Raw genomic sequence first — 72,089 nt, forward strand, 5'->3', positions numbered from 1 at the left:
AATTGCTGGTTTTTAATGCCAAGCTTCGCTTCCATCTGCCACCAATTTCTGACTGACTCTGATCTTTCATTACAATTTTGTGACTGGTGTGCCTGAACATCTCGAGTGTATGATCAGACTGCAGCTCACAAAGTCCTTCCTCTTCTTTTAAAGTCAAGTTTTCAGTTTCAGCAAATTATTCAGAATAAGGATCCCTCAACCAGCCATACACTTGTGTTGAAAGGGAGGAAAAATAATGTTCAGTTGTGTTCCACACTTTTTCAAGGTGGTTTCAGTAAGACTGGAAACTTGCTGATATCCTTCTTCACCCTCAAGCCTTACCAGTAGAGGAAACATTTCAATATTTCCTTTTGCAACATGTTTTTCCCATAGATTCAGATTCCTTTTAACTCCAACAATCTTGTCACCTGAAATCAAAACATTTTCTACAGAGCCTTGTAGAGACTTGTTCAACTGGATCGTGTGATGAAAAATGTCTGCCAAGTAGGGTAGCTTCGTCACCCATTCATCCTTAAACCACTTGGCAAAATTGAGCCTACTGTTTACTTGAAAGTACTCCTACGATTCACCTTTCAGCTCAAACACCCTGTTGAGAACTCTTCTTCTGCCAAGTCATCGGATTTCTGTTATGCAGAAGCTTTATGTGCTATTTGTCTAAGTTTTCGCTGAGTTTTTAAAACATTCTGGAGTGAACTGGTCTTTGTTTGATAAAGTTAACCATTTTTGTAGCATCATTCAAAGCATCATCATTCTATTTCCAGCACCTTTCTGTGAATATGTTATGATGGAATCATAGTTTTGTTTGCTTGTTTGTTTTTATGCAAGAGAGGTGAAACCTCTAATGGAGCCAACTACTGATGGGGTACCATCAGTACAGACACCTACACAACTCTCCCAAGACAGACCTTTTGTTTCCAAATATGAATACAAAACATTAAATATATCTTGCCCTTTGCTTGCTTTAGGTACTTCTTTGCGACGCAAAGGCTTTTTTTGAATTTCGAATCATTTACAAATCGTACAAATGGTAAAATGTAACATGGATTGGTGAAAACATTTGATTCATACACCTGAATAAAAAGCTGGTATTTTTTTAGTTTCTCACATACAACCTCTTCAGCATCATGTGGCATGCCATCAATACTTCGACTCATTATACTGTATGAATGTAGAACATTTTCAATTTCTTATACTGCATCTTGTCCCAGCATGTTACCCACTGTAATTTTATATGCTGGCACTATTAGGCTCTCACCCTGTGCCTTTCCTTCTCTGAACAGTAAGTTCTGCTACTAAGTAACTTGCTTCCAGAGGCTTTTCACTGATTGTGACTTTACTATCAAAACCTTTACTGTTTGAGATTCCAATAGCTGTTTAAAATAATCAGCAAGTTCACTAGCTGTGATTTGTAGTTAAGTGTCTTTTCAATTATGTGTCTGCTGTTGCACTAGTACAGTGAAATTTGTCAGGGACTTGTGATTCTTCATAATTAATGTTATCAGAATTGTCTGTATGGTTAGGACTACTGCAGTCTCTTCTACCATGGTCCTTCTATCAAAAACTACCACATTGGATCAGCAGACCTTTCTGTAAAACTAGTTTCCAATTAATTTGAACATAAAGTATTATACTTTTAAGTTTTATTGTAAAAAAAAAAAAAAGCACAAGCACACACACACATGCATCTGGAAACACAGTGTAAGTGAACTCAGGCTCTCTCATGGAACCCCAGCAACACTTGCAAAAGCCTAGCACACCAGGGAACGCTTGCTGAAAAAAGCTGCTGCCACTGTTTGCCTTATGTTCCACCCTGAGTAAGGAGCAGGCACTCTGCAGTGCTGCCGTAGCAGCTCCCTTGCTGCAGCAAGGCCAAAGCAAGAGAGCCCCTGGTACAGCATTTCATACAGTCCATGCAGCCAAAACTCTTGGCCTGAGGAGCCCATTTTCTGAGGAAGGCACTCATAGGAAGGTGACCCTCAAGACTGCCTGGGCAGCTGTGGCATTGGAAAGTGCCATGACAACCCTTTTCGTATCTCATTTTGGAAAAATACCCTTCAGAGAAAGACATTAAGGGGAAGTATCAGCAAACAAGGGGAAGCCAGAGCTCTCCCTACCCTTGCGCTTATCAGCACAAGGCCCCAGCTCATGTTCCCAGAGACATTTCCCTTAGAGAAGTCACATAATATGGTTTGTTTCTCCACCCTGGTGCTATCTTGTGCTAGCAACAGCATACCATAGCAGCAGCACACAGAGCCCTTGACTACAGTAAGGTTTACTATTTGTTAATAATTTGTTATTTAGAAACAAGTGTTGTTATGATTGCATCTTGATGGCCATTCTTCATGACATCAGTTATAGTATGTCATTTTAATACATTTTTATACTTGCTATACACCATTCTGAGAGCTTTTTGCTAAAAGAACAGTATATGAAAGCTTCAAATAAACAGTAATAAACAATAAATTATATTTCTATTGAAATTATACTAATTTTAAAGTATAATAATAATTTCTACATTTGCATCTATAGAGGTGAATGAGCAGATCCACATTTCATGCTATTTGGCTCTTTTTCGGCGAGGAATGAAGGAACTAGGCAAAGGCACTGGTAGGAGGCCCAAGTGGTGCAAGGCCACCTAGAGAGACGCTGCTTCATCTGTTCTGGTCTTGCGCAGGGCAGAAGAAAGGAATAACGGAGGAGCTCCTGGGGTGCCCACGGGTCGAAGCCACCCCGACGCTTGTCCCTCGACGGCCTCAAGACCACCTTCCAGAACCCGAAGAGCAACCTTTGGGGTGGGGAACTTAAAGCTTATAAAGCCGTAAGTAATCGCCCCAGAGACGCTCCAAAGGCTACTAGAGCGGACGAACCGCGTGGGCAGACAGGGCGCCCGAGCACGACGAACGAACCCAACCCGGAAGCGAAGCTGTCTGCGCTGAGCTCTTCTTCCGGGCCGGCGGCGGTTGCCAAGGCAACCAGAACTAGGCCTTTGTTGCTATGGGGACGACTACGGCAACTTGAAGGAAGACTTGAAGACGGCCTGAGAAAGGAAAAAGCGGGCGGGATGTTTGTCTACCTGAGCAAAAAGGTGGGAGCGGCGCTGCGGGCGAGCCTCCGCGCCTCTGCCATGAGCGGGCCGCGCCGCGCTTTGCGCCTGCGGGGAGGCTCGTCCGAGCTTGGCGGGCTCCGAAAATCCTGGCGCCGCCGGACCCTCGCGGAGCAGGCGGCTGCCTCGGCTCTGGGGCTGGCCTTGGGGTGCGTGGCGCGGTGAGACTGCTGCTCCCTAAGCTGGTCCAGCCCGCGCACGTAATATCTGGAAGGGCTCAAAGTGGAGGGGAAGAAAAGGTTGCAGCAACCTGTGTTTCCTTCTTTGGGTATCCTTGCAGTTAGCATTTCAGTAAAGACAAGACATTCGTACTTGTGAGACCATAATCTTGAACACGGTTTCATGGGAAGTTCAACCTGGTTGAAGTTGATAACCATGTGTACGATTTCACTGCAAGTCTCATACATGTACTAAAGGCATGAAGGCTAGAAAGCTGGACGTTGTAGAACTTTTTTCTGTTTAACCAAGCGGAGAATTGTGTGTCACCAATTATTAAAATGCATGCTGTTGCAAGGAAGGTAATTTTAAGTTTGAAAAGAAAGTAATTGTTTCCCGTGCTCCCTTAAATTCTCATGCTCCCCTCAGTTGGAAACTACCTGTTCCAATTTCTGCATGCTGATTAAAAATTTAATGAAACACTTAGCTCTATCCATTGTTGCCCAGCTGTCCAATGATAACTGGTTTTTCTGCTGTGTTAGGTAGTGTATATTTTTTATTCAGTGAACGCCTTTGCATGGCAGAACACAAGTGTCCCCCCCCCCGCAAACTTGGGTTGTGGTGAACATAGTAAGAGCAGGTAGGTATGCTGGTTACCGCTGCTGGATTGTCCCTGCTGCAAAGCAGAAGAGCAAGATGTCCTGTCTCTGGGTGATTAAGCATGATGAGTGATATCTTGGTAGTTGAAGGAGAGGTAATCCAGACTTGTAACCCAGGAATTAAACAATGGAGTATTCATGGGTTATTTATTCCCAGTGGGACTGATCATATGAGGGAACCAGAATGCTCACTTTGCTTCATTCAAAATAACTTGGAGTTTAAAAAATTAGCCTGGGTTGTTACGACATCAAAGCAAAATTTCAGAATTGAACTGCATCTCAAAGCATGCACGGTCAAAATTGCTTTGTGGACTATAGGGTGTACTAAGCTCAACAATTTCTTTTATGGGCAGCAGTAGTTTGTACACCTAACAAATCTTTCTGACACTAAAGCATACCTTAGAATGGAAAAATTATTCTATTTATAAGCTTTAAAATGCTAGAACAGGCCATAGTATGTGGTCAGCAATGTATAATTTAGCTTTAATGTGATTATTGCTTTCATTACAAAGAAAATGTTTTGTTTCAGATTACAATTCCTGGTAATGTTAGACTAAGATCCATTTCTTGGAGCAAGGACCAAGGCTATATAGCATGCGGTGGTGAAGATGGCTTGCTGAAAGTTTTAAAATTAGAGACAAAAACAGGTATATGCCCATGATACACTTGAAAGCAACTAACATTTGCCTCAATACAAATGGATCATCATCCTAGTGTATGAGATGACCTGTTCATTGTTTGTGCTTTTGCTATGTAGCCAGTGTGCTTTCCCACTTCTTGCCAACATGACTTGTGCCAATGTAAATCATATGATCCTGATTTGTGGGAACACTGCAACTTTCTTGGTGTTTTGCTACAATACTGCAGGGTACATTTGTGGCTATCCCAAATTCATAAGTTTTTTCATTGCATGGAAAAACCATATGAACAAACTTACTGCAGTAGCCACAGCATTGAGAGATGGGGACAAGATGAAGAGTAGCTGTTTGGGTGAATGAAGCAAGCTATAAGAGCTGCTTTCTAGATCACAAATGCAGAATTTCATGTCTGGGGGACAAATCTGGCCTTCCCACAGGCTCACTACGACTCCCTGGTGTCCATGTCTGCTTTCTCCTTATCACCAAACATTTGGGAACTCCTCAGCTTTTGTGTATTCTCTGTACTAGTTCCTTGTACTGTATTATCTGTAGTAAAATGTTGAAATGTTTCTCCTAAGGTTTGGTTACAGTGACCCAGATTTCATATATATGTGGCAGGGGGAAAGATCATGTACCTGATCATAGGCGTGTCTACTTGGAAATAGGTCAGATTGAACTGAGATTTACCAAAGATCTGTTAATCTCTTTAAATGAAGGAGGACAGCATTTTATTGATCTTTATCTTGATCTCTAAAAGCTGCAGACAAAATACTATATTTTAACCCTAACCCTAAGCTCTAGAGAGTGTACAAATTATGTCTTGGATCTTAACTTCTCTTTCATGAATGAAATTAGACTTTTCTATTTCATTATTTCCTGTGTGTCCAAATGTGCTCCTGAGAATTGGAAAACCTTTGGAAACGATGTGGGATTTGTTGTTGATATATTGTAAGGGATTATAGAGTGAGCATGTTTTAAAACCATGTTTAATATGCCCCCACCCCCTTTCTCTTTTAAGAGGAAGCCAAATTAAAGGGACTTGCAGCACCTAGCAATCTCTCAATGAATCAAACACTTGAAGGTCACACCGGTAAGTGCCTTTATATCCTTATATTTCGTGCTTATAAAGAACAGATTAGAGGCAGTATCCTAGAATGTGCTGCTCTCTCTTTTGCATCAGCGGGAGTGACTGTGGGCACAACTGGTAATTAACAGTTCTAAAAATATCTTTGGACATGCTCATTTCCGGACCAGAACAAGTTAGCAAGTTTCCTTCTCCTGTTTATGGAACACAGCTAAAAAAATGAAATTACTAACATGTCCAAAGCAGGCAGACCCTACTAAAAAGAATATTTTCATGATAATGGGAACATTTTTGTAATAAGTTGCACTGGGAAATACAATTGAAGCACTGAAATGTATTTGCTGTGAAAAAATACGTGCTGTGTTAATTATTATTATATACCACATGCTTTGTGGGGATTAATCCAATTAAATCCTACATTTTTTTGTGATCCATTTGAAATTTCTGTGCATGAGAAAGGCAATTTCTGCAAATTCATCCAACAGACAATCCTCAGCTAGCTTTGAAGGATTGGCTAATTGGCCAGAAAATTATGGGAGATGGTGTAGGGCAGGGGTCAGCAACCCACGGCTTCGGAGCCGCATGTGGCTCTTTCATCCCTCTGCTGCGGCTTCCTGTCACTCAAAATATGTGTCACAACCGCCAATGTGTGACACCCGCCGGCACGTGATTTATTGAGCTTTTCGACCCCCGGTAGGCCAACCTTGGATAAATCCAAGAAAATAAAAGTTTCAGAAGAAAACAGAATGTTTAATGGTATGTGGGCAGATTCATTTGCTTTCACTGCTGACGAGATTGGTTTACCAGTCTGCTTAATATGTGGTGAGAAATTGGCAAAGAACAAAAAGTGAAATATTGCAAGACATTTCCAGAATAAGCACACAGCCTTTGCTGAAAAATATCCGGATGGAGATGAGAGAAAAAAAGCCATTTTGGAACTGATGCGGAAGGTTGATCTGAGCAAAAATCATTTCACGAAGTGGATCAAGTTTGCAAATGCAACTACATATGCTAGTTTTGCTCAGGAAATAGGCACGGAAAGCTGCAGGTGGATAATTTAAGTTTGACTTTTTATTTCATAAATACGAGGAGGACTCAAATAGACATTGAGTATTTTATTTGAAAGTAACCTTCAACCCAGCGTCTTTTTTTTTCGGAGTTCAAAATGTTTTTGTTGCATGCAAAAATAAAAAAATTTCTCTGTAGCAGTTCATTGATTTCATAAATGCAACACACTATAGTTTTTTTTATACGTAGCATAAAGATAAAAAAGATACATGCAGTGTTATCTTCATTTCAGATGTCAAAAGGGTTTTGTGGCTCCCGGTGTTTTCTTTTCTGTGGGAAGTGGGTCCAAATGGCTTTTTGAGTGTTTAAGGTTGCCGACCCCTGGTGTAAGGGAAGGAGAAGTTGGAAGATACTGCCTTTTCCCTTCTGTTTGAACCCCTTCTTGGTTGAAGGCCTTTGCATTCTCAGGAGGACCTTCTGTCAATGGAAAAGTGTAATTCGATGCTTAAAAGCAAACATATCTAAGGCATAAAGAAGAAATAATAGCATTATTAAAAATGCAATGTTTGTTTTAATGGACTTGAAACAAACAGCTTTTAAATATACTTGTTTAAATGTATTGCTGTAATCCAACAGTATAAGATTCTGTAATTTTCTAGGTGCTGTGCAAGTAGTGACTTGGAATGAACAATATCAGAAATTAACTAGCAGTGATGAACATGGACTCATCATTGTTTGGATGCTGTATAAAGGTAGGTGATTTGCAGGAAAGTGGCTACTGTGTCATGGGTGGCAGTATTTCAAATAGTAAGCAGCATTGAAATTTGGGCAGTGGTTCTTCAGTTGTTTAATTGCAGGCTTCAGTGCTCCAAGTAACAGTATTTCTTTTTAAAACTCCTATTTTGGAGGTTTAGTTTGATTTATTCTTAGTTGTACATTGCTTTTTGTCCCTCTTCTCCTAAATAGCAATACCCGTTGTCTCTATCTTGGGCTGACAATCTACCCCAGGCAATTCGAATGTTTATGGGCATTCTTCTATATCAGCACAACTGCCAAGTCAGTGTTGGGAGACAGCTTACACTCACATCATTCGATCAAAACTAGAGTTTTGGTAGTGCATCAACACCTTTTCACAGCGGCAGGATATTAAAACTCAAAAAATCAAAACCATCGAAATGGTGAAAAAAACTAAGTTTTAGTCACATTGATTAAGCGGACTGTTACAGAAAGCAAGCTATTATTACTAAATGTATTTGAAGGCTGGAGACCAGCGACAGATTATAAGCCAGACACCTCTGACCACGAGCATCATCATTACTACCTTCATGTCTGTATTGTGAATGAAGCTCTTACAGAAGCATCTGTGTGCCTATGTATTACTGTTGATATGGCCTAAATGTGTATGCAATAAGTATTTGATCAGTTTTTATATTTTTGTCTCTTTCATAAATAGCATTAAGTAATAAGTAAGTGAGTTTTCAGTGGTTGCTGTATTGGTGTATAATAATATGTTATAATAATAATAATGTATTTAATATACAGTAAAATATCTTTGGATTGGGGATGAATGTGTATGAAATATTTCACTAGGACTACAGTCCTATATGAACTAACTTAGGAATAAGTACCATTAATGCGAGCTCAGTAGAACCTCTGATTAGAATAGCATTGTTTTGCACAGGTGTTTATGACCATTTTCCAATTCTTTATTTGTTTCTTATGCATACAGAAGAAACCCTTTCTTCTTTGAACCAGTACCCTAACTCTAACCCCTACCTTCCCCAGAGGGGTGACTCTGTATTTAGAAATTTAGTTTCTTATTCATTTCGGAATCAGTTTGTTCAAAATAACTGATTTTTTATTATGATTTATGTACAGTTTGTCAGTACAATCCAGTCTACATACAGTTGGATTTCTGTGCAGTCAAGTATAGAAGTTTCCATGCTAAATATTAAAATTAAGGATTACATTGCTGGCTTTTGTTACTGAGTGTTAGCATACTTCAAACATACACAAATTGATCTTGTATTCAAATATTTTTCCTTTGAATTTTTGTATATCAGTTAGAAACAAGGCAATATTGGCATAAAATTCGAGTTTTTACATACTTACCCTTGGATTTAGTACTAACCCCATAAATAATATATGTGGTTTCCTCCACAGGATGAGGTGATGATGCTATCTTGGAAGCTTTTTAAAAAGGGATCTGATGAATTCATAGAACAATAAATGTATCAGTAGCAAATTTAGCAAACAGGATGTTGGCCTAATCAAGCAGGGCTCCTCTTATATTTTTCAGTGTATATATTTTGTGACGTAGCTGAACTCCTCTTTCATATCTCTACCCATAGTATATGGCCAGAGAAATTCTGCACTTGGGAACAGAGTACAAGTATCTTTCATTATTTTTAACAATTGGTTTATGTATCTTTTTCATAGCATAATAGCTTATTCAGTATGTCAGCTTCTGTGCAGAACAATGTCAGAAAAGATAACACTTAAAGCAATGCACATGTAGAAACACTGCCAGTTTCTTCTCCTTTTGAAATTTAGGTTTATGGCCTCCATATCCTATTGTTCAGTGGAATAATTTGATCCCAGACCTGTTATATATGAACACAGCCTCGGTGAATACTTCACTTATTGTATACTGTTCAGTGTAAAGGCTTGTGTCCATGGTACAATTTGGGTTATGAACAGTACCTTGTAGGTTAAACACACAGAATAACTGTTAGCATGTTTTGATGATTTTCAAAAGCCCAGATATCTGTGTAGTTAAACTCAGTGAGTTGAACTGAAACTTGGACTTATGCAAATAGAAGGGCTCCTCTAAATGCAAGGATCTGAGATGCAACAGAACCTCCTACCAGATGCAGGAAGCAATTTTTACTTACTCCCCCTTTCAGTCCCGCTCTCTACTACACACACAGGCCATTAATCCCCCAAACCAGGGCCTGTATGTGTGTGTAGGTGGGGTACACAGAACTCAGGGATAATTTGGATCCAACTTAGTTACCATTTCTGCCAATAATAGCAGCTCATTTTTCTTGTAATAAAAATAGGTCAGGTAAAAGATAGGAGTGTTGGAGGTCTGGTTGAATTTTCATTCTTTTCTTCCTTCAGGTGCTTGGTATGAGGAGATGATCAACAATAGAAATAAATCTGTTGTCCGAAGTATGAGATGGAATGCTGATGGACAAAAAATTTGCATTATATATGAAGATGGAGCTGTGATTGTTGGTTCTGTGGATGGTAAAGTATTACTTGTATGACTTGTACTAGCCATATTAATAGAACTTAGAATTTTTCTGAAGTTTTCATAGTCTTTTACTAAAGACAAATCCTATTCAGAAGTTATTTCCCCAACTTCAAAGGGAGGGAGAACAAGACTCCATGCAGGAGCTCTATTTCCAACTTCCCTGTCCTGATCAAATCCACACATTGATGGATGCAGGGGAAACCTAAGAAAAATGTGCAAAGAATCTCTCCACAGTCAGGAGTTTCAGTCGCATATAGTTCCTGATCAAGTGGATAACTTCTAAAGCATTTATCTGAACAAGCAAGATCCCCCTTAACACAATAAGAATATTTTTGTTAGAAAAAATATAACCTCTGTTACACTTAGCAGTTGCTACATTCAGTTGGAATTATCTGACCACAGAGAGACAACAGTTACCATGTACTCATGTTTTACATTGTAATTTGATCACTCATTAGAGATGTCACTTTCCCCAATAATTTAAATTTAATACATGAGTCATTCTGAAATAATCCAAGTAAATGCATTGAAATGCATATATGTGTGCGTTTTTCTAGTAGTTTCTGCTAATAGTTCAACACATTAAAACGAGACTGACCATATTTACATTGATTTGTATCCAGTGCCATAAATAGAATACTGCTGTGTTCATGGAATGGTGCTTTCCTGTTCCTTCCTTGCTTCTGTAGTCCTCTGTTTATGCCATTAATCTGCTTTAGCAATTTGCAGGACTTTCTGGAACAGAATAATATGTGATGGCTGCCAGAGGCGGAGGAAGACAGTGAAAACTGGAGAACCCTCTTATACAGCAACAATCACACCTTTGGATCCAAGCCTATATGACTCAGAAGTTAGATTTGTAATAAATAGTTTGAAAAACTAAAGATTATAGGTTGTTGTTTTTTTTAAGATAAACCAGGTTTATCTTTTGCAGTATATATGGATAAATTTAAAATTCTTCTGTAAGTTACCATTTTGATTTTTTCAACTTTTGCAATGGAACTTCTGTAGTATTTTAAGTAGCATAAAGCTTTGAATGGTTGAGGGCTATGTTGAGCATATTTCCTGTTAAAAGGGAATCGTATTTGGGGAAAGGATTTGAAAGTGCAACTCCACCATGTTGCATGGTCTCCAGATGGCAGAACCCTACTCTTTGGAATGGCAAATGGAGAAATACACATTTATGACAAGCATGGGACTTTCATGGTAAGTTCAGAGGTGTGATACTGTACTCTACAAAATAGCTTACTCTTAGTTGAGTTCACAGTCCAGTTCCTAAACATTTCTGCCTGCTCTACTTGGATGGAAACTTTTTGTAATGTAATGACAATACCTAAACACTGTTGGGTAGCCATTGAAAAGATTATCATATCATAGTGTTTAAAAGAGCACAAATACAGAGGCTGCTGCTTACAGCAGTCAGTGAAGGTGTTGTAACTGAAGTCAGTAGCAGTAAATTGGATCGAATGCAAACATTCCGATTTAATTGCTATGTGGATTGCAGTCATATCTGTTGGGGGGGTTCATTCTTTCTTATGATATTTCTGTTATAAAAGTGTTTTATATCCAATCCCTCAGAATGTTTATATACAAACATTTAAATGAATAGAACTCATTCTACAGTTTCATCTGACTGTATACTTGGGAGGAAATCCTCTTTAGCACAATTGGGATTGTGTTCAAAGAAACATAGCTAGGATCAGACTTACATCTGCCTGAACCACATTAAGGTCATGTTAACATATATTTATTAAATATTTTTCATTTTAGATGAAAATGAAAATGAACTGTTTGGTAAATGTAACTGGAGCATTCAGTATTGCTGGAATACATTGGTACCCTGGGACAGAGGGTTATGTTGAACCAGATTGTCCATGCCTTGCTATTTGTTTTGACAATGGAAGATGCCAGATAATGAGACATGAAAATGATCAAAGTAAGCACAACTTGTTACAATACCTCTAAAGAAGTATTGTGAATTCAGTTGCATGAAGATCTTGCTTAGGAGTGAGACAACAGGACAGTCTTCATTTAAACTTTTTGTGTGTTCTCTTTCAATCTGTTAATTATACTTGTTTTCCTGTCAATCAGATCCTGTTTTAATTGATGCTGCTTTGAATGTTGTGAGTATCCAGTGGAACCACTGTGGAAATGTTCTGGCAGTTGCAGGTTTCCAGAAAATAGCTGCACAAGATAAAGATATAAATATTGTGCAGTTTTACTCTCCATTTGGTGAGGTAAGTTCATTGTTGTTTACCTGACTGGTCCTGCATATATTGGTTCTATTGGTTGAATAACACCAAACAGTGGTTCCGCATATTAAATCAAGGTTTTCAAACCATGTTCCTAGAAAGCCTGGGTTCAGCAGGAACAGGAACAGGAAACAAGCTTCCCAGAAGGATATCTTCCCCAGTACTACCATCCCTCTTCTGTGCTGTGCAGATGCCACATAGTACTGGGCATGTCCAGATGTTTTGAATTCCAGCTTCCTTAAGCCCTGGCAGCATAACCAATAGTCAGAAATGTTGGGAGTTGTAGTCCAAAATATCCAGATACCTACATTCTTCCTACCCCTGTTCTATGTCAAATGCAGTTTGAGTAGGTAACCAAAGCTAATTAAAGCCCATTTAGGTGGCCCATATGTGTTTGCGCCCCTTGAACCTGGCTCAAAATATGTTGACATATAATGCTTCCCTGACAGACACCAAAGAGTTTTATGGCAGAAAAATTGTTGCGCAAAGCATTCAAAAATAAAAAAGAATAATAGTGACCTAAATTCTCCTTATGTGATGACCGTGCTATGATGCTTGGAAATGTGAGATTAGGATACAGACGATACAAAATATTTCTGCTTCTAACTCAAATAAATAAATGATCTATATTCATTATACACAATGAGTTGATCATTGTTTGTTTGCTCTGTGTTTCTGCTATGATGATGGATATTTTTATTCTGTAACAGTTTATGAATGATATGAAATACATGGTGTTGGAAGGCATAATGAATGATCAGAAAATTCAGAAATACATAGTTGTCATAGTAAGGATCAGTTTAGTAGTGGCCGATTATAGATAATTTGCTAGCTATTATTACTAGTAAATGTACATTAAGAAATATTCATATCCTTTAGAGGAGATGCCAATGACTCCGTCTGGTCAGGTATTAATGGATGAATTTCATTTATTGCAGCCCGATGATGTGGACAAGGTGCTTGGGATGGTACATCCTACCGCCTGCTTACTTGACCCTTGCCCTTCGTGGCTGCTGACCAAAGCCAAACACGGGATTGGTTCCTGGATCCTGGAGGTTATTAACGCCTCTCTGAGGGACGGCCAGGTGCCCGCTCCTTTAAAGGAGGCGGTAATCAGACCTGTCCTAAAGAAGGTGTCCCTGGATCCAGAGATGGCCACCAGTTATAAACCGGTGGCCAACATCCCATTTTTGGGCAAGATGTTAGAACAGGTGGTGGCAGGACGACTCCAAGCACTCTTGGATGAAACTGATTATCTGGACCCATTCAGTCCAGCTTCAGACCTGGGTACGATACTGAATCTGCCTTGGTTGCCCTGTACGATGACCTGTGCAGGGAGAGAGACGGGGAGTGTGTCCCTGTTGGTTCTCCTGGACCTCTCAGCAGCTTTCGATACCATCGACCATGATATCCTCCTGGACAGGCTGGCAGGACTGGGAGTAGGAGGCACTGCTTGGCAGTGGTTCTGCTCCTACCTTGATGGCTGATTCCAGAAGGTTGTGCTGGGGAACTTTGGCTCTGCACCGTGGCAGCTATGCCATGGAGTACCACAGGGTTCCATTTTGTCCCCCTTGCTATTTAATATCTACATGAAACCGCTGGGAGAGGTCATCAGGAGGTTTGAGCTGCGGAATCATCAGTACACTGATGATACCCAGCTCTACCTCTCTTTTTCAACCAATCCAGGTGAGGCAGTGGCTGTACTGAACCGGTGCCTGGCCAAGGTAATGGGCTGGATGAGGGCCAATAACCTGAAACTCAATCCAGACAAGACAGGGGTCCTGTTGGTGGGTGATTCAAGCTCCTGGGTAGGTGACTTGGGCCTTGCCCTGGATGGGGTTGCACTCCCTCTAAAGGACAGGGTCCGCAGTTTGGGAGTGCTCCTCGACCTGAAACTGTCATTGGAAGCTCAAGTGACTGCGGTGGCGAGGAGCGCTTTCCTTCAGCTTCGGCTAATCCATTAGATACGTCCCTACCTGGAGGAGGATTGTCTAGCAACAGCAACACACGCATTGGTTATTTCCCGGTTGGATTTCTGTAACGCGCTTTACATGGGGCTGCCCTTGAAGACAGTCTGGATACTTCAGATGGTGCAGAACAGAGCTGCCAGAATGCTGACAGGGACTGGGTGTTATTCTCATAACAGTCCTCTGTCAGCTCCACTGGCTTCCCATCAAAGTCCGGGCTCAATTCAAGGTGCTAGTTATTACCTATAAAGCCATAAACGGCTTGGGATCTGGATACCTAAAGGAACGCCTTCTTCCCTATTTGCCCTCCCACCCCCTGAGATCAGCAGCAGAAGCCCTCCTCCGGGAACCCTCTGTGAAAGATATTAGGAGGCAGAGCACCCGGAAGAGGGCCTTCTCTGCAGTGGCGCCACAGCTATGGAATGTGCTCCCCAGAGAGGTCCGCCTGGCACCGTCATTATGTTTTTTGGCGCCAGGTTAAGACCTTTTTATTTCATCAATATTTTAATAAGCTTTTATATTGTATGTTTTTTAAATATTATATTTTTAACTGCAGCCGGAGTGGGTAGATTAGTTTATGTTGATTTTTATGTTGATATTTTGTTGTAATTTATTTATATTGATATTTGTATTTTATTTATGTAAGCCATCCTGAGGCTTTTGCAATAGGATGGCGCATAGTGCTTTTTTTGTAAAAAAAAAAAAAAAAAGGTGCCGGAACTCACATCGCTGCTGGCAGTAAGCACTCAGTGTGCGACAACACACACTAATCCCAAGCCGAGCAGCGTCCCAAGCTGGGTGGAACAGACGCAAAAGCAGCCCGCTGGCACTATGTTAATGATGTTTGCTGCTGACCTATGCGGACAGGAGATTCAAAATCACTTTGTAAAATCCATTGGAAAAAAAGGTGGCGGAACGCTGTTCCGGTGCGTTCCATGACAAAAAAAGCCCTGTATCTCAGGGTGTGGAAAAGTGGGAAATGCAATAATAAAATACCCCTTCTAAGTCATCTTATTATACTGTCATTTACACCTTTGTTCATCTAATCACACACATACAATACATACATTGTACTATATTTATTCCCAGTTTAGAAATGATTACTAATACCTTATAACCAATGAATGGATTATGTCATTTCAGCATTTGCGTACGCTGAAGATTCCAGGCAAACAAGTATCAGCTCTGTCTTGGGAAGGAGGCGGCCTAAAAATAGGGCTAGCTGTTGATCAGTGTATTTATTTTGCAAATATTCGGCCAGACTATAAGGTAAGCATTGCAATGCTCTGCTTTGTTGGAAAGCTTAAAACATAATTACTAGCATTGGGGAAAGGGTGTTTGGAATGATGACATAAAAAGAGATGATTGCTTGGGTTAATCTTTGAGGTCATGGCAAGGGTACCAGTGCATGCTTGGAAAGAGAATGAAGGCTTATACCTAGAATATCCCTGGTTTCGGGAGAGAGGACCGTGAAGGTTATAGGTGAGAGCTCAAACATGGACAACATGGGCGAGAGCCAAGGTTGTGAATCATATTGTTATGATTCTTACTCTTTTTGCACCCATTATATTTTAATTATGTTATTTATTATAGTTATATTTCACCTTTTTCCTGCAAGAAACTCAAGGCAGTTTACACAATTTTCCTTCTCCGTTTTATTCTCTGTGAGATAGGTCAGCCTGAGAGTCAGTAAATGGTCCAAAGTCACCCAGTCACCTTCATGGCTGATCAGGGACTGTAATCCAGATCTCCCAAGTTTCTCTCCAGTAGTCTAACCATTATGCCACACTGGCTCTTGCATAGCTATTGGCTTTATTGTATTACTGTAAAGCTTTTCTTGGTAACATCTGTGTTTTATTAAAACAGTATTATTGTCCTAAAAAAAATTTATCCTATGTTTACCTTTCTCTGGTGGCATTTTATCTGTTACTTTTGAACTTTACCTACACATGCTTTTACATAAATGCTCTTTGAAATAAACAGGTTTTAGGGTTAATTGCCCTATGTTGTTTTTGTCATGTGTCTGGGAAACTTGTCTTATAACAGCCTGGGAGAAGGCACGGTGCATGTACAGCAGCCATCTTGAACTCAGGGAAATATGGTATGTTGGGTAAGCTATTCAGATACCAGGAAGGGAAAGGAAGATTCTTATTGTGTTGAGAAGCCCAGTTTGTGGTTCTGCATTACCTCAACATCTGTGCTAAGACTTTGTTGTGATGGCTTGGAATTTCCTGACTGTGCTAACAAGCATGGGGCTCTTTCAGCATATCCTCAGCCCCAAACACTTGACAGTTTACTCTATGGTATCTGTATTGGGCAAGAAATTGTGAGGTTGGATTTTGTCCTGACTTCCTTGACATGGTCAGACCACTTCCTCATGAAGTTTTTGCTGTGCAGTGATTATTCCAGGGATAGTGTACCCGTTTAAAAGATTGGCCCCAGAGATCTTTTAAAGTAGATTTTCAGATTAATCTAAATGGTTTCCTGTGAGCCCTCACAGAGTTTCTGGTTGGTGTGAAAGATGCTTGTTTCGCTTTTGCCTTGTGTCTGGAAAACCTGGCTTATAACAGCCTGAGGAAAGGAAGAGTGCCTTTACTGAAATAAACTTGCACTCAGGGCTTTGCTGAAGTTGCTGTCTGAAATAACTTTGAAGTTGGCACAATAACTTTCAAACATCCTGTCTGACTGACTAGAGTTTAGCCCCTTGTAGCGGAAGATGGTGAAGCAGTTAGGACTAGAGCTGGAATATAAATTTTGGAAGAATCAAAACAAATCCAACTGAACACAGACAAGAACTCATCTTAGAGCTGCCTTCCCCATCTCGGTGCTTGCTAGATGCTTTGGAGTACAGTTCTTACCATTTCCTGTTATTATCATGCCAGCTGAGGCTGGTGGGACTGTTCAAAATATTGTGGCAGCGAAGAAGCAATGCCCTTCAACAACTGTTGCATATTTGCAATGCTGCCCAGGTAATGTGCAGCCTTCTTGGCTTGCCCTGCACAATGATCATAAGGTTCCTTTGAAGGTGTGCTGCAGCTTGTTTGCAAAACTGTTGTGGAACTCAGCCATATACTCCAGGAAAACCTTGCCTAGAAGGCTATTACTGAGTGCCAGGCAAAGACCTTTTATTTTCCCAAGTCTTTTAAATCATTGTTTAATCTGGTTTTAAGTCAACTGCTGTTGGGGGTTTTTTTAATTGTCCTCTTTTGATATTTTATATGTGACACTTGATGTTTATTTTGATTACTTTAAATAGTACTGCTATAGGACTTTTATTTTTAAGCATACACAAAAATATTTTTTGTGTTCTTTATTATTAAAAGTACACAAAACATTTTTGTGTTTTTTCTTTAAAAAACATTTCCTGAACCAATGAACTCTCACCTTTCTTGTTAAACCATGTTTTACCATGCACACATCTGAACTATGTACATGTTCTTCTTTAATGATTATTTGAACCCTTCCAGATATCCAGTAGTTGTGTTTTTTGCAATGGATTGGTTTAGAAGAATGATACTTATGAGCACTAAGTCTATACCTACATTACTGTCTGTTATTAAGAAATAATAAACCTTTCTTTAACCTTCTTGTTGACAGTGGGGTTACTGCACTAATACAGTGGTGTATGCATATACCCGACCTGATCGTCCAGAATACTGTGTGGTCTTCTGGGACATAAAAAACAATGAAAAATATTTGAAATTTGTCAAGAGTCTGATCTCCATAACAACTTGTGGGGACTTCTGTATTTTGGCAACTAAAGCAGATGAAAATCAACTGCAGGTATAACTACTTGTCTTACAACCTTTCCTGAAGTTCTTTGAATTATAAAATGGAACTGCTAGTCCATCAGAATAATCCTAGTAGAAGCTTCATTCATCACTTCTGTTCAGATAAGCAGCTGCACAGATTTGGAGCTTGGCATCCTTCTTCTGGGGGAGACTAGTTAAGTCCTAGCTTAAACCTCAGCTGGAAGTTATAGATCTTCAAATACAAGTTCTGATTGGTAATCTTTCTTTTTATGAATATCTCTGAAGTCTCAAAAACCCAAGGTAGTGTATAATATATAACATCAAATTAACACTGGCAAAATTCACAAGCAGTGAAGAAAGGAAAAAAGGCCAGTCAAACTGAAAAGGAGCCATAGCACCTCTGTTCATTTCTGCAGGTTCACAGCAAGTGTTCTGGATTGCTTAGGGAAGTGGGATTCTCTACCTGTCTTTGAGGAAGCCTTCCTCCTTTGGTCCATTATGAAGCAAGTCTTTGAAGAATGTGCAGGTGCATTCTATTTTGGTTGTAGAGGGATGTGTCAAAGCCAGGGGAGGATGGATAGGTTGTGTCATTTCCCTAGCAGCTTGCTCAGCTTCTCTGTTGACTGGGGAGGAATGGGATTGTCTTCTTTGCTGGCCATCATGGGAGCAGAGCAAACTGCTGAATTTGTATCTGCTCTTCCGCCAACTGTCTTAGCCTAGCTGTAGCCAGCATGGAAAGTGCTTGCAACAAAGATTTCCTCAGAAACTTGCTTCATATTTGAAGAGGCTGTGGAGGAGAGGCTGTGAATTAGAGCAAATGCTGTGGTCTGAAATAGGCTCATGGTACAGCTGTTCCCCACCCATGTTAAAGAGTTTGGGTATGCTCCCAAGTTTTCTTTGGTTGACTCTCAACGGGCATCTTGTAGTGCATTCATGTTTGCATGATTATTGTAAAGCAGTATTCTACCATCTAAACTAACAAAACCAACTTCTCTTGATGCTAAAACATGTTTTGGGTTTTCAAATTGCATACCAAAGAAGAATGTAATCACAGTGTAAAATATGAATGAAGAAACATTTCCAACAATACTCTTGGGATTCCATCTATATGGAAAAGTGGTTGCTGTAGAAATCCAACCTGCTCATACATGGATGTTCCTCTTGTTACTGTGTAAACTCAGTTCAATTGGATTTGCTTTATTTTCTGAATGAATCCATTATTTCCCATATCTCTTGTATAATGCTTACAAAGGAGGAGCATGAGACTGAATCTCTAGGTGCAATGGTAAAAACAATTCTTTTACCTGTTCTTTAACTCATATAGTATTATTAGGCATATATTACATGTAATGTATATGTTATTGCCATGAGCTTGGTTCAAACATTTAGAATTTCTGGAACTGCCTGTTTATGCTGTCCCATGGTGATTAATAGTACATATGAGCGGTCTTCATGGACATAGAAATATTCATCTTGAATCCAAAAACTTTATCTTGATATGCTAACTAAAAATAAATGCAAATAAATCTGATATATCATCCACAGAAGTATATCTCAATTTTGATTAAATTCTTCTCCTTTGAAAGATGTTTCAAGGTTTGGATTTTGTGAATATGAGAAGTGGTGGTACAGATCCTGATCTGAAGACCTGCTTGTATGAGAATTCTGTAAATAAAATTATTTCAAATTGTAAGTCTGTGTGTGGCATCTGTAGCTCTGCACTTTTCTGTCCATGTCAAGATACAGTTTTGTGGTTCTTCTGATGGTTGCCTAGGGGCCATAGGATCTTCCTTTCCGAGGATGGGGAAAATGATAGAAGAAAGGCTTTCTTCCTCTCCCCACAGAGAAAGATTGAGCTTTGTTTAAACTGGGTCTGCAGCCAGTGCTGGAACTCTGAAGAACACCTTCTTTTTGCCCTCTGCAGTATTGGAGCTCCCTAGAACCTCCCTCCCCTCATCCCCAGAATTGGCATGGTATTTCCATCACATCAAAATCAACAGGAGTTAAAAGAAAGTGTTGGACAAGACTAAGGGAAAATAAAATGTGGTCCCTTCCACCCTTTTCCCTGCTCACATGAGTTGAAAGAGTCTAGGAAAAGGCAATTCCCTCACAGTGGTGTTTTCCATTCTCAGTGGGATCATTCTGCCCATGGAGTTACAAAGGTTGCTTTTCTAAATATGCTGGCATGTTTTAAGCATTTATTAAAAGCATACCTGCTGTTTTTGGCTTTCTCCCATCTATAAGCTACGTTTGAACCAACCTCATGATATGTGTTTGTGGTTTGCTTGCTTGTTCTTTTATAATCTGGTTTGGGAGTTGTATCTCTTCTGATGAGAAGAGATATAATTATTGCTCATCAGTAAGTAATAAAGTCTTGTGTAAGCACAAATAAAGAGTTTTTGAAAGTGTTTTGTAGCAATAATTTGTTCTTTGTCCTCTCATTAAAATCATGGGCTCTTTTATGGAAAAAGAGTGGATTCCTTTATATGATTATTTTTAATTGTATTGCTTGAGCATAATGAAATATATGTCCTGCTTCTTCCAACTTTTCCTAAAAATGAAATGCTTATATATTATTTTGTTATAAAACATACATCCTTGACATATTTCTTTATCCAGTCCATAGAGGTCGTGTTACTAATTGCACTGAAGAAAGTTTGAATTTTATTTTGAGATTTATGAGTATATATTTTTAATTCTCTTCTGTAGTATGTACTTGTTCTCTGCAATTCCATTGGTACTCCCCTGGATCCAAAATATATTGACATTGGTAAGTCAATACTTAGAGTTTTATATTTGTTGTGTTTATCCTTTCCCCTAAATTAGCTGTTTTACAGTAATAGTTGTTTTAACTACTAGATAGAATTTGTCAGAGGATATAAAACATTTTTTGTAAATGTTTAATTATTTACTGTTGATCATTATGGGAGTCAAACTGTGTAACTAAAATGGAGTACAAGCAACTTTTTTGCCAGGTCACTATCCATAGGAATCAAATCTATTGATGTACACAGTTTTTCATTTTTTAAGCATGCTAAAATTAGCAGCATGAATACTAAGGTTTGTGAGTAAAAGGAAACAACCTGTCCCTTCCTTCCTGCCATTGCTACCTGTGCTCCCCAAAACCCTCTCTAAACGATTGAGGGTAACATTCTTTCAGTTTCCATATGCTGTGTTTTTAAGGGGAAAAACCTTAACGTTTGTGACTTGGTTTGTCACTATTTATATTCTTTCACATTCCATGGTGGGAGCGAGACACAAAAGTAAAGATTATAATAGAGCAAGTCCCAAAGAGGTTTTTCCTGTTAAGTTTTGCACAGTATTCTGTACTATTTCACAGTGCTATTTTATCTCCTTTTTGTTTTATTTATTAAGACTGTTACATTAACTGTGTATGCCAGTTTTGGAGCTCAAATTCTGTGAGTTAAAGGAATTCTCTCAGTAGGCTTGTGGGTTAGTCTCTTTGATTTTTTTTGTTAACCTCTTCCATTTGGATAGTTGACTGCCCAGATTTGAAATACATATGAAATACATTTGAAGCTATCATCAATTTCATTATTTACTATGTACACCATTCAAATTGTAATCTTAGACTAAATGGGTCTGGATCAGCCTATTCAAATTGTGTTCTTTATTTGGTTTTTATAATAGCACCATTGTTTGTTACCATGACCAAAACCCAAGTGATAGCAGCTTCAAAAGAAGCATTTTATATCTGGCAATATCGTGTAGACAAGAAGCTCACAGCAATGGAAATTAACCAGCTATCCTGGACTAGAAAAGAAGGCAAAGAGAGGTTTGTTCACTGGCTTCACAGTACCTTTACCTGTGTTGTATTATTTACATCTTGCTATTACCTTTATGACATTCAATTTAGAAATCAGAGGTATTACTTAAGTAAATTCATAGGAAAAACTGCTTTGTTATTTTCAATATGTATGTTTCCGTTTTCTGACACCATTTTTACAGACCTCTATAATCCTCTCTCCCCAAAATAATCATTATTGGCTTTCTTTTTTATCTGTATATATTTTCTATTCCTAGATACCATTCTCAACATTTGAATTTCAAGGTTTACTTGAATAATTAGCAAGCCCCGCAGATTCCTATCCAATTTTCCTTCTCTGCTTGCATCTCATGTGGGGGGAGGGGGGGCTGAAGTACCACCATGTAAAAAATCAAAAGTCATACCATGTCAAATGTGATAGGATGTCATATTTAATTGCTAGACTTCTTACTTCTGGTAGCAAACTGAGTATTACTTGCTACCAGTCCACTTTTTGCATGAGTGTTTTTCATATTAAAAGACATTCTGATCCTTCATGACCATGTTTCTGCAGTACTGTGACCTGAATCTTAAGATAAGGAATTTCACAAATAGAAAGCTTCCTGTTGAATATCAACCTGCATCCTTAGCAAACACCTCTCTGAGAACTGGAATGCCCTCCAGAAGAATATGTGATGGGATATGGGGTACTGCTGGGAGAAAAGAGAATTGTCCTAAGTCAGGGTCCTAAGAGAAGTTAAATAAACTCAGCCTACATTGTTCCGGAGTATTTGTAGGGTGGAATGTTTGCAGGGGCTGGCTTGTTGGGAAGGAAAAGGAAACTCCTTCCATGAAATCCTTGAATTTTTTTAGGATCCAAACCTATGTATTTTGTAATACACAGAGAGCACACTAAATTTAGGAAGCCATCATTTGATTCTCAGGACTGTACTTTGATGAATTCTTTCATTCAGGTTGCTGTATTGCTTTCCAATATGGCAGATACTTTTTCTCATCCCACTCCAATATCCTGTCTGTCTGTCTGTCTCTTTCAGGATTTACCATGTAGATGATAACCCTTCTGGAACAGGTGATGGAGTGCTGGACTATTCTAAAGTGCTACAGGTAAGTTCTGGTTTTAACCAGAACTTATTCTTGCCATTCTTTGGTGAAAGACATCTAGAGGAGTTATATCCAATCTCTAAGTGCTTGACCCCTTTTGCTGATGTGAAAATAGTTAAGTTTTGCAACTCAAATAAATTTTGTTATTTTCTAGTGATTTTGCTCCACAGCTGTGCTTTGAAAACAAACAAACAAACCAAATAGACATCTAGTGATTAAACTAATGCCATTTTTATGGTTTCAGGGAACAAGGGACCCCATCTGTGCAATAACAGCATCAGATAAAACACTTATTATTGTAAGTACCAAATATTCCATGTATTTATTTTACAATATTTTTAATAATAGTGGTTCTTCAATCAGTTTGTATGAATGGTATCAGTTTTGTAGTTGAACAATACTGCCCTCAACAGTAATGGATCCAGAATATCTTATTCTTCCAGTGGTATCAAATAATAGTATGCTATGACTCCTATCCTTTGATACAGTTGCTACAAAAAAAAAGTGTGCTCTAGATGTCAGATGTTTTCAGAGTCCTTTACCTCATCAAGCAGGCACTTGTGTGTGACTCTCTGGCTTTGACCAGATGGTATCAACTGCTTCTAGCTCTTAGCACTCTTAGAGGTAATGGCTGTTGGAAGTATTAGCAGAAGCAATCTAAAAAGTACTTTCCTCAGTCCCACCAGTATTACTGCTTCAGCAGATCCATAATAAAATAGTTTCTTTAAACTGTAGTTTCAGAACAATTTTAGATCTGAAACCACATTTTGATCTTGGCTTCATCAAACATGACAACAAAAAAAACCCTGCATAAATGGGTGTGTCTTAGAATTCTAATGTTCTTCCATTCGAAAATATAAGTGTGGAAATGCAGAGACAGAACTATGAATACTCTTCATACATATAAAAGCAGTAGAGGAAATCAAAACAGAAGGGCATCAGCTTGGTTCAATCATAACTTAATTAGCTAAGATATTTGAAAGTCTTTAGCCCACCCAAAGATTCTTGCTTCCATCCTTGTTGCCAGGTTCTTCAGCTAGGATCTTAAACCAATTTTAAACTGTAGTTTGAGATCCTGGTTTGTTCCAAACCTGGTAACTCTTGTTTCTTGGTGGAAAACTGCAGTTAGAGATGAAAGCTGCTATGCATGATGAGAAGGAAGGGGCCACTTGCCCCAGCTTCAAGCTTGTTCTTATCTCAGGTTGTTTCCATCTGAGAAGTAATCATTTGAATGGAGCCAGTGGTTTATTTTAACCAATTACTAAACTGGAGCACTAAATTCAAGGATTTTGAAAATTACATGATTCAAATGTTTGTTCAAATATGTAATATTTTCCCTTACAAATACCTTCTAGTTTGTTTAATCCTTTTAGTTAGAAAACACAAAGAATGGTGTGTTTAAAAAGATTAGGAAGGGAAGAATGTTCATATTGCCTCACAATGCAATATGCAAGTTGTTTTTCTCTAGGGACGAGAATCTGGCACAATTCAGAGTTACAGACTTCCCAATGTTGGCTTAATTCAGAAGTATGTCCTAAACTGTCGTCCCTATCAACTGTCTTTGAATTGCAGATCCAGGTAAGGCGAGCTGAATTATAAAATAACTTCCTACCATTGATTGGTAATTTGCTTTAATTGAATACATTATATTAGCTAAAATATTAAAATTAGTTTAGTAGGTCTAAGTTTTTACAGACAATATACTATATTGAAGTCAAGGATTTTAACATTCTGAAGCCCTTGAACTCTCTTCTTACATATTTTCCTCTTCCATGCGTTAACATTAATGTGAAAATCCATTGTTTGTCTGGAAAAATAGTTCTACTAAGCTCTCTTTGTAGATGAAATTCTATTCTGAGAATAGTGAATTTATGAGAGATCATTTTATTATTCGTCTTTGGCAGAAAGTTAATAAAACAGTGTTCTGTTTTGTATGCCTTTTCCTTTTATTCTATTTTAGTCGTCTTGCTATCATAGACATGTTAGGAGTGCTGATTTTCTATGACCTGGATGCACGAGTAACAGATGGTTCAGGATCCCAAGGAGTAGGTGAACAACTCAAACTCGAACGAAGAGATGTATGGGATATGAAGTGGGCCAAAGACAATCCAGACTTATTTGCTATGATGGAGAAAACAAGAATGTATGTGTTCAGAAACCTGGACCCTGAGGTACAGCAATAAGTGATTGCATCGATTTTTTTTGTTTCTGCTATTACTTCCTTCATCTTTGGGGAAGGGAAGGGGGAAGCAGCTGGTTAACATCATATATAGATCCTTCTTATATCAATTTACTTGTCCTTAAGGCAGAAAGGGCTCCCTTAACAACTTAAATTAATGGTGGCATTCTAAAGTTTAAAACAGAATTAATACTTGGAGCAGCTAAGAAAAAAATTATCAGTATAGCTAACCCAGCATAAAAAAGCCCCATATGTCATTGAGTATTTTAGGGAAAAGGGGATTGGCGCAGAGGTTATGCCAAATGGGCTGCCATGGGGAAATCATTCTAAAATTGGAAGGCTGCGTGTGGGAAGTTCCTCTTCCATGTAGCCTCCCTTCGAGGTGCCAGTTGGAGGAAGGCCTGAGATGTTGAGCATAGTTTCTGGGTAGGTTCCGGTTAGGAAAGGTGATCCATTAGGTATTGTGTTCCTAACCTGTGCAGAACAGCATGCTTGCATTGAATATTGGAAGTGGAAATGTGGACAACAGCATAAGAAAATAAAAATAGTTGACCATAACAAAAATCCATGTAGACCAACATTCTGCCTAACTAGCCAGGTTCATTTCACTTATTTTATTTATTTATTTATTAAAACATTTTTATGCCGCCCCATTCGCCGAAGCCTCGGGGCGGCTTACAACACTTAAGCTAAAATAATTATAATATAAATCAAAAATAGAAATATTAAATTAAAAATACAAAAATACAGTATAAAACTTACAAGTAAGGTATGAGAATGATTATACAAACAATCTGTCATTTAAAGATAAACTGCCTTTGTAGAGATGGGTTCTGTTTAGTTACACTGACCAATAAGCCATTAATAGACCTACCCACCATGAATTTGCCTGTTATCTTCTTAAAGCCATCATAAGCTAGCAGTGATCACCACATATTGGTTAAGTATCATTTTCCTAACTTTATAAGCCTCTGATTCTTTATGTTTTTTTAGACTGAACTTTTAAATACCAAATGATGTAGAGTGTTTTTGTAGGGCTAATGCTTTAGTCTCTCTGCCATTTCATTTGTAGATGTAGAAATCACAATAATGAGGGTTGAAACTGTATTGGTGCTCCAGGGAAACTTCACAGGATTCCACCTGCATTCTGTAAATGCAGAGAGAGTGCAGGACTGTATAAGGGTGCATAGGTAGGATCAGTTGAAGGGTGCAGGAAAATTGGTAATAGCAGTCTTACATGAGAGTAGTCCTTTGTATGCTTATTCAAAAGTAAGTCACACTCATTTCAGTGGAAATTTCTCCCTGGTAAGGGAGCCTAAGGTTTGTTGCCTATGTCCTTTTGAAATTAGTGGTATTTACTTCTGAGTGAACCAGGGTAAAATCAGATATTGAGGCTGTGATCCAAGCTTGCTTGGGCATGGTGAGTTATAGGACATTTTTGGCTAAAAAATGAACAAAGTTGTGTCCTTAGTCTAAAATAAGCCAGTTGATGCAGTCAATTAACTGATGGTTGTTAAGTGAGCAGCAATTGTATTGAGATAGAATTGAAACATCCAGTATCAAAATGAAATAAATGTTTTGTGCCTAGGTAAATTAAATTAAAAATTAGAACCATTGTCAAGAAAACTTTTAAAAATATATCATTTACAAATGAGAGTTCTAAAATGTGAGTCTGAAGGGGTGATGACTTTTTCCATCCATATGTCATTATAATTAAATTTATTTATGAATATGTATATTTAGGAAACAAGTCAGTCCTTTGACAAAGACCCCAAACCTTGTTTAGCACTCCTAACATAAAGCTTATCAGGCTTCTTTTCTCATTGGTAATCCTTGTGCCTCCTAAAGTTGAGGACACCCTTTGGAGCATCAGTCCCTGCCCCCAGCAATACATGTGTGCTCATAGGTAAGTGTTGTGGACTCATGCATAAGGGTGTTAGATAGAAACTTAAGTGGTAGAACTAGGGAAAGCCATGGTTTATTTTTTGATTTGAGTTAGTTGTAGAAAAATGTTTTCATGTGTTTATGCTCAAGTTCTCAGTCTAGGGTAAAATTGTATTATGTCTGAAATACCACAAGTTTATTTTGATTTGTTGCTCATTACATATTAATATGCATTTAAGGAACCCATTCAGACCTCTGGATACATTTGCAGCTTTGAAGATTTAGAAATTAAAACTGTGTTATTGGATGAAATATTAAAGGCAAGTAATAGATTCTTTTTTCTAATAACAGTGCATCTATTCAATTTGCACAGCAGTGTGTTTGAATGGCAATAAACAATAGCTGAATAAGTTTATTTTTATATATCTTACAGAACCCTGAGCACCCTAATAAGGACTGCATAATTAATTTTGATATTAGGTCACTACGAGATGCACAAGCACTTGTCAAGGAAGCAGGGATTAAAGAGTCTACCCAGTTCATTGAAGAAAATTCACACCCAAGACTTTGGTAACATTCCATTTTGTTCTAGTTTCTTCTATTCATTTCTTCTATTCTATTTATCCATATTGGTATTCTGGGTTAACTTCTGAGTTAGCAAAACAGATTTTATTCAACAGAATTTGGATCAGTATGTATTAATAGGACAATATTCCAGTTAGGTTGTGAATATTCAGCAGAACTTTCAAGAGCTGTTAAATGTATCTCTTTTAAGGCCCAGTTAAACCTCTGTTGTTCAAGATGACAATGGCCTAAATAGATCAGGGTTGCAAAACAAGTGTCCCTTTGTCTGTCTGGCTAACTGCTAGCATCAGTGGCCACCAAAATGAAAGATATGAGAAAATGTTTTAGGAATGGGCTTTATGATACCTGTGGTAAAAGTCTCCTTGCTAGAATATCATAGAAAGCTTTGATATTTAGAGCAGGGTGTTCTTACCAGGAACCACACAGCTTGTTTCTAGAGCATTTATTTAGTGACAACAGAGAAAGTGATGAATTAAAGCTGCGAGTGAGTGAGTGGGCAGAAATGATTGTGAGTGAGTGTGAGTAGATGGGGATGTGATTGGATATAGTTCATGGAGAATGTATATAGGGAGCAAGGGCTTTAGTTCTGTCTAGGTAGATGCTGGCCACAGGAATGCCTGCCCAGTCCAAAAGCATAAAAACAGCCCAGGAAAGGAAGATGAAAACACCACCTCCTGGAGCAAGGCAACCTGAATGCAGAGGCTTCCCTGGCTTGTACCTACCATGTGGGTTATGCAGAATTTAAACATCAAGCCCACCCATGATGGAATGAGAAATTACCCACCCTGTTTTCATTGGGTGGAATAAACCAGCCTTTAATCACAGCTTGTTGAAGACTTATCTACTTCTCTATCTTGCTCTTATGGGAATATTCCTAGAATCAGCCACATATTTAAGGAATAAAGAGAACACCAATCCTTCTCTTTTAGCCCATCAATGATGATGTATAGGCAGAAATATTCTCACTGTTATCCCACTCCTTCTTTTCAAAGGGCAGGGGGAAGATACAGAGACAGTGTTACCCAAGGAGGTCCCACCAGTCAAATGCTAATCTAGGTATAATTCCTGTCATTCAACACACATCCTGGCCAGGATTTTTCCAAGACAAAGAGAATGTAGAGGAAAAACCCCTCTACTTAGAGACTTGTTCTCATTTGTCTCACTCTCCCCACCATTCAGGAAGGATAAAAGAAGTTAAAACAGCCTCTCTTATATTCACCACTTCTAACATTTGGTAGAGAGAACTTGAGCATCTGATTCAACAACTTCCCCTGAATCTCATCTTCCTCTGAGAGTTCTAGATTTCCCTCTCAAGCAAGGTCAAAGAAGATAGAATCTTCAGAAGAGCAATATGTTGGAAGCAAACTCATCCAAGGGAAAGATTTCCCCTAAGAGTCTTTTCTTACACTTTTAACCAAAAAGGTCCATAACATTACATGTAAACCATTTATTGTGTGAAAAGAACATTCTGATGGTGATGATGGTAGGAATTAACAATTCATGTTTGCAGTATCTGAATTGATCCAGGCAATATTTAGGAACTTTTGGAGTTGGAGCTTACTTATTTTAATCTTTGTATGTTCTTTTTTGGACCCCATTATGTTAGTTAGATTGTTACTAATGAGGCTGTTTTTCCTAAGTAAAATGTGCTTGTTCTTTATTCAGGCGTCTGTTAGCTGAAACAGCTCTCCAGAAACTTGATCTTCAGACTGCTGAGCAAGCATTTGTGCGCTACAAAAATTACCAAGGTATTAAGTTTGTAAAGCGTCTTCGCAACCTGCAGAGTGATTTGTTGAGGCAAGCTGAAGTGGCAGTTTACTTCGGCAAGTTTGAAGAAGCTGAAAGAATGTATTTGGACATGGACAGAAGGTAATTGTATAGGACAAAATTGTATTGATAGGAAAATCCAGATGGGGAGAGAAATGTTTATCTTGACTGGGTGAATTTAAGAGTATTTATTTCACTCTAATCAAACTTGCCATTCCCAAATGGAACTCAAAAGTGGAAGACAAAGGAAAAAGCCTGTCAGGCATAGGAATGGAGCTGGGAATGGCCAAACATTTAAAGGTAATAGTACAAAAGCTTCTGATTGAGGCCAAGCAAACTGCCTTAAAGCTTAATCATGAAACCTTGGTTTTATATAAAGCTTTAGAACATTCAGAGCATTCCAATCATAACTTTAATAATCCGTAAAGCAGCACTGCATGAGGCAGCCCAGTATTGCAGATGATGGCAGAGGCTTAGTGATAATAACTTGCCAAAGACCACCTAGTGGCCATGATTGAGGGAAGATTTGAATTCAGAAGATCCTGGTTCACAACTCTCTTTAGCCACTTAACTACACTAGCTATAAGAAAAATTGGAGGTATTTTTGTGTGTTTGCTAAAGTTGCCTATTTATGATATTTTCAGAGATCTTGCAGTTGACTTACGACTCAAACTCGGAAATGGATTTCGAGTAGTGCAGCTGTTGCAAACAGGCTCAGGACATGGAGATGATAGTCTTCTCGAAAAAGCACATAATGAAATTGGGGACTATTTTGCAGATAGACAGAAATGGTATGTTCGTAACATGAAATTGTATCTGCCTTTTTTCAGATTCAGGGCTTGATCTTTTGAAGTTTTCCTCATTCAGAGAATGGAAATGTAACAACATCCACCTACCATGTAACTTTATGCTTAATTTATTTGTCATTTTAATCAAAGAGGCACAAATAATCATTCAGTTTTGATAACTGAAGTGTGATATGTATGCAGTATTTCTTTGTCATGGCCTCTGTGCATCACACATATGGGTTCTGTGCCTGTGCAGTGCCTTTGGCCGGAAAATTAACAGCTAATGGTTTTTGGCGGGAACTCCGCTCCCCCTCCCCTCTAGTATTATATAAGGAGCGGAGTATCCACCATTTTCCAGTCTTTGCGGCCGCCATTCGTTGTGCCTTGTGCCGCTTCGCTCTCACTTAGATCATTACTTACCTCTCACTTGTTGAAAAACTTCCCTTTTTCCTTACCAAGTTAGTATTCCCTTGTTCCTGTTACTGTTAGTATTTTCACTTAGTTCTTGCTTTTCACTTTTCTCTCTCGTTCCTATAAAAAAAAACCCCCCAAAATATTATTCTCCCACTTTACTATCTCCTTCTCTTCTTTTTCTATGATGGTGCAACGGGTGGCATTCCGCAAGTGCGGGAAGTGCGGCTCCAAAATGCCCGCCGCGGACCTGCATGACCTGTGCCTCCTTTGCCTGGGGGAAGGGCACAGGACAGATAAATGCGGCCACTGCTTAGCCTTCTCCAAACAGACGAGGAAGAATCAGGAGAACCGCCTCCGCAAGCTCTTGTGGGACCAGGCTCTCCTCCAATCGGACCGGCTGGTGGCTAAGCTTCCCACAACTGTGGCTCCACCCGAAGGCCGTCCAACTTCGGCCGACCTGCCGCAACGCCCGGCCTCTTCCTCCATTGCTCCACCCTTACACACTTCTGAAGAAGGTGCTCCTAGCATGGCTGATCAGCCCGTTTCCCTACCAAGGAAACAAAAAGAGAAGAGGAAGCACAGTGATCCGGACAAACATCCTGTGCATAAGAAGGTCAAAAAGGATAAGGCTGGCAAGCCGGTTAAGAAACCGAGGAATCCCAAGCATACAAAGCATCGCCACTCGGGTTCGGCGACCTCCTCGATCCCGACTCCGGCCACGGAACCAACCCCCTTGGTCCCAACCATCCAGGCGGCTATGAGGGTTACTCCACCAGGCTCACCGCGCCGACCGGCAGCCGAACTCCTTCAGGATTCACAGCGTGGTTCCATCTCGGATGGTGAAATAAGAGATTCCCCACTGAGAGCTCAGTCACCAATACCAATGCCGCCCGTCCCTCTGGATACCAACATTGCCATCTCTCTTTCGAGAAGCCATAGGAGCCGTTCTTTGGATGCCAGATCCGATGACTGGTACCATTCCCGATACTCCACTCCGAGACGGGAAGAGTACCAATCTGTGGCCTATTACCCAGTTTCCTGAGGACGATCCTCGCCGCCAGCTCCTTGGGATCGTTTCCATTCTACACCCAGAGATGCCCCGAGGGCTCCATCTAGAGAGAGCAGCAGATCAGAGTCCCCAGGAGATTCCTCTTCCAGTGTCCCACCTCCTTACTGGATGGAATCGGATGAATCCGAGGTTGACTTGACCTCACCAGATGCAGCGGTTACTTCGCAAGGCCCGGGGTCACCTGAAGAACCGTACATCTCCTTCAACGAGTTAATGGCCAGGCTGGTGAAGTCGCTCGACATCGAAGCCCACCAACAACCGGGACCGAGCACTGACCGTTTTTATGATGTGGTCAGGGGCAAACAATCCACCTCTATCGCCTTGCTGTTTTTAATGACTCTGCGGCAGGCAATGACTCAGCCATGGGACCTCCCGGCCCACCCACAACCGACTTCACGTAAATATGAATCCATGGTTCGGGAGAGGGACATCCCGTTCCTCTTCTGTCACCCCAAGCCAAACTCGGTTGTTGTGGAATCTTCTCAGGGCCGGGAAGCACGTGGACACACCTCGCCTCACAATGAGGGAAGAAAAGTTGACTCCCTCGCCCGCCAGGTATACGCGGCTTCTGGCCTTGGATTACGAATTTCAAATTACGAGGCGACCCTGGCACGCTATCAATACTTCCTTATGCAGCGCCTAGACACTATCATTGGCAACTTTCTGCAGCAAGGCACCATGTTGATTCTGATTTGAGGTCGCTCGTCGGTGCCATTTCTCTCCGGAGACACGCCTGGTTGCGTAAATGCAATTTTCCAGAAGAAATGAAGCGGAGAATTGAGGAGATGCCGTTCGACGGATCTGGTCTCTTCAATGCGAAGACGGATAGTAAACTAAAATGGTCCACGAATCCAGAATGACGGCCTGTCGTATGGAACTGCAGTCCCAGCCTCGACGTAAGTGATCATGGTCCCACCCACAATACTGCCAACAGTACCAACCTCGGCAACAACAACCACACGAATGCCAGCAACGCCACAGACAGCAACCGTCCCAGCGCTTCCAGCAGGGCCGCCGCTGCTTCGAAGCAGATAGGCAACAGCGCTGATGGGACAAGCGAACCTTTCCTCTCCTCCCAACTTCACCCTCCCCTCTCTCATTTGGGCACCGGCTGAAAAGTCGGCTCTCCACTTGGAAGTCCATTACATCTGACGGGTGGGTGTTATCCATCATCCAGCACGGATATAGAATTGAAGTCGACGTTGTTCCATCACCGAATCCTATCCGTTTTACACCGACCTCGTCAGTACTGTTGGATGAGATTCACCAACTCCTTACTAAAGGAGCTGTTCGTCACTTATCGTTATCGGAAGGACTCCACGGATTCTATTCCAGATAATTTATGGTCCCGAAACGAGATGGGGTCTCCGACCCATATTGGACTTGAGAGCTCTCAATAGATTCATAACACCAAAGAAGTTTTGGATGACCACGCTCCAAAATATCCTTCCATTGCTGGGGAGAGGGGATTGGTTCACGTCGCTGGATTTGAAGGATGCCTATTTTCATATTTCAATACATCCACGTCATAGGCGCTTCCTTCGTTTTGCAGTAGCCTCTGAAATCTATGAATTCAAGGTGTTACCATTTGGATTAGCCACTGCACCAAGAGTTTTTACGAAGTGTATGGCTCCTGTCTGCGCACACCTTCGACTACGTGGAATTCGGATATACCCGTACCTTGATGATTGGTTGTTGGTTTCCGACACTAAAGCAGGACTTTCGTGCTGTTGATATTACTTGTGCTCTATTACAAGACCTTGGACTTTGCATTAATTAACAGAAGTCTTCTCTTCTCCCTACACAGACGATCAACTTTATCGGCGCCCGGCTGGATTCTACGTTGACAAGAGCCTTTCTTCCTCAAGACAGACAACATGCTATTGTTCGGTGCATCTCTTGGATTCGACGAGAAAGGACTGTCCCTGCCCGATCTATCCAGAGCCTGTTGGGACACATGGCTGCATCCATCGCCGTGGTTCCGCATGCCAAACTCAGACTCTGCCCTCTCCAGTTATTTTTCAACAGGATGTTCCGACCACAGAGAGATCCACCCACCAGATGGATTCAGCTCCCGTCCTCTGTTCTTCAGTCCCTGTTATGGTGGACAGAATCAGCCAATTTAAATGTCGGTGTCCCGTTTCGACCTCGGTACCCTACAGTAACCCTCAGTGCCGACGCATCTCTTCTCGGATGGGGAGCCATTTGCTCCAACCTCCGTACCCAGGGGGTTTGGAGTCCCCAGGATTCCAGGAACCACATCAACTTCCTGGAACTTCTTGCTGTTTTCAAAGCCCTGCAATCATTCGAGGATATACTTCTTCACCAGGTTGTCCAGGTGACTTTGGACAACATGGCTACGGTCTTTTATTTGAACAAACAAGGGGGAACCCGGTCCCCGAAACTAGCCCGCCTGTCGATACAAATTTGGGACTGGTGCATACCGAGAGGTATCACTCTTCTAGCACTACATCTTGCGGGCATGGACAATGTAGAAGCAGATCTCTTGACCAGACATACGACACGGTCACACGAATGGGAACTGGACCGTCGGGTTCGCGACAGACTGTTTCACCTCTGGGGTCCGCCAGACATAGACCTGTTTGCCACCCAACAGAACAGGGTGTGCATGAACTATTGTTCCAGAGCAGGGATAGGACAGGGGTCGTCCGGGGACGCCTTCATGATTCCCTAGAGCGACATGACCTTTTACACTTTCCCACCGATTCCCCTCATCATGAGAGTGTTGGCAAAGATCATTCACGAAGGGGCCACAGGGCTACTGATAACCCCCTGGTGGCCACACCAACCATAGTTCTCAACTCTCCTTCATATCTCTCGGGAGGATTTTCTTCAACTCCTTCTTCTTCCTTATCTCATTACCCAGAGGGAAGGAACAATCCGACACCCAGACCTATTGTCGCTGAAACTGACTGCCTGGAGGATCCGATAACCATATGTGCTGCACCGGTGTCAACGCCACCGGCAATCCCTACTACCTCTACCTCACAAACTTTACATCCAGATCTGCAATATATTCTCGAATCTGCATTAAGGCCATCCACTAGAAAGTCATATGCAGCGAAATGGCGTAGATTTCTCCAGCTTTGCTGAATCTCAGTTGTTTCCGGCGTCATCGGCGTTGGTTCAGCAGATTCTTCAATTCCTCTTCAAATTGCACCAGTCTGGACTTAAACCTTCTTCCATAAAAGTATGTACAGCAGCAATTTCTTACTACTGTACAAGGTTTCTCTATTTTTTCTCAACCTTTGATTAAAAGATTTTTGAGAGGATTGGGTAACCTCCATCCAACAATAAGACCTCTAATGCCCACTTGGAGTCTTTCAGTAGTTTTACAGGCACCAACTCGACCCCCTTTCGAACCCATGGCAACAATTGATCTACGCCTTGTCTCCTGGAAGACTGCTTTCCTCGTAGCAGTTACTTCAGCCCGTAGATCTTCTGAGCTTTGTGCCCTTAGGGTAGACCCCCCTTTTCTGAATTTTCATAAGGAAAAGGTAGTTCTACGGCTGGATCTGTCCTTTCTTCCTAAGATCGCTACTTAGTTTCACATGCAGCAAGAGATTGTTTTACCAGCATTCTTTCCAACTCCTTCAAATCTGATAGAGAGGTCTCTGCATATGCTGGATGTTCGTCATTGCCTAGCTTTTTATAGGTCCAGGACTGAGTCTGTTCGACACTCTAATAGACTTTTTGTTAAATACTCGGAGCACGACCGGGACTATTCGGTCACTTCCCAAAGACTTTCCAAATGGATAGTAAAAACAATTGCTCTGTCTTACCAGTTGACTAAATTGGACTTGCCATCTACTCCAAGAGGTCATTCTACAAGGGCTGTTGCTGCTTCTTCGGCCTTTGCATCGGGAGTCCCGATGGAAGACATCTTCAGAGCTGCCACTTGGGCTACCCCATGTACCTTCGCCAAACACTATAGACTTGATGTTCATGCCAGACAAGATTGCTCTTTTGGCAGGGCTGTTCTTTCTTCTATTCTTCGTTGATGACACCTCCCTCCTCCAGTTTGGGTAAGCTTGTTATTCTACCCATATGTGTGATGCACAGAGGCCACGACGAAGAAGAGCAGGTTGCTTACCTGTAACTGATGTTCTTTGAGTGGCCATCTGTGCAGTCACACAACCACCCACTGACCCCACTTGGTGTCATGGGTGGTCCGACTTCCTTCTCTTCTTTAGCTATTTGTCGTACCACTGAAGTTTTGGTTTTTTGCCATACTGACAATAACTTTATTAAGGGAGCGAACGTCAGTCTTTCAAAGACTGGAAAATGGGGGATACTCTGCTCCTTATAATACTAGGGGGGAGGGGGAATGGAGTTCCCGCCAAAAACCGTTAGCTATTAATCTTCCGGCCAAAGGCACTGCGCAGGCGCAGAACCCATATGTGTGATGCACAGATGGCCACTCAAAGAACATCAATTACAGGTAAGCAACCTGCTCTTTTCTATGTTGCCACTAATGGGAATATTTATTCTATTGTAGAACTGACACTAGCAAATTCAATAAATTGAGAGTTTCAAGAAAGAATGCTTACCCGACATTACTATGCTGGCAATATTAATAGATTATCAGTAGAGGTTTTTTCCATTTTAGGTCAAATGCTGTTCCATATTATGTACAAGGCAGAAACCATGAACGTTTGGCTGAATGCTACTTTATGCTAGAAGATTATCAAGCATTAGAAGATTTGGCTAACTCACTTCCAGAAAACAACAAGTTGCTTCCAGTAAGTCTATAATAGAAAGCTGCTTTTGTGGTTTTAAGCAAGTTTTCATCTGAAAAATATCCCATGTGTGCTACCAGTGGTCTGATTCAACTGAGAATAATAATATGCCAGAAGAAAGCAATGGCTATTTTTGTTCCTGAAAGGAAAGCCCAGTGTCATCCATTAACCAACCACTCATTATACGTGTAACTGTGCAAAAAAATCACTTAAATATGTTTAAATATGGTAAGCGGTATATAAAATGTGAAATCAATTAATAGACCATATGTCAGCCTTGAGAAGACTGAGGGGGGGGGGTACCTCAAAGGCAGTAACAAAGAGGAAGGTCAAGATCTCTTCTTGCTGATACCAGAGTGTAGGACACGGAATAATCAGTTCAAGTTGTGACAATCCAGATTCAGACTAGATATCAGGAAAAGCTTCCTCGCTGTCAGAGCAATACAACAGTGGAACAGGCTGCCTAGAGAGGTGGTAGGTGCTCCCACACTGGAGACATTCAAAAAGAAACTGCACAGCCATCTGCATCGGATGGTGTAACTTGGTGTCCTGCAACAGCAGGGGTTGGACCTGATGGCCTTCATGGCCCCTTCCAGCTCTGATAGTCTATGATTTTATATGCATATTACTTATTCTAAACTATGTTTCAAGTTTTAAAAGGAAGTGACAGTAACATACAGACATGAAGGTCTTTTCACCTTATGTGGCCCTCAGGACAGAAATAACCTCAGTCATATTCTCTCCCAACCCTTCTCAGAATGTTAAATTTTCTAAGTTGATATAGCAAATTTCAGTAGAATGTATGTCAACCATACGTAAAGCAAAAACAGGTAAGAAAGAAGTATAAAGGAAAACAGCACATTGTACATCATAAAGCAAGAAGGAGAAATGCACTTCAAACATTGTGACAATATGTCAAAAATATGAACAGTAGAATATGGAGAAGGTAGTACTGTATGGAATTGCTGAAATTAAGCATGTGACAAACAGGACTCCTGTCAGCATTTATCACACTGAATTTGTTAGTATTTAATGTGCAGGACTCTTCTGTTTTGGTACTACAGGCTAAGACTTTGCTCAGATATGACAGCAGCATTCCACAGTAGTTTGTGGGTTAATTAACCTAGGAATGGTGAGGATATGTGCCACTTCCAGTTCTCAAGAACAACCTATGAATTATTGTTACAGTGATGTACAAACTTGGGCACTTGGGGATGTTTGTGGATTAAACAGCACCAAGCAAGTCCTTAGTTAATTAACCCATGAAGTGTCATCAAATGCTGCTACTGCATCTAAACAGCACTTAAGATTGCTTTTTTTGGAATTTAATGATACTTTGATGTCTCTTACAGGATATAGCCCATAAGTTTGTTACTGTGGGCATGTGTGATCAAGCTGTAACAGGCTTTCTTAAATGTAATAGACCAAAAGATGCTGTAGATACCTGTGTAAATCTCTATCAGGTAAAAATACATCACAGTACTAACAGCTTTTTCCATGTTGACTTAGTGGTTTGTTTCACTATCATTTTTCTAATAGCCTCTTAATATCATGCATCTCATAGCCAAGATAACAATTATTCAGTTATTATATAGTTAGAGGGAATTGTACTGATTAACTGTTTATATAATTTCATTTTGTGTTTCTGAGAGAAAACTACAATGATATATTTTCAAAAAAGCAGACAGCAGGATAAGGGGTGGGACACAACAAATGCTGTTCCATAGTAGGGAGTTATGTTTATTCCCTAGTGCTAATCACTTACAAGCTGCTGTTAATCATGCCCAGAGAATCAACATGGGAGAAGGGTTAAATTAATGCATTGGGAGACCCAATCCCTGCTGTTTCAGGTCACATCTACTTTGGTCCTAGCTGCTAACTAATTGCTGAGAAAGAGCGAGAAGTACTGCACTTAGTGGATCTTGATGCAAAATATAAAAATAAGGGGAAGTGTACTTTCCTGCTGAACTCCTTTCCATTCAGGGAAGGGAAATTAGCTCCAAGCCATATTAAACAGATGGATTTGTTTATTAATTAAAGCATTACATATACATCTGGGCCTGGTTGATTTTTAGATAAGATTTCCAGGTAGTCTTCTATGGCTGCATTTGCACATCACAATAAGCAATAAAGAACTGGTGCATACTGCTTGATTGTTCCCACTTGGCTCCTCCTGAAAGCATTTATAAAACGTTTACCACAGAGGGTGTCACTGGAGGCTGCCACAAAGAGATTTAATAGTGGCTTTGAAACCCTATGGCCTAGACTATTTTTTCCAACAGCAAAGCACTTTTTATAATAACTGAGTTCTTGGCTTATATGTGCACTTGTGTAGAATGGACTAGCATTTATTTATTTGAAACTTATGCATTTTGTGCTCTGTCCAGCTGATTCCAGACTCATGTATTTTGTGTTTACTTCTAGTGGAGTAAAGCTGTTGAACTGGCTAAGGAACACAATATGAAAGAGATTGGCTCCCTCCTTGCCAGATATGCATCTCAGTTATTGGAAAAAAACAAACTCCTTGAAGCAGTTGGGTTGTATCGGAAAGCCAACTATTTCTTTGATGCTGCTAAGCTCATGTTCAAGGTATTGTTACAGAAGGGAAACTAGGATAATTACTGGTACATACATACATGTTTTGAATATAATATAATGAGTTTAGAAGTGATTTGTTTTTTACATTTGCATTTCTGGTGTACATTTTGCCTGTTGATTGTTCTCCTTATGGGAATAAATATGTGGGACTTATTCACTCTTTTCATTATTTTTTTCTTTCATTCACTGATATCCATTATCTGCAAACAAGCACGTCCAAGCAGCCAAGAACATCTGCCCTTCACTGCCTCAGAGCACCTTCTATATCTTTTCTTCTCTGAGTTTCAGAAACAAGTTCTGTTGTGCCACAAACATCAGTCTGCACCAGAAGTGTGACTTTTCCTACACACTTCTCTAGTTGAGGGCTTGTGGTCAGTTCATTGACATTCTAATAGTGCAGTCTTAGGCATATTTAGACAGAAAACCCCATCATTCCAACCAGTCATACTGGTTGTAGCATGCAAGAAGTTGTAGGATTTTTTCTCTGTATACATCCGTAAGATTGGTCTTTCAGGCTGCAAGTTTTTAATCAATATATCTGTTGCTCAATCAATGTAACTTTCAGATGCGGATTCCTCATTTTATTCCCCAGTTGAAGGATAGGACACCATGGAGACTGCTTAGATGGTGCAGTTCCCTATTGCAAATGTTGCTTATTTTTGTTTTTCCTGATACTTAAAAATACTTTTCTTTCTGGTTTGTATCAAAAGAGGGTACATATTTTTCATTTTGCATGAAAACATGAAGATTGCATCACTAGCCTAGGCTAAGTACAAGAATGCTTTGTGCTAGAACATTCTTAGTTGGCTGAGTTCAGATAACACAATAACCCATACTCAGGGGTTGACTACAAGTTAAGTGTGGGGTGTCATTGAACTGTGGGTTGTTGTTGAAACATGAGTTATTGTGTTGTTTGCTAAAAACATGCATGCTAACAAATTGTTAACCACAAACAACCCTGCATTTCACACCCCAACAACAAAACATGGGTTCTCTTGCTAAGTTGTTTCTGGTTAATGAACCACGGTTTATTGGCACATTTGGATCCAGACAACTCAATAATCCACATTTATGTAGCAACCCATACTCAATCCATATTCAGCCTTTGAGTATGAGTTACTGTACTGTTTGAAGCCATTCACTATTTCCTGAGTATCAGAGGATTCTTAGCTACATTGTGAGATGAAATGCAGGAGGCTTCTGAAAGAGAATGGAACTGCCTAAAATCAGCTACAAGGGACCTTCTAAAAGTTAAATTGGTTAGATACCCATTCCTTGAAAAATGGGACAAGTTATACCACACATCATAAATGCTAAGGCTTGCAGACTCCTTTAAATTACCTGATGTATTGCTTTACACCACTGGAGGCCTTTAAAACAGCTGTAACATTGACATGCCCATAGGAAATTGGGAAGGGAAAGGGCACTTTATAGATAGCTTGGATTCTGCACACGCTAGAAAAAGAACGCAAGTTCTGTGCAGGCTCCAGCAATTTCTAACAGAGCTGCAGCTGGCTACAGATTGGATCTGATAGCTTCCTCAGTAGCTTCCTCAGAGACTGAAGGGACAGCTGCTCTTTCAGCTTGCCTCCTGCTTTCTGGTTCCAGGTGAAACAGGAGATTATTAATTGCACAATTGGCTGGGGTTTATAAACAGGATCAAAAGTGCTCACATGCTCACTTGCTCTCTCATATACATACACCTATTATGAGTCTTAAGTTTCTACCTTTGAATAATAAAACAAAAACAAACATCTTAACTTTTAAAATCTGTATATGTCTGTCTTTCAAAGATTGCAGATGAAGAAGCTAAAAAGAGGACCAAACCTTTGCTTGTTAAAAAGCTATATGTCATGTCGGCTATACTTGTGGGACAATATCATGAACAAATGAAAAATGCTCAGAGGGGGAAAGTCAAAGGAAAAGCTTCAGAGGTAAATAGCAACATCCTTGATCATCTGCCAACTTAAAGTAAGCCATACCTTTCTTTCAGGGTGATACTTAGAAAAATGCTCATGATACAGACAGCAACAAATACCCCCTTTTCATAATCCCTTCTTTTAAAAATGTTCTCTGTTTAGAACATAATTTCAAAAATGCCCTGATAGGGATATCAGATTAAAAGAAAATGTTTTAAGCATATCACAAGTTTTCCACACACATGATTCCTCTGCTTGCAACTCCTGCAGAAAACCACTAGTTAACATTGCTTTGGACGAGATAACTTGCTTGCTTTTGAAAGCTGTTTCCAGTAGCTGCTGTACAAGTGACTTCTCATACCTGAAAAACTGTATTGCAAACTGTACATTATTACAGTGCATGAATTCAGTTTTAGGGCATCTTTATGAAGAAAATAGGCATGATAAGAGTACAAAGAAATGCTTTGCCTTCATGCTTTCTTTTCTCCATTGTATCTTCATTATCAGGCTACTTCAGCATTAGCTGGTTTACTAGAGGAAGATGTTCTTTCTTCAGATACCCGTCTAATTGATAATCCATGGCGAGGAGCTGAGGCTTACCATTTTTTTATACTAGCCCAAAGGCAGCTCTATGAAGGTTATGTAGATACAGCAATGAAGACAGGTAGGATTACTGCTTGTTGTTCTCAGATGTGATCTATTTTGATATTGGATTCATAATCCACCCTGTTCCAAAGGCTGAGGTTGCAGTTTCCGAGTGAATTACACAACCCATCTTTAGATCAGTGTATCCACTTCCCCTGTTTAATTCTCTAAGACAGCAAACATGCTTTCCACAATTCCGTATTTTTCCCACTGAACCCCCACTGTGTATCCAAAGCTCTCACTCTATGATAATGATGTGTGTTGTCAACTGACAGATTTGACAAAACTTTGTGACCTTTACCTGTAACATACTTTTCCAGTCTTGCAGATATGAAAGTTATAGGGTGCACAAGAGGTCCCTCATACTAAATGATTTTTCTATCCAGTTCAGTAGAAAAAGAAGTCCACTCTATGCATGCATCCTTTTTGCTCAAATGGGATTGCTTCCTTTAGAGTGAATAGAACTCTGTGTGCATGTCAGAGTTTAGAGAGAATATGGATCAAAGTAATTGGGTCAAAGTCATGAGTTTTTGAACAAATAATAGCCATATCATGAAATTGTCTCTTTTAGCATATGAAGTGACCTTTACATTCTCTGCCTGACAGCCCTTCATTTGAGAGATTATGAAGACATTATTCCTGCAGTAGAGATCTATTGCCTTTTGGCTCTCTGTGCTTGTGCCAATAGAGCGTTTGGTACCTGCTCAAAGGCTTTTGTTAAACTGGAATCCTTAGAAAACCTTGACCAAGATCAGAAGCAGCAATATGAAGAACTTGCCCTACAGATATTCACTAAACACTATCCTAAAGATAACAAAAAGTCAGAGCTGGACGGTCTCCTTGAAGAGTAAGCTTACTGCTTTGTTTTTTGTGATTACAGTAGAATATCCTTAGTTTTGATGAAATTTAGTGGTGTCTGTCCACCAAGAGAATGGACACAGTGCTGGCATGGATTTTCCTGCAGTCCCCACAAAGATCTGATCCTGAGAGTGTAAAACCTTCCAGATCAGATGGGGTGGGTCAAGGGGGAGGAAAGCAGGGGAAGTCCCTTTACACAAATAAATTAGGGTAAAGTCCTGTTACTGGCATTGGAAGATGCCTATTATATGTTGCACCTGTGCATTAGTACTACAAAAATAACTATTATGTATTACAATTCATACTTAATTTGGGATAGATTTAGACCTGTTGCAACGTGAATTTTGTGATTCTCAACCATAAACATAGCTTTGACTAGAACTGTTCATATTTTCATTAGCAGTAGGACTGCTCTATCCTGTAAATGCCATAGGAGTTATTTTTCAAAGAATGTTTTTCTTGTTTGTGTTTGACAGGGGAGAAACAAAGCTTCCAATATGTGTTGCTACAGGAAGACCCATCACAGAATATCAGTTCTGGATGTGCAGTGTATGCAAGCACTGTGTGCAAGCCCAAGAAATCAGTAACTTCAACTACTGCCCTCTCTGCCACAGCTCAGTGGCCTATTAATAAATAGGAAAAAACGTCTGTGCCTTGATTGGTATACATAGGACATGCAAATGGACACTTTGCAAATGATCAAGATGTTCAGAAGCCCTATTAAAATGGTTACAGTGAGGAATAATCCCATGTTCAAAAGCCGTTTAATGTTTCATCCATTCCTGTAAAAAATTGACCACCTGAATCCTTTCTTTAAAATAGCCTCAACTTGGAAAAGCATATATATTTTAACAGTAAAATATTTTAAAATTATATATATATATATATTACTGTTAATGAGGAGTTGGACCGAGATTTAGTCATACCTAAAACAGACCAATTGAAATCAGTGGCACTTGAATTGGTTTTAACTAATGGGGCTAATCCTGGATCCATCCCCTTCTGTGTGGGTTAACATAAATGAATGTTTCCCTGTCCTCCTTGGAATTCCCCTGTACCTGACAAATTGATATTTTTATGTATACTGTATATAAGCTGGGTAGAATAGATTGCAAAAACATTGGAGAGGGGAAAATGGTGAGCTCTTGAAAAAAAATGTGTGAAAAGGCAACCTTTTAGATGAAAATGTCATTGTCAGATTACAATTTGTATTAAATAATTTTGTTGATGTCACTTCCTAAGCACAGTAGCATAAAAGTGTTGCAAAAATTGGGATCTAAACATAGATGTCCTGATCCAAAGTAGCATATTCAATCAATCATAGATTGACAGGGAGCACTTTCAAAGCAGCTAAAATCCCTTCCTCATTGTCCTTATTTGTCCAACACAGGAGAAGGGAAATGCTGATTTTAAAAAGCACAGAAAACAGCAGTGACAACCAGACACAGTGGTGGGATGGGAGAAAGACCCACAACAATAAGATGGATCCACATGAAATTAGTCAGTGGGACTTTGATTCATCATGACTAACTGATCAACAGCAATGACTACGAATCTCATATAGGGCAAGGCACTTAGGTGTAGAAAAAAAATTGAGAGAGAGAAAATAATTCAGGAGCATAGGCTACCATGCCAAGCTGTGGGCATTACCATTGCGGAATGCACATAAATGACCTGCTGAATCAGACCAAATACCTGCTGAGCCCAGGATTCTCTTTCTACGGCATCCAACTAGCTGCCTGTGGAAGCCCACAAACGACATGAATGGCGCCCTCCCAGTCATGCTCCAAAGCAAAGTTATGCTGGAGGTAATAGATGGCTACCATGACTAGTAGATGTTGCCCTCTGTGCCATTTTTAAACTCACTGAAATTGATGGGTAATTTTGAAAGCAAATTCCCTAGTTCAAATATGTCTGAATAAATTGAAAAAGTAGTCCAACTCAACAAAACAAGGCAACCTTTGGTGGACATCTGTACACCCCTCAGAAGCCACTATTGGTATGAAAAATAACCCCCAGAAAAATTCCCCGCAATGCTATTGACACGCTTCATTTATCAAAACAGACATTCATTAAGGCACAAGTTCAAAAGGCTGAACAGCAGTCCCTCCTATTAGGATTTTGTTGCATCTGCCATTGTATTTTGATGCATGTGCTGGAAAGCTACCTTGCATCTGCTCTTCAGCGCTGTGCTCACAGCAGAGAGCATGTCTTTATTTCCTTCCTCCCTGAATCCTGCCTTTGGCATCTCAGGACAATGGTCTACATGTCTACTTAGAAGTAAATCCCACTGAGTTGGATAGGACTTGCTGCCAGGTAAGGCAGGAATGCACTCTCAATGTTAACGAGAACTAAAAGCCTTAAGCTTAGAATATAATCCTCACACATGCCTGAAAATTCTCTAGTCTCCTTTTTTCCAATTTGAAATGGCATCTCTGATACCAGTATAAAACAATGCAGTTCTGTTCATATCTACTCAATCTGATAAATACCAGGAGTTCAACCATTCAAAAATTTTAAGAATCTACGTCTTTCATTGTTCATTCTTAGCTGTATGTTACCATGTTTTTCTTTATTTGTATAATGAAATGTGTGTACAATACTTGGGAATTCTGACAGGGATTCATGAATTCAATTTCTGTCAGAAAACTCTTGCTTTTGAAAGTGGAGTGAGACAGATTTTTCCACTTTTCCAAGATAGGCATCTTGAGAATGCATGGAAATGCTGGAGGCACTGCAAAACCCTGAGGACCTCACTGCAGGCAGGGAGCATCTACACTTTTTCTAATCAAAGCCCATTTGCAGCTGAGAACTGACTTGGCAGCTTTCCCCCACTTACAGCTTAGAACTGGGCAATCATTCCTGGAAATTGTGCACAAATCTATCTGTATACAGTCTCACCTCAGTCTTTTTCCTACTACACTTCAGCACTCCCACTGATTGCTATAACATAAGGAAGTGGACCAAGCAAGACCCCTCATCTCAGACAACTGTAAGTGTGCTTTCGCACACCTGCAAAGGACCTATAAAAATGTACAAGCATTTATTTATTTATTTATTTATTTATGGATTTATATCCTGCCTTTTTCCTACAAAGGGCTCAAGGCAGCTTACATTATTCTTCTCCATCTTATCACCACAACGACGACCCTGTGAGGTAGGTTGGGCTGAGAGTCTGTGACTGGACCAAAGTCACCCAGTTGGCTCCATGGCTGAGCGGGGACTAGAACCCAGATCATCTGAGTCCCAGTCCCATGCTCTTAACCACTCCACCACACTGGCTCTCATAACACTGGTTCTCCAAACATAATGGAGAAACTTCTGTGTCCATTTTTAAAGGCAATGCCATTCTTTCCAAACTGCCATTTTGGTAACAGTGGGGGCACTACTATTGGTGGCAGCATGGGTAAGAGCTTGGAGCGTGGCAGGAGTTGTTGCTACTTCTGCCAAGCAGCTCACTAGCTGATTGTTGCAACCTGTGACAAATTTGTTCTAGTTTCAGACAACCCAGCAACCCATCATGGATTGCACAAACCATAGAACAAGCTGTCTATGATCAGAATGGCTTCTGGCCAAAAATCAACCCATCCTACAGGAAGTGGTATCAGTTTGGCTGTCAAGGCAGCTCACCGTGGCTAGCTACCCACCATGACTGCTGTGTTGTGCAAACCAGGTCTTTGTGTGTTTAGGTTGTTTTTCTTCCGATAGGCTACAACATCTTAATTTCAGGCAGCAGGCCAATTCAAAGAGTAGATGACAAAGCTTTAACATAAATTACTGAAAGTATGTTTCTCCTTCATGGAGTTGGAACTAAAACACATAAAGAGACAGAGCTTAGCCTGCATATATATCACATTTCCTGCTGAGGCAGCCTTTTAATGGCTATTGACCTTTGGAAAAAATGGGAGAGTGTAATGGAAATGCTGACAGACTGTAAACCAAATGTGTTCTGCTTAGGTGGTGGGGACAGTAATTACGGGTACATAAATAGTCTTCCACTATTACCTTGCAAAAGGAAAAGCAAACAAACTGCCACCACTGCATGGCCAGGAACTCATCTTTTGAGAGTGTGATACTGCCAAATTTTGCATGGTGCTCTCTTCATCTTTTGACATAGAACATTAGTAGCACCAGGAACAGGAATCCAGTCATGGTGTTGGGGGAGAAGAGGCCTTAGCCTTCTCCTCCCTCAGTGACCTCTAAGCAGAGTCCACACACTAGTGATTCTTAGCCAGATTGGGGGATGTAGTTGCATCTGTGTGTATCCAGCGCCAGACATATACAAATTATTATAATCAAAAGAGTTGAATTAAACCAGCTTAAAAGCTACAATTAAATTCAGAGATAGAAAGGAGTAGTTGATTTTCTTTCCTGCACCCAGGGAAAAAGTGAATAGATTTTCCATTTGTTAACTTGACTTTCTCCATTGAAACAAAACAAAGGCTTCAAGCCACTAAAGTACAGGTTGACTATTAGCCACCTTGACTTACAGTTCATGTTTTTATGCTAGGAATTTTAGCACAGTGCAAACAGCAAATAATAATCACGATAAAATGTTAATAAGAAATGGACTGCAGGCAGCTATTGGGAAAAGCTGTTCTAGCAGGGTTAAGCACAAGTCTGAATGTTTGTTCAGAGGTATGCTCTGTCCCACTACTTTGCACCCATCTGCAGCTGGTAGAACCTCGGGGTTCTAATGAAAGACCAAATAGATTCCCACAAACCTACTGTCTTGTGGTAAGATGTTTATGTGTATTTACAAGGTCAAGAGGCAGAAACAGGCAACCAATTTTGACCATGGGCACATCTGGAAATGTGAAAGATTCCTGAGCATCATCACAAAATGGCTGCCATGGGAGGCTGGGCAATGGATAAATAACCTTCTCCAAAGAATGCAAGGTAAAGCTGGGGGCAAACCTCTACACACTAAATAACTGCTTTGAACCCACAGTTTTTGGCACCATCATAGCAATCCTAACTGCAAGTTTGTTAAAAGGCTACTTTTAAAAATCTGCCAAGAAGGATGTCCAGGCTGCACTGGTGCCTGTGGGTGCCACATTACCTACCCTGGTCTAGAAATTCGGGCCTCTATCACTGCAGCAGTAACAAAGGCAGAGCCAGCTAATTTCATTGGCTATTTTAGTTGGTGTGTTATTTTCCCCAAACCACTGAGCTTTAATAAGCAATATAGAACATTCTCATTTTTAAAAATCCATTTTTGTAGGTATGTACTGTGTCAAGAACAATGCTTCACATTATCATCAGTTTTATTCAATAGCCTTAGTAGTTGATATCCAGGAGTACTTAAGCCTGTCTCTTCTGTATAATTCTTATGGAGCTGATACCTCCAACAATAACTTAGCAGATGTTATGCCCTGGAATGATGAGTGTACAGTTCAGTTTTAGTAAGGGATGGAAAAGCTGTTAGTCCGGCTAGGAAGCTGGTCAAAAGATAAAATAGCCAGAGAAAGTTGGACAAAATCAGTGAACTGAAAGAAATATGCTACTGGAATTAGAATTAATACTCCATTCATTAAAGGCAGGAAAGCACTAAATAGTTTATTGGTTCATTTTCTGTCCCTTATCCTGAGCTAAATTGAAAAATGTCAAATGAAATGGTGAATTCTTAAGGGAAAAAATGCCAGAAGCACATTTTAAAAAACAAAATAGAAATTGTAGAGTGCATCAGAAAAACAGTTTTTTTTGGGACAGCTCCATTTTGTCAACCCAGTAATCGAAATGCAGTAGTAGAATAGCTGTGACTATAAAGCCAGACAGTCAATACAGAAAGGAACCTGATAAAAATAAATATGATAAGTCAATGATTTTTACAGCAATTAGGCAGACATACCAAAAGTTGTGCCGTGCTGTGCCATGCCTGCATTTTAATTAATAAATTCCTTTTAAAAATGATCAAAAGAATTGAAAACATTCCTGTTCAGGAGAAAAAAGGCTTGAAAAAGTAATAATTTCAGGTCTGATCTCATTTTGGCGAGGTTTTATTTTACTAGGGATGAGTTCTTTTGCTGGTTAAAACAATCTATTTAATCTTTGCATGGTGCACACAACCTGTATAAGACCCACCAGGGCTTCTTGCATACATATCGATACCTTTCAGATCATACTGTGAGTTGGTTTTATACTTTTGTATTCTGAATCCTTTGCATGTTTTGGTAGAGAAAAGACCTACAACTCCTTGTCCCAGCCAGCTCTTTTTGGAAACTTCTTTTATGAGGGTACTAGAAACTTAAAGTTTCCCAGCCCCTGATAAAACTGCAGTTTCTCAGGCCCTCAGAGGAGAGAACGTGAGCTTCACACTGGTTTGTTGTACTGAAATCTTGGCCTGATTGATATGTTCCTCTTGGTGGTCTCTGTGTATCACACGTATGGGCTCTGCGCTTGCATGGAGCCTGTCTGAGAGAAGTTTCCACAGCTGAGAAGCTTTTGGCGGGAACCTCGCCCCCATCTTTGGCGTCAGTTTATTACACTGTGTCCTAGTTGCTCCCACAATGCTCCCATAACATTTGAAGGACGCCAACCACTTTGGTAGGATGGGCAACCTGCTTTATTCCTATATCTTCCCTGTTCTTCATAGCCTCATCTTACCACAAGTGATGCTACACCACGGGCACTGTGGGAAATTTAAATTAGTAGCTCCCAGACACAGCTGTTTGACACTGCTTCTGGTTAGGAGGAGGGGGCCCACTGACATAGGAGTGGGTCCACCAGAAGACATTTTTGCCTCAAGCCTGGACCCAGTGCTGCATGAAGGCGGAATAGTCTTTTCTGCTCTTTGTCCTCAGGCTCTGGTGAGGTTTAGAAAATGTTCATTATCACTCTTAATTTCAGATGTGTAAGAATTATGTTGACTTCAGAGATACAGCTCAGTCCAAATGCCAGCATCCAAAGACCAAGTAGAATTTTGCTGAAAATAGGCACTCGATTTGACAAAGATTCTGACAATGATCAGCAGATGCAAATAATATCAGAGAAGAATGGTAGCAGAATGGTTCAAATCACCCTGAAATATAAGAAGGCTGTGCCTCATAAGGACACACTTCATAAGGATGGCAAGTCCAATGCTTTGTCCAGTAAGAGAAAAGGATACAGACCTCCTAAAATTCTTAAAATGCATTCTGTGCAGGCCTGCCCTTAAAGCCAGCTTGGAGACTACAATTTTGGTGCAACATGGCAGCTAGAAAGGTGGAGGAACTCTGCTTTTAGGCCGCAGTACAGTTAATGTGGCTGCCTGTTTTTTCTGGGCCCAATTTAAAATGCTGAAACTGATCTTCAAACATTATTTGAAGGCTCCCCAAACTCATATGAACCTGCCCAAGTCTTAAGGTTGGCATCTGGGGGCCTACTTTCTGGTCCAGCAGTGAGAGCAAACAGTACCATGTTCTATGTGGTGAACCCACACCTTTAGGATACACTCTCCTGGGAAATGCATAGGGGGCCTTAGTTGCCAGGTTTAAACATATCTTTCCATACATTTTTTCCGTCTATATTTGGATATTTTATCAGACTGCATTCTATTTGTCCTCTGACATTATTTTTTCATGTTATTTTAATGCTGATGTTCAATATGCTATTGTACTTTTAATCATTTGCTTTTTTTTTTTTTTTCTTACTGCATTTGCTATTTCATACCAGCTGCCTTTGAAGGGCAGATACACAAGGCAGGATAGAAATCTGTAGGATGAGAGGATGATGCATAAGATTGTGCTTTAATTTCTCTGACTGCGTGCTATAGACACTCATATAAGGGCAACGGCTCAGTGGATCTTACGCCTGAGTGAACAACTTAAGATCATGCAGCACGTTACTGATACTGGACTTCTAGTGTGATGCCATGCGCAGCTGTTCAGAACGAAGTCCCACCAAATCCAGTGGGGCCTGCTGGCTCAAAAATGATTTAGGGTTGCGATTTTTCTGGTGTGTCATTACTTATTCATAAACCACTTCAGGTCTTTTAAACAAGTATGAGGAAAAAACCCCAGACAGGATTTACAGTATGAGATAGAAGATTGTGAGCTTTAATGCTTATGAGCATCCTAGCTGCATCACATTTTAGTTAATAGAGCTGTAATTTATAGATTGCCGATATTTTGTGGCAATATGGCAGCAGTTAAGGGAGATTTGATGAGGATGAGGTGGAGGTGGAGGGAGAGAGAGAGAGAGGGAGGGAGGGAAAGCCAGCCCCTGAAGACTATCCAAACCACTTCCCTCCCTCTGGAGTTATCTGTCACCATAGATCAAATAACTGACTGTGTCCTGCCTGTAAAGATACTCACAATCAACCACTGCAGATATGCCACCTCATCCTGCCTCCTGAAATGGGGCCACTTCTGTCCCCCACCTCTGCTCTTCCCACCGCAAGCAGCTGAAGATGCTGGAAAAGACCACACCTTAGTTGCACAGCGTGTGATACGTTTCATATGCATACAGTCTTAATGTCAACCACTGATGCCCTCAGCCCGCTGTGGTTTAATATTTTGATTATAAATGCATGGGTTAGTCTAGCTCAACCAGATGCCCTTCTAAATGCATGGGACTTCAACACCCATCATCCACACTGATCTTGACTACTGGTATCATATCTGATAACTATTCATCTGCCTTGTTTTGCAGGTAGCCATTGGGAATTGCCTAGAGAAATTCAGCTATTGAGTGTTATGGAAATATTAAATTATTATTAACATTATCTATGCATTTTGCTTCAAAGGAAAATATCCTTTTTTGCACTAGCACAGTGGCATCAGCATAAACATCAGGGGTTTTCAAAATTGGGGTTCTGACATTTTCCCCTTTCTGGTTCCCAGACACTCCAGGGACAGCCGTAGATCCTACTGCAGCCATCACATGACCTTTGGAGCCTGACCTGAACGCATGCAAAGCCTTCTCCATATCATCCAGGGATTTTGAGCATGCAGACTCTGTAACTGTACCCACAGGTCAGAACCCTTCCTTCCTTGTCCCATCTCCACCCCGTTCTGCTTTTTGTAACCTCATTCCTAACAAAAGAATCCAGAGATTTCAAAAGCTTGTGCATTTTGCATGCACTAATCAAGGAATTACAACAATTTGGATTCTGGATTTTTTCCCTTATAGGTGGCACAGCTACCTTGGTTTCATTTAAACTCGGTTTGACTGGATATTCTTTGTTCTACAGCTTTTCAGAGTTTTGCATAAAACTAAATTCAAGTGAAACAGCTAGACAGTGATTAATGCAGGAAACCTGTGGATGCCTCTTTTGTACCCATTAATGGACTTTTCATGAATCTCCCATCACCAGTGTTCAATTACCCTGGGGATGTGAGACTAGGAAAATTGCTTTGTCTGCAGCCCAGCATAACAAACTGTATTCCGAGGAAACATGGAGTTCCTCAGAAGCCTAGCAACAATTCTTCTGTCACCATTAGTACTGGAAGAGCAAGTTTTCTTGATGGAGCTTTCTTCCCCAGAAATATCCAGCCATGAATTTAGGGACTGCTCTTGGACATTAGTATAATATACATAATATACAACCACAAATTTACAACATAATAAAGCCAAAGTAGGAACCAAGATAAATGCCAACCACTGGGCAAAGATCTAAATCATGCTCATACAATATTTTAATTTTTAATATTGAAGAGCTATTTGAACAGAAGTCTGGTAAAATCAAAAGGCCTTCCCTTGATACCATATGATTACAGTAGAGTTGTCAGGCAAGCCTTTCCAGGGAATTCATTCCATAACTGGTGTGCCACCACTGAAAAGGCCCTCTGCTTAGGAGCCACTCCATTTTACTTCACTTCACTTCACTTCACTTCACTTCACTTCACTTCAGATCCTTGGAGAAGGGCTTCTGCAGATAATCTTAGGGGGCAGGTAAATACATGGGAATATATACACCCCTCCTGCCTGCAGAACAGATTCCTACTGTTCCCTAGGGAGTGGGAATGCCTGCTATCACTACACTGCTGTGTAGACATGCAGCGAGAAGAGGACTGAGGGAGGAAATATGGGACAATATTTGGTTAACCAATTAAACTGGGTTGCATGTGACAGAGCAGGATTCAAGGTTTCACGAATAATGACAGTGAAGCTGCCCTAAAAGGCCTGGACAATGCTGTAAGTTGCTGATAGGCAACCTGTGGCCCTCAACCTAATTTCAAAAGCTTCCTGCAAGTGATCAAGGTGGAGCCACCCACTTCTGGAGTGACCCTTTGCCCTTGGCACTGGCTCCACTTGCCACCCGCATGCAACCTGTGCCTAGGCTTCCCCAAGAGAATATGGTCCTCAGCAGGAAAAGTCCTCTCCCCACTTCCTAAATAATCTGTGTGGGGGTCCTAATGTAGCACCCGGTCCTTCCCAGTCTAATGTACAGGGGTTCCCAGGCACGCAAGCCAATTGGGGGGAAATCTACATTGCTTGAAGGTGAGATGTGTCAAAGAGCTCTAAGCAGCACTCTCCAGCTCCTTGCTGGAGTCCACTGGAGTTCTGCCCTGTGTCCTGATTTAGGTACAATCCTGCCTGACTCTTGGGGGGCAGATGGGAAAAGACTCCTAAAGGGGGCTCATGAGCATAGCTCATTTAGCTCAGTTGCAGCAGGCATCTGTGGAAATGTGGTAGGCACTGCCCGTGCTCCAGGTGTCCTTGGCAGGTACAACCAAGTTTCAAAGATCTTTCCAAATGGTAAACGAATGACTAAATCTATAGAATCAAAGTAGGCACCTTAAAATTGGACATCAGCATCTGTTCCTTCCAGAACAAAACGATCACTTTGAAAGTGTGCATTATGTTTTGACCTATATGGAAATCAATTCTTGAATGCTACTGTACTGACTAAGGAAAACATCAGGAAGGGCTAATATTCCCTCCAACAATTAAAGGACAAATGTTGCTACATCTGCACTGCAGCCAACACTGCAAGAGCCATAGTGCACTTCAGTCCCCAATGCTTCACTAAAAAACTTTGGTTTTAAAAAAATGCAGGAATTGACCATCACTGCCTAGTACAGCACTGTCACTGCTGGCGCTTTGTGGCTAACCCACAAAGTTAGCCTGCTGTAGCTTCTACAGTGAAGCAGGATCTCTGCAGTAACGTGTATTTCATTACACAGCTCATCATGATTAGAACTGATGGGTGGGAAAACACTTAAAAGCACTTATGCCCAGATTTTTAAAAAGAGAAATGGCCACTTCATGATCATTCTTTGCAGGGGGCATTTACAAACATTAACAAAAATTCAATTCACAGAAATCTCCCCATTCTGTGTCTTGTCAAGTCCAGGCTGCTGAAATGCTAGTCTTCATTTGGCTGACTAAACTCCAGCAACACTCTTGGAGAAACCAATATTCTCTGACATCCCCTGCCTCTTTTACCCTCATTCTCTCACCAGGTGTCTCTCCAACACATGAGACTCCTACAGCATACTCATCTCTTGTCTGTTAAACAGTTGGGTCTCACACTCTGTCTGTCTTCACTTTGTAACAGCCAAGTCATCCGTCCCCCTTTGCCCCTCTTCCTCTTCTGCAGAATCAGATGCAACTATCTGAGCAGACTGTAACGTGTGGGAGCTGGGCGCCTCTCTATGCCACTTCTCTCAAAATGCAGCATTCCAAGGTGAAAAATTCAGATGCTGACTCTGAATTTGGAAGAAGGGGTCGGGATGCTTAGCTGAAATTCCAAACAGCCAGTGAGAACCGGACTGGTTCAGGGAAGATGCTGTGGAACATGGGGAGTTTGGAGGGGAGGGGTATTTGGTTTGGAATCATCTGGTTGTATGGGCAAGACTAACTCCCCAAATGAGAGGTTCATAGCTTGATGGATGTCTCTTGCTAGCAGCCTTTAGTATAATTGAGACTGAAGTTAGAAGCCTCTTGTCATGATCTGCAGGAAAAGAGAAAAGAAAGCTTGTGGGGATAAGATACACCAGCTTGAGACAGGCAGGACTGGCTCCTGACAGTAACATGACTGGGCATTTACCATGGCTGAAGACAAGCCAATGGGTCCACCACCAATAGTCACCATGACATGGCAGAGGCTCCAGAGTGCAGGGACCCCATTTATCAACCCAAAGAAGAGGCAGATAAGAATTTAAGCCCATGAAGCAAAAGCATTGTCCTGCAATGGTTCAGTGGCCATTTTATGGGACATAAAATTGTGTGCCGCTTGGACTTTGGACGGGGGAGATCTTGGTCCTAGTCTCCACTTGGTAGTGAAGCTCACTGGCTGACTTTGGGCCTGTCACAGACTCTCAGCCCTACCTACCTCACAGGGCAGTTGCGAGGATAAAATGCAGCTCTGTAAGCTACCTTGGGTTCCTCACAAGAGGAAAAAAGTGGGATATAAATGCAGGATGATGATGATGATGATGATGATGATGATGATGATGATGATGATGCATACATCATATCAAGGAACCACACTCCACAGTGTCACCTGAACCCCTGACAAACTCTAAAGCAACTTTTTTTTCTGTACGTAAGAATTCTATTGAGCTTAGAAACTCTTTAGAGCCACGTTTGTGCTCTTCCATTGCTCACAAGCCACATAATTTTATTGTGAGCCTGAAAAAACTTTTTCAAATGCTGCTAAAGAACAAATGCTTCCATCAAAATTTAAAAAACAGAGTAAAAAAAAAAAATAAGCTAGACTGCATACTCCAATGTAAATAATAAAATACAATGGTAAATTCTCCAGGTTTACTTTCCCAGACGTAAGCATGCCTCCTTTCTTGCCCCAGTACCAGACTTTACAATAGGTAACCAACTTCTTTGCACTACTTGCCCATGATAAACACAAGTGGAATTTAGTTTGTGCATGGCAGTGGTGGCATCACTGATACGGAGACCCATTTTGTGCCGAGGGTCCCCTGGGGTTGCCGTGCTACATGTGGCTTGCCATGTTGGCCTGCACAAGTGCGTGTCAGATCTCTGTGTCGGCATCAGTAGTCTTGAGAAAAATAAGCTGATGAGGCAGAGCAAGTTCAGAGCTGGACAGAAGCCCATTTGTGAAGTATTAGCATTTGCATGGGTGCATTTTTGGAAGAAGAACTTCTGCCACAATGAGCAGGATTTGCCGGACAAAACACTTCTGTCACAATAGGAAACCAATCTATGTAATGCGCTCCCCAGAGAGGTCCGCCCGGCACCGTCGTTATTGGCTTTTTGGCGCCAGGCCAAGACCTTTTTATTTAAACGTCATTTTAATTGTTAATATTATTTATTGATTTTATATCTTCAGCCAGAACGTCTCCAATTATACTGTTTTATATGCTTAATTGGGTATTTATTTATTTATTGTTGTGAGCCACCCCAAGGCTTCGGCAAATGGGGCGGCATAGAAGTTTGCTAAATAAATAAATAAAATAGGCAACCATCTCACCAACATGAAATGTGCTTCTTTCATGAGGGTCACAAGATGACCCTCAGAGCTAGAAGCAACTGTGGGGTGGAGCGGCTAAGTCTGTGGCAGAAGGACTTCCCAGCAAGCTCTTGCAAAGAGCAGGGTCGGTACATTGGCCCTCCACTCATTGCTCCATTTGGAAAGGGGCTCTCCAAAAACGGCAATTGTCAACCAGGGTGCTAAGTGTTTCCACCAAATGACTCATTTGAAAGTTCAGCTGTTTAAGGACTTGCATTTTATGTTAAATGTTGATATAATTGTAAGTGCTGTAGCACCTTGGGTCCTTTTTGTGGGCACACTGCATTACAAGTTAAAACATGTAAAAGATTGTTAAACTATGTTTGTTAACCTAGAGGAATTTATTAATACGAGATGTATTGATAGATCCCAGTGTGTATGGATTTAAAGGTGGATTGGACAAATGCCACATACGCACCCTGGGCCTTAAGATCAATTTCAGCATCCTTTTTCCAGGAGCCCCCACCAAAACAAGTGAGGCCAAGAAGATGGACTTTTCTGTCATGGCACCCTGGTAGTGGAGTAAGCTTCCCAGAGAGGCTCGCTTAGCACTTACTTTGTGTACTTTTCAGTGCCAGGGTGAAGCCCTTTTATATTTTCCCAGGCATTTTAGTTTTTCAGTTTCTGTTTTAAAACTGGTACGGTATTTTGAACATTTGCACTGCAGCAAGGATCTATTAGGTCATTATTTTTTATAATGTTGTTTTAAATGCCTAATTTTTATATTGCATTTTATCACCTTGTACTTTATGTTTTTAATTGTTGGGAATTATCCAGAGAGCTTGGCTCCGGGATGATATTGAAAGGTAAGAAATGCATCAATTCATGAAGAATAAGGCCACTCATCGTGGGGAATAGATGCTGCCTCCTGGTTCAGAGGCAGTACTCCTCTGTGTTTATTTCTGGGTAACATTACTGGTAGGGTGTTATTGTATTCCTCTTCTCCTTGCTTCCCATGGCCTTCCAAATCCCATGAAGTAGGAGTTCCCTTCTACTCGGCACTGGTCAGATCTCAGCTCGAGTCCTGTGTCCAGTTCTGGGCACCACAGGAAATATGTAGACAAGCTGGAAAGGGTTTGGAGGAAGGCAACAAGGATGATCCAGGGACTGGAAACAAGGCCCTGTGAGGAGAAATGGAAAGAACAGGGCATGTTCAGCCTGGAGACAAGACTGAGGGAAGATGGGATACCACGTTTCAATACTTGAAAGGCTGCTACACAGAAGATGGCCAGGATCTCTTCTCGACCAGCCCAGAGTGCAAGCCATGGAATACTGGTTTCAAGTTACAGCAAACCAGATTCCGACTGAACATCAGGAAGGACTTCCTGTTAGAGCAGTACAGCAATAGAGCCACTGACCTAGAGGGGTGGTGGGCTCTCCCACAATAAAGGTGGTCAAGATGCAGCTGGGCAGCCACCTGAGTGGGATGGCAACACCTGGTGTCCTGCACCAGCAGGGGCTGGACCCACTGGCCTTCTTGGCCCGCTCCGCCTCTACTGTTCTATGCTTCTGCTTGGCCACTGTGCAGAGTCGTTTGGTCTGATCCAAGGCAGCTCTTTTATATTCTTAGGTTGATAAGGAAGCTGGGGAGGAGGAAGCAGATCTACCCTCTGAGACTGCTTGTTTCATGTGATGCTTTTTGGCTCTAACCATGAGGACTTTGGCCTCTTGATATTTGAGGCTGGAATTCTCTTTTCTTTTTCTGTTTTAAAACAAAATAATGAATTATCCCAGCTCTGTGTTGTTTGAAGGATCCTGTCCCTTAGCATGGGTGCCTGGCACTCAGTGGAAGTAAATGTAAACCAGAAAGCCAGAGTCTAAATGTTAGAAATAATGACATTATTTATACCCCTGTGAACTTGTGATCCGCCGGTTTATGAAATATTTTATGTGAAATAAAAAGAATGCCAACTTTAAAATACAAGCCACATGAAAAACTATTTAAGGTACTCTTAAAAGTAAATATACATCATGAAGAATTAAATGCAAGAGATGAGAAGGGAAAGATTTTTTTCAAGTGTCTAAAGGTAGGGAGAAAAGGGACAGAGATGAAGAGTGTGAGCAAGTAATACACAGCCTGCTTCATTTATTTATTTATTAAGAACTTTTTTAACCCATCCACTACAAACATCTCAGAATGGCTTACAAAAAATGTGTTTATTACCATTCTCAAATCATTAATTCTGAAGATAGTAGAATGTTTTCTAAGCAAGGGCTCAAGGATAAAAGTCTCAGGCATACTCTAAAGCCATGGGAGAGAAAAATCAATGTAGTTTTAAAAAACAGAACCACCCTAAACAGGAAGGTTGGAGAATGTTCTGCAGCTCCCAATTTATGCCGTGAGTGAAAACTTGACTACTAATGACAAGAAGGAGATCATTATTGCGATAAAGCCCCTTTTCTTTTCACTCTATGGATTTTCTTCTGCAATAGTCGCGGGATAAGATTTTGTTCTGTTGGGTATTTCCAATATCAGGTCACCATATTATTTATGGCATTCAGTTGTGGCTTGATGTCTTTGCCATACAAGGTGCAGCAGAATAGCAATATCTTTTGTTATTAGATCTCCCAGCTCTCTTGACTGCCCACAATCAGCAAAGTCATCTCTGAAGCAGGCATCTTTGCATTTAGACTGTATGGACCTGATATAGAGTAAGACTGGTGCTGCTTCCATCAGCACCAGCTATGATGGGCTTGGGCATCATAAAACTGTCCCAAGATTGGGGCATTGTGAATCATGCCCTTTATCAAAGCAGCTTCCTAATATAGGACTTCTCTGCGCAAGGCATTTATTGTGTGCATGCGATCCCTCACTCATGGAAGTTTGCAAGGTCTCTTCACAATATTGGCGTTCTCCCAGGGCTTCCCTTATGTTTTCCAGCCATATCAATAGCTTTCTGTAGAGTGAGGAAAGCCTGCCATTTTCCTAGAAGGCTCCATTATTCACTATAGCAGCCTTGTAAAATATCGCAATTCTGCTCTGTATTATAGCACCACCTTGTATTGTTCAATGAAACATATAGGGATATGCAGAACAGTATAGAGGAAAAGCCCTGAAATAAAACTCTTTGTGAAGCATGCTGGAATCCTCTTGCAAACAGAATGGAAGACGCAGCCTCAGTAAAGTCCCGAGTTCTGTGCCTCATGTAGGAAAATGCACGGCCCCCAAACCAGGCAAAAGTACTGTGGTTATGCTTCTGTTGAGATGCCTTGCCAATAGGGACCTAGATAGTTCACCATTCATTTATTTGATTGATCCACGCCTTGCCTTTCTATCAAGAAGATGGCATGGAAAAATAAAAGTTGATCACAGACAAAATCACTCTCAGAAAGAGTATTGGTCTGTGGCATTAATCAGTGCTTGGGAGGTGAAGCCCAAAACATCTAGAGATCTTTCTCTCCGTCCTTGGATTAAGTGACTTGTGTGCCTTCTCAATCTGCTTGTTCAGGTGCTAAGTGCTGGTGAGCTTCTTCAAGGCTCTCTTTTCCTTCCCTGTGGCCCTTTGTCTTTAAACTATGCATGGACTGACCCAGTCCTCAGGCAGACGACTGCTGTCTGCCAGCTCTCCAAGACAGAGGGTTACGTCCTGTAAAGTAGGATGCCAGCTACTGTAAGGCGACTAGCAAATGAGCATCAATGACAGTGGGCTGGGAGGCACACTCATGCAGAGAGGGCTGCGCTGAAGGCATCACGCCAAGGATATTTCTCCCCACCACCACCAAAGCTGTAGTCTACCCTTCTGTTGGCCTCAGAGCCTCACCCTGGGCCAGGTGAATGGACTGCATGAGGAACAGGCCATCTTGGCTGACGCGTGGATTCCTGGTGCTCCCCGGGGGCAGGTGGGGTGGTCTCCTGCATGCAATCTCTCTCACCGAGTCCTGTTTACATCTGATCTTTGATGGCCCCAGAGTTTTCCTTAGCTGCTGCTGATTCAGTATATAAATTATGTAACTCAATCAATGGCTCCCATTACTTGGATTGTAAACCATTGATTCCCTCCCTGTAACAGCTCTCAGATCATTTTGAGAGGAGGAATTCCTTAGAGGAGCTGGTATGAAATGAAGCAGGGCAGCAGCGGCGGCGGCGGCAGCAACAAAACAACGCTGCTCTCAGCTCTTGCATGCTGAACTTAAGCAGCACACTGCCTTAATCCATGAAGTCTTTGAAATGATATTGGTGTGGGCAAGCGTACTTTTCTCCACCAAAAAGTTCTGATAATGAGACAGTGCTTGGGTGGAACACTAGAGGGCGACAGAACACTCCTTTTTTACCAAGTTCTGTTTGCAGAAGCACACTCAGTAGGCACCATCTCCAGTTGACTTTCTCTAGTCCCTCCTTTTGACCTGCTTGTTATTGAAACTTTTTGCACTGCATAGAATGAAAGGCTTTGTTACATAATTTGTGAGTCATCCTGAGACAATAGGAGAAGCAGTTTAAAACAAACAAATCAATGACTAATGTAAGGTCTTCCTGTTCTTGGGGCTATTATATGCATGGCTCAGAGGCAATTATTTTGGTTTTTATTTTTAATGTACTTACTAGTACATTGCCAAAAAGAGAGGAAATGTATCACAAAAAAGGATGCATACTTGCATTAAATGTGTGCATGATAAATTATAGGTATGGATGCAAATTTAGAAATAATGACTAGGACACAATAGAAATGCTATAGAAATCATCATAGTAGGGAAGATTGTGACAAGCCTTATGAGGAGATATTGAAAATGCTGGGCATGTTTAACCTCAAGAAGAGAAGCCTGAGGGGAGATTTGATGGCACTCTTCAAGTACTTGAAAGGCTGTCACACAAGGAGGGCTAGACATGGAATAACAGGCTCCAGTTACAGGAAGCCAGATTCCAGCTAGATATCGGGAAGAACTCCCTGAGAGTGCGAGCGGTGCAACAATGGCACCAGTTACCCTGGGAGGTTGAGGGCTGCCCCACACTAGAGGCGTTCAAGATGCAGCTGGACAGCCATCTCCGAGGGATCATTCACTTGGAGTCCTGCACTGAGCAGGGGGTTGGACCTGATGTTTCTGTGAGGTGATGTACATGTCTGCCAGCCTGGTCTGCTGTCCAAGTGTTGGCTGTGGATGGGCAACTTTAAAGCTCCTGCCTGAACTTCCTTAGTATGTTTCTCTACCTTTAAACCAGAAATGGATGGACAGGGCAGCCCTTCAAACAGAGCATCCCTTCAAATGGAAGGTTATCCTCTGACAGCCCCTCAGATAGAGAGCTGTCATCTGTAAAAGAGAGACATGGAGCAGCTTGCTAGTGAATCCTCATTATTGAGTAAAATCGGTCCCTTGGGTTCAGACCACATGCCAACCCTTCTAGAGCTGAACAATCCCGAGAACAAGTCATGGGTTATCAGGGTGGTTTATTGCCCACAGATAAGCCACCCTGCAGGAAAGGATCTGGATTCAGATGACACAACAACCCACTGTGGCTAGTTACCCACCATAAGGTTGTTGTTTCATATGACCCTAGTCTGTCTCTGTCTCTCTCCCTCTCTCCCCCGCACCCCTCCTCCTGTCTCCATTTTTTTAAATTGCTGTTCCTTTGTAACTATGTGCCATGCTCAACACATGCCCATTTTGTGTCTCTCTCCCCACCCCTAACAACCCTAGCATGGGAACAATGGTTCAGGAAAAGAAAAAGGAATTGGGGAAAAAAGGAAAACTAAAAAAAAAAGAAAAGAAAAGAAACATCTAGGTAGCCAAATGTGAGTTGGAAGAGTTTTCCTTCAAATGTATTTCATTACCAAAGGAAGTGAGCATTTCACCAAGGTGGATGCCAATACATTCCCTGATGTTAATAGATTAATACAAATGGGAACTAATGTAAAGGAGATTATTAATGCAATCCTAAACAAGCCTCACTGAGTTTGGTAGGGCTTACCCCCAGGAATGTGGGCACATGATTGCAGCCTCAATGCCAAGTAAATTATCATTAAATAATGTGTGAATCAAAGGTCAATATGACTGATAACCAATCTTTCCTAATCTGGCTTTCAGATGTATCATACACTTGCTCTGAGCTGAAATAATGCAATAAAGGATAAACCATTTCCTAAAATTGTCCAGTCTTATTTTCCTCCAGGAAGCAAGATGATCATTTCAGAATGTGTTTTGATTCCCAGCTTCTGTTTTCTGTATCATGTCTAACTTAAGTGAAACTTCTTTGCTTTCCGCTGGCAGAGGCTTATTCACTTGAACTAAACAAATTATATCAGTGGCTTCCAATGGGACTAAACAGAAGTCAGGAATCAATTCAGCTTATTGTCTGATTGACATCATTACAGAGTATTCAGCTGTAGTTTCCCTAAATAGAAATCATAAAAACCAATATGAGGAAGGCCTGAAATGTATTTAGAATAGATTAGCTACCATGCATCAGCTACAACACAAACGGTCTGCAGCTGCAGTGTGCCACGCCTGACGACCAGAAAGTGAATGAATCTTGACAGCTTCAAAATTTAACTTGATTGGTTTCTTGCTTTACAACATAATTGTTCACCTAAATATTTCTCACTACTTTTTACCGCAAGTTAGAATGTCTTCCTTGTATTACTTTAGGTTATTTATTATGCCTGAGCATAACAACTTTTGTTAGCTTGTCTCCTTTTTGGTTGGTTGCCCTCAGTTATAACTCCAGATTTATAATCTCAGGAAATGGAATTATTAGAGGCAAAAAAAAATCTGAATCCCTGGGTGGTATGGAAATTAAAGAAAGAAAGAAAGAGAAATAGAATTCAATTGCTAACAGACTCTTCCATTCTGAGTTTATACATCAAGGGTGTCTTACACACCTTAGACAGGGAAAGTTCTACAACTCTTTACATTCCCCAACTTGCCATGATGGTTGGAAAAATGCTAGGAGGTGTGGCACTTCTTTCTGTTCAAACATACATAGGATTGTGCTTTCAGAAGTTAATCCCAGAAACCAATGGAATTTACTCTAAAGTAAACATGCTTGGGATCACAGCCTAATAAGCATGCTTTGGGTCAAGCTTAATTGCACACCAACTAAAATCCAACAACCATGATGCATTTTGCTTACAAAGAGCTACTTTCTCCTAATTTGTACCACTGTATGAGCTTCCAACTCGGTATGGAAGTATCTCTTCCTGCTCTGAGGCGAACACTCTGGACACTCCAGGACCAAAGAGTTGCAAAGCATCACTCCACAATCACACTGAGTAGCTATCCAACATCTGGCCCACTGAGCATTTAGCTGTTCAGCCCCTGCTCTTGGGAGCAGCACTGTCTCCACCAGTTTTGAGAGGGCCTCAGCAAAGTGCCCTTTTGTAGCAGCAAGCTGCCACTTCAGTGTTGCCCAGTGCCTTGGGGTGATGTCACATCAAGGTCTCCTGCAAATTAAAATGGCTGCCATTGCCACCAACATGCGCTCTCAGCTAGGGGCTCAGGCAGTTGTTGGTATGAATGCCAAGCTGCTGTGGTCCCAGCATGAATGCTACATGCTGGCATCAGGCCTGCTTGCTGGTTGCTAAAAGAACTTATCTCAAAGAAGAATGGACAATTTTATAAGAACATAAGACAAAAGAAAAGCCATGCTAGATCAGACCAAAGTTCTGTCCAGTCCAGCACTCTGTACACATAGTGGCAAAACAGCTGCCCAGAGGATCCTTCAAGCAGGATGCATGCAAGATCTCCTGCTGCCCAGCTCCCCAGCAACTGGTGTACGCAGGAAGGTCCCCTCTAGTGAAGGAGCTAGTCCATAGCAGGCAAGGCTGGTAGCCACTGATAGACTCCTCCCTCATGAATCTGTCCAATCCCCTTTTAAAGTGATCCAGATAGACAGCCATCATCACTTCATTTGATCCGCCCATCACTACCCCAAAACCCTTTCTTGCTCAGTCACTGCTGAGATCCCCTTAAAATATATTTGAAGGTGGGATTTTTTGCTCCAACATTCATTACTCTACTCCACTGATTGCCCCTGAATGCGCTTTTAAAATCCTCATCCTTTATTGTACTGATCAATGAGAAACATCAAGCATTCATACCATATCTAGCTAAATTCTGCTTATTGCAGTGAAATACGATTGTATTTATTTCATTAATAAAATTCTTAATTAATAAAAACGAGGCAATCAGTATGTGAAAGAAACATGGGAATGATGTTATAATGAATGCTGAGGTGGTAATCTGGCAATTTGGCCATTTGAGTCACACACATCTAGCCCTACACAGTTGTTCAGGTTGTAGCACCTCTGATCATGGGCGTCCACTTACAAGGCCCAAGGGAGGCTGCTTTCTACGAGAAAGAGCAGATTTCTTCCACAGAGTCATCATGCATGCAGGAAGCAGAGCTCCCATCGATCTCTCCACGGTGCAGGAAATTCAGTAACCAACTAGAAAATGCCTGCTTTGTTTGTGCATGCTTTTTTCCTTCCTTGAAAATGAACTTGCAAATTAAAGATTTTTGGCCATCTGCTGCATAAAGGATACTCCTTCTTGATACAGCTTTGCAATGTGCCAGTGAGCAGTACTGTTTCATGATAGACGCGAGACACACATCATGCATATCACGTACCTTCTATTCACAGCTGATGTCTCTTTTTGGATTAACTTGTTGAGTAAAGGAGTCCAACAGGCCACTGTAACATACGGTCCACAAGGAAGAGGGGCAGTGTGGAACCCCTTGCCACAGAAGGGTGCCAATGTGACCTCGGTGGGGCAGCCAGAGACCTGTCCTCGTGGTAATCCTTTATTTGAAGGACTGTCTAGCTCAAGCTCAGTTTAAAGATAAACCATCAGAAAGCAGAGCTGGGTTTGAAGCTGTCCATCAACAATGGCAGCAAAGTAAACAAACAGGCCCACAGGTTACCTGGTCAGAGTCTTTCACCCTGTTGCGAGTTGTACTGCATTTCTACTTAAATTATAATGCTTATTTCCAGATTTATATCTCTGCTCATAAAGTAGCACAAATTTTATGCAAATCATCTATCCTCCTCCTCCTTTTTTTTTTTTGGTGATTCATAAGTTGCCACCCTAACCTTTCCCAGCAAATCTTTGCGCCAGTAGAGGAAATGTCACTGATGAAAATCTACTGGATACTGTGGGTTTTGGTTATTGCTCCTCATTGTGCAGCGTGATGAGTAGAGGGTTCCTCCAGCTCCAGGATTTTGTGGACTTTTGGATGCAGCACCCTCAGTGGAAGTCAGTTCAAGGTGGAAAACGGTAGCACCGTTACATTCAGAAGAACTTCTGCAGATCTTGGGTCTCTGTCAAATCTTCAGTCTTGCCACCTTTTGTTATCAAAATTTGTGGCCAGATGCTTTTCAAGTAGATGGCTGGAGTAAGTCTTTGCAGAGAGAACCAGACCATCAGTGGCTACTAGTCACAATGTCTATATATTACCATTATCAGATGGCTTGCTGAGATGAGAACCACATACTTGCACTTATATAAAATGCTATGCACTTGCCACAGATACCTGCTTGGCCCCTCACTGTGCTCATAATCTAGAAAGGCCTATGGTCTGGACTAGACAGGCCTTTAGTCTGATCCACCAAGGCTCTTCCTATGTAGTGTCCTCACAAAGAGGACATGGCTGTCCTTCCCCTAATGCTCCCCTAAGTTGCATGAGTTTGGAGTTCTTATGCCATTATTATAAGGATTTCTGGATGTATATAATATTTTTACAGCATTATTATATATATTATACAGCATTATTTCCCAGTCCTCTCACTGCCCCCCTATACTGTTGATTATAGCAATATACTAAATGAATGGATTTTCCCTTGTGTAGTTACTTGGGCCTACAATACAATTTCTTTTCAGTTTCTGTACTGAGTATTGTGCATCAATAAACTGTTTAATTCCTTTCATTACAATCCAGAGACTGGGTCCTCGCTTTTGGTTTAGCTGATGCCACAGGGACGCAAATTCAAATTGCAATTAACAGTCAGAGCCTGGGTGGCTGCCTTGTTTGCTTCTTCGGTGGTAGTGGAGGAGGCAATAGGACAAGGAGGAAATGTCTGGCTGCCGGCACCACTACCACTGCTGCCCAAGTTGGTCAGCCTAGCACTGGGGTGCAGAACTTCTAGCTTAGGGACCACAGTCTCCACTTCTGAGGTTCCCAGAAGAGCAAGCCCTTTCTTTCCCCTGGCCCAACTGGCTTTCCCACATCCACAAATTATTCAGTGGTTGCTCAACTTTTGCACAGTCCCCTCATCCCCCCACCCTCTCAAAAGGGTTGCAATGGCTCTCCTGAAGTTGGGATGCTTGGGCCCTGCCCCTTGGCTTTCAGCCCTTCCCACTGCTGCAAGGCAGCCTCTGGGAGCTTCCCTGCCATTCAGTTTCTGTGGGGTTCTGAGCCACTGGCCCAGAACTGACCACTGTGCTCAGAAGTGGTCAGTTCCCCAGGCCTTGGAGCCAGTGTCGGGAAAGCCTTGATGGCAGCTGCAACAAGGATAACCAGGTTCCGTTAGGAAAGACCCCTTTCGCCTTGAATCTCAGCAGTTTTATTGAAAGATCACCCAGGCCCCCTGCAGTTACTTACAACAGCATGCTACCGGGTACCAGCAACTACAAAATCACAGCCCATGTACAGACACTTTTATAACCTGCCAGTCACATACACCAATAGAGAGTGTTACGTTTCCAGATAATCTTAGTACAATAGCATCCTGATGACTTTAGGCATGACATAATGTTCTAAACTGATCAGAAATACTGGTAACAATAGTATGGAAAACATGATTGCTGTATTGATAGGTCAGTCTAGCAAATTCTTGACAGTTCAGGTCAGCCGGGTCAGTCTGTTTACACATGCAAATGTGTCTGATGGAGGAACCCTTCAGGAAGTCTGGTTTGGCAACCACATTCAGCAGGGGCTTGCCTCTGTGAGACTTGATGCTTAGCTGGGTCCATTCAGAAACAAATGGACACCATTATTTCAGTTTTTCTGCAGCTGATGAGAACAAGGGTATTCTCCACTGGCAGTGTTAGCCTCCAGCAGCTTCTCAGTCCAGCTAAGAATGCCATCTTCTTAAGGCAACAGCAATGCTATTAAGGCAACAGTGACCTGGCTTGGAAAGCTTGTGCTTTGTGAGAAAGAAGCGAAGGTTTGATATTATAACACAAAGGCACATATCAGCAACATTTTTCTCCCAGGATTTATCTGAAATTTCCCAACACCAGCAAGCACACTGCTCTAAAATATGAGGCAGCAGCTTCCCATTCCTTTGGATGGGCTGGAGGGCTACTGCGTGAGAAATTGACACATTATAAGTGCATGCTCCTTCATGGATCACTGCCTTGTCGTGGCGAAGGGGCTTGTGTAGCTCAGTGAAGCTATGAGCTATGCCGTGCAGGGCCACCCAAGAGGGACAGGTCATAGCAGAGAGCGCTGACAAAACGTGATCCACTGGAGAAGGAAATGGCAACCCACTCCAGTATCCTTGCCATGAAAACTTCATGGGCAGTACCAAAAGGGAACAAGATATGATGCCGGAAGATGAGCCCCTCAAGTCGGAAGGTGTCCAGTATGCTACTGGGGAAGAGTGAAGGGCTAGTACTAGTAGCGCCAGAAAGAATGAAGCGCCTGGGTCAAAGCCGATAGGACACTCAGTTGCAGATGTATCTGGAGGTGAAAGGAAAGTCCAATGCTGCAAAGATCTATACTCCATAGGAACCTGGAATGTAAGATCCATGAATCAAGGCAAGCTGGATGTGGTCAAACAAGAGATGACAAGACTGAACATCGACATCTTAGGAATCAGTGAACTAAAATGGACAGGAATGGGTGAATTTAATTCAGATGACCATCAGGTATACTACTGACGGCAAGAATCCCTCAGAAGAAATGGAGTAGCCTTCATAGTCAATAAAAGAGTAGGAAAAGCAGTACTGGGATATAATCTCCAAAATGACAGAATGATCTCAGTTCAAATCCAAGGCAAACCATTCAACATCACAATAGTCCAAGTCTATGCCCCAGCCACTGGTGCTGAACAGGCTGAAGTTGACCAGTTCTATGAAGGCCTACAACACCTTCTAGAATTAAGACCAAAAAATGATGCCCTTATCATCATGGGGGATTGGAATGCTAAAGTAGGAAGCCAAAAGGTAACCGGAATAACAGGCAAGATTGGTCTTGGAGTACAAAATGAAGCAGGGCACAGGCTGGTAGAATTTTGTCAAGAGAATACGATGGTCATAGCAAACACTCTTTTCCAACAACCCAAGAGATGACTCTACACATGGACATCAGCAGATGGTCAACACAAAAATCAGATTGACTATGTGCTCTGCAGCCAAAGATGGAGAAGCTCTATACGGTCAGTAAAAACTAGACCAGGAGCTGACTGTGGCTCAGATCATGAGCTTCTTGTTGCAAAATTCAGGCTTAAGTTGAAGAAAGTAGGGAAAAGCAGTAGGCCACTCAGGTATGACCTAAATCATATCCCTGATGAATATACAGTAGAGGTGACAAATAGATTTAAGGAATTAGATCTGACAGACAGAGTGCCTGAAGAACTATGGATGGATGTTCGCAACATTGTACAAGAGGTAGCAACTAAAACCATCCCAAAGAAAAAGAAATGCAAGAAAGCAAAAGGGCTGTCTGAGGAAGCTTTACAAATAGCTGAGGAAAGAAGGGAAGTGAAAGGCAAGGGAGAAAGAGAAAGATACACCCAATTGAATGCAGAATTCCAGAGAATAGCTAGAAGAGATAAGAATGCCTTCTTAAATGAACAGTGCAAAGAAATAGAAGAAAACGATAGAATAGGGAGGACCAGAGATCTCTTCAAGAAAATTGGAGATATGAAGGGAACGTTTCATGCAAAGATGGGCATGATAAAGGACCAAAACGGCAGGGACCTAACAGAGGCAGAAGAGATTAAGAAGAGGTGGCAAGATTACACAGAGGAACTATACAAGAAAGAGCTTAACGTCCCTGATAACCACGATGGGGTGGTCACTGCCCTCGAGCCAGACATCCTGGGATGTGAAGTCAAATGGGCCTTAGGAAGTCTGAGCAACAACAAAGCTAGTGGAGGCGACAGTATTCCAGCTGAGCTATTCAAAATTCTAAAAGACGATGCAGTAAAAGTGCTACACTCAATATCCCAGCAAATTTGGAAAACTCAGCAGTGGCCACAGGATTGGAAAAGGTCAGTTTACATTCCCATCCCAAAGAAGGGCAATGCCAATGAATGTTCAAACTATCACACCATTGTACTCATTTCACGTGCTGGCAAAGTTATGCTCAAAATCCTACAAGCTGGGCTCCAGCAGTATATGGACCAAGAACTACCAGAAGTACAGGCAGGATTTCGAAGAGGCAGAGGAACTAGAGATCAAATTACCAACATATGCTGGATCATGGAGAAAGCTAGGGAGTTCCAGAAAAACATCTACTTCTGCTTCATATGCTAAAGCCTTTGATTGTGTGGGTCACAACAAATTGTGGCAAGCTCTTAAAGAGATGGGAGTACCAGACCATCTTATTTGTCTCTTGAGAAACCTATAGGCGGGTCAAGAAGCAACAGTGAGAACTGGACACAGAACCACTGATTGGTTCAAAATTGAGAAAGGAGTTTGGCAAGGCTGTATACTGTCACCCTGTCTATTTAACTTATATGCAGAGCACATCATGAGAAAGGCGGAGCTAGATGAATCACCAGTTGGAATTAAGATTGCTGGGAGAAATATCAACAACCTCAGATATGCAGATGATACCACTCTAATGGCAGAAAGTGAAGAGCAACTGAAGAGCCTCTTGATGTGGGTGAAGGAGGAGAGCGCAAAGGTTGGCTTGAAATTCAACATTAAGAAAACTAAGATCATGGCATCCGGTCCTCTTACTTCCTGGCAAATAGATGGGGAAGAAATGGAGGTAGTGACAGATTTTATTTTCCTGGGCTCCAAGATCACTGCAGACAGGGACAGCAGCCAAGAGATTAAAAGACACTTGCTCCTGGGGAGGAAAGCTATGGCAAATCTAGACAGCATACTAAAAAGCAGAGACATCACCCTGCCAAAAAAAGTGCATATAGTCAAGGCTATGGCTTTCCCAGTTGCAATGTATGGCTGTGAAAGCTGGACCATAAGGAAGGCTGAGCGCAAAAGGATTGAGGCCTTTGAATTGTGGTGCTGGAGGAGACTCCTGCAAGTCCCTTGGACCGCAAGGCAATCAAACCGGTCAGTCTTAGAGAGATCAACCCTGACTGCTCTTTAGAAGGCCAGATCCTGAAGATGAAACTCAAATACTTTGGCCACCTAATGAGAAGGAAGGACTCCCTGGAGAAGAGCCTAATGCTGGGAACAATCGATGGCAAAAGAAGAAGGGGACGGCAGAGGATGAGGTGGCTAGATGGAATCACTGAAGCAGTCGGTGTGAGCTTAGGTGGGAGATGGTGGAGGACAGGACCGCCTGGAGGAGTCCATGGGATCCATGGGGTCGCGATGAGTCAGGCACAACTTCGCAACTAACAACAACAATAAGTGCATGTGGAAGGGGAAAGAGTACAAAGGGAAAACCTTTTCAAGGAATACATATTTCTTGGTAATACAATGCAGATGTAAAACTGGCTCTGATTCTTGAGTGATCTGCTCTGCATGGCTTTAGAGTTCTCTGCTCAGCATTCATTCCATCTACAGTTTGCATCCTGGCCTCCTGGATGCATAGGTTTTAGGCTGTATGCCACAGATTTCAAATTGGAAGTCTCGGCCTCCATATTTTTCATTTGTAAACTGGGTGAATTATTTTCCACAATGAATCAGATATGCTTAATTCAGAGTACATGGTTTGTATGAATATCATACATATGGCTTCATGTGTAATCTGTGCCTGCACTCATTTGCTGGCCCTGTGCACAATTTGTTCTTGACTGTGCCTGTGACAACAGTTCAGAGTTGAACTGGTCTCATCAAGATGTCTCTCCCAAAAGTTAGGAGGAATTTCTTGCCAGCAAAAGCAGTTTGACCAGGGAAACATTTATTTATTTACTTATTTAGAAAATGTCTATGCCGCCCCATTCGCCGAAGCCTTGGGGCGGCTCACAAATATATCAATTAAAATATTATACAATAAAAATATAAAACAAATTAACAATATAAAATTATCTAGATGAATTATGGGTTCTCCCTTGTTTGGGGGGGAGGGGATAAAGAACCGTCTGATGGGCTCCCTCCCTTTGTTTTCTTCCACTGAGAAAGAGTTTGGACAAGAAGGCTTACTAAACATCTTCTTCTTGTAGCTTCTATATCAGGCTGATCCATATTGGTCAGGGATCAGTTATGGATATATTTCTGAGTGGCTGGGGACTTGAGCCCTTGAATACTTGTACACCTTCAGTGAATAGAGGTGTGCTGCTGAATTTTGCTGCTTTCCACTGGACTCTGGCCCCCCACCCCAAAATGACGAAGGACCCCTCCACACTTCATTCTCTATGCCATGTCCATGTCCTAGAATTCTTTGGGTCAAAAGCTTGGGTACTTCTTTCAATTCTGATAAAAGTCAGAATGCTTTATGGGATTAAAGTCCATGGGATATTAACTGAATACAGTTAATGCTCCAGTTAAGGGAGACAAGATTGGAGGACCTTCATAAATCTCTTCCAAATTCTCCCAATTTTAACCAAATGGTGGCTTCCTCATCACCTTCTAAAAACCTTAGCTAAGACACACAAGGTTAGGGGGAAAGTTCTCTCTGTGCACACATAGCCCAGCAATAATTCAAACGGTTTATAAAATATAAAATGTGATTTCAGTATTTTAAGGACAAGTCAACTGTGCTTTATTATGCATAATTCTTATTTATATTGCTATTATGGATTAGCTTGTTATATTTTTTTTCATTTGTTTTGGGAATGGCACTCATCTATTTTTCTTCTGGGCTTCCTTCAGTGTGAGTGGGCCAAACAGATAAAGTAAATTAGAAAAGTGCAGTCTTTCAGCCCCTTCATACTGTCAATGCAGCAGCAACAAAACGCAATACTGTTTTCCCATTTGAATTGCTGACATTAATAAAAACAGCAAAGTGCAATGAAAATATGATGTTTGTACTGGGAGTATAAACAAATCATGAGTGCTCACTGGAAGCTTCTAAATTTCAAGGACCATTAACTTACAACCAAATACTTTCTGGCTTCTACCTTGACATTGGACTTCTCCTATCCTCCTCTAATGATTGGAGAAATTGAACTTCAAATCTGCAGGCTTTTACAGCCTCCTCTTAAATTACTAAACCTCCAATGTATCAGTTGCAAAGGTAGTAAAAAATAAAAAGCCTATGCATCCTTTTTATCACCATCTTCTCCCATCAGATAGTAATTCATTTATTTCAAAAGCTGACTTTGTAAGAGCACTAGTCATTAGAGAAAAACACTTATTAACTTTAATCATTAGAAGAATGAAAAGCCCTTTGCATAAAAAGGAGAAAAAAATCCATTCAAGTGTTCAGTG

At 41.1% G+C, this 72,089-nt stretch overlaps 1 protein-coding gene across 2 annotated transcripts; it reads left to right on the top strand.

The window, feature by feature from the left end:
• The first annotated feature begins 2,485 nt into the window (after nt 1–2,485).
• On the top strand, nt 2,486–43,465 carry WDR35 (WD repeat domain 35). Of its 2 annotated transcripts, none has more exons than XM_044445203.1 (27): nt 2,486–2,496; nt 3,406–3,411; nt 5,575–5,646; nt 7,308–7,400; nt 9,772–9,900; nt 10,983–11,113; nt 11,678–11,843; nt 11,999–12,144; nt 15,270–15,395; nt 17,724–17,909; nt 20,588–20,648; nt 21,530–21,674; nt 22,700–22,769; nt 23,011–23,064; nt 24,235–24,344; nt 24,727–24,937; nt 27,069–27,149; nt 27,263–27,399; nt 29,080–29,283; nt 29,826–29,972; nt 36,083–36,215; nt 37,565–37,675; nt 38,637–38,801; nt 40,604–40,744; nt 41,237–41,393; nt 41,981–42,221; nt 42,709–43,465. In XM_044445203.1, the coding sequence occupies exons 3-27, from the start codon at nt 5,619–5,621 to the stop codon at nt 42,860–42,862; spliced, it is 3,327 nt and encodes a 1,108-aa protein (XP_044301138.1). In that variant the 5' UTR covers nt 2,486–2,496; nt 3,406–3,411; nt 5,575–5,618; the 3' UTR covers nt 42,863–43,465. The 2 variants fall into 2 exon arrangements, with proteins under 2 accessions (XP_044301138.1, XP_044301137.1); XM_044445202.1 differs by lacking the exons at nt 2,486–2,496; nt 3,406–3,411 and adding exons at nt 3,004–3,085; nt 4,448–4,565.
• The last annotated feature ends 28,624 nt before the right edge of the window (nt 43,466–72,089 follow it).

The sequence above is a fragment of the Varanus komodoensis genome, unplaced genomic scaffold, assembly GCF_004798865.1.
Source record: "Varanus komodoensis strain SLA01 unplaced genomic scaffold, ASM479886v1 scaffold47, whole genome shotgun sequence".
Lineage (NCBI taxonomy): Eukaryota > Metazoa > Chordata > Lepidosauria > Squamata > Varanidae > Varanus > Varanus komodoensis.

Excerpts from the sequence above, each read along its gene's own strand:
- WDR35 (XM_044445202.1), top strand. The coding sequence starts at position 3,062 with ATGTTTGTCTACCTGAGCAAAAAG. Across the intron at positions 9,901-10,982 it reads GATTGTTGGTTCTGTGGATG|GGAATCGTATTTGGGGAAAG; the intron begins GTAAAGTATTAC and ends TCCTGTTAAAAG. Across the intron at positions 38,802-40,603 it reads CTGCTAAGCTCATGTTCAAG|ATTGCAGATGAAGAAGCTAA; the intron begins GTATTGTTACAG and ends TGTCTTTCAAAG.